The sequence below is a fragment of the Bidens hawaiensis genome, unplaced genomic scaffold (genome assembly GCF_021521415.1).
Source record: "Bidens hawaiensis isolate Kalapana, Puna unplaced genomic scaffold, B.hawaiensis_p1.1 tig00025191_1, whole genome shotgun sequence".
Taxonomy (NCBI): domain Eukaryota; kingdom Viridiplantae; phylum Streptophyta; class Magnoliopsida; order Asterales; family Asteraceae; genus Bidens; species Bidens hawaiensis.
The window spans coordinates 172461-244549 of NW_027494012.1; the positions used below are offsets into that span (position 1 = coordinate 172461).

Below are 72089 nucleotides of genomic sequence, written 5' to 3' on the forward strand. Positions count from 1 at the left end.
CAACTTGCCCGATCAGATTCGCGATGCGCAACTTGAAGCTTTGAAAGATGACAATCTTCCATCGAAACTCATGCGGGGCATGAACAAGCAACTTGAAACCAGATCGGACGGGGTCCGATATTTTGAGAACCGGATTTGGGTTCCACGGTTCGGAGAGTTGAGAACTCTAGTGATGGACGAAGAACATAAGTCCCGATATTCTATCCACCCTGGCTCAGATAAAATGTATCATGATTTAAAGGCACTTTACTGGTGGTCGAACATGAAAGCCGACATTGCCACCTACGTGAGCAAATGCTTGACTTGTGCCAGAGTCAAGATAGAATACCAGAAACCATCTGGTCTACTACAACAACCGGAACTCCCAATGTGGAAATGGGAACATATCTCAATGGATTTTATCATGGGTTTACCAAAGACACCGACGGGATGCGATACCATCTGGGTGATCATTGACCGGTTGACTAAGTCTGCACACTTCCTAGCAATTAAAGAAACGGACAAAATGGAAAGACTGACTCGCGTCTACATGATGGAAGTAGTGTCTAGACACGGAGTGCCTGTCTCAATCATTTCTGATCGAGATTCTCGTTTCACTTCGCACTTTTGGAAGTCGCTACAAAGCGCACTAGGCACCCGTCTTGATATGAGCACAGCATACCATCCTCAAACGGATGGGCAAAGTGAACGAACTATTCAGACCCTGGAGGATATGTTGCGTGCCTGCGTATTGGATTTCGGAAAAAGTTGGGAACCCCACTTACCCATGGTGGAGTTTTCGTATAATAACAGCTACCACGCAAGTATTAAAGCAGCGCCGTTTGAAGCGCTGTATGGACGGAAGTGTCGATCACCACTCTGTTGGGCGGAGGTGGGTGACAGCCAAATCACTGGTCCAGAACTGGTACTCGAAACTTCGGAAAAGATTGTTCAAATCCGAAATCGCATGGCAGCAGCACGAGATCGTCAAAAGAGTTACGCCGACAAGCGCCGAAAACCCCTCGAATTTCAAGTGAACGATCGAGTGTTACTCAAAGTCTCACCTTGGAAAGTTGTGGTTCGCTTTGGGAAGCGAAACAAACTCAACCCACGATATGTTGGTCCGTACCGGATAACTGAGCGCATTGGTCTGGTGGCGTACCGACTGGACCTGCCAACGGAACTCAGTGGCGTACACAATGTATTCCACGTGTCCAATTTGAAGAAATGCCTGTCTGATGAAACCCAAGTAGTCTCTTTGGAGGAACTGTAAGTTTATGAACAGCTACGCTTCATTGAAGAACCAGTCGAAGTTTTGGATTGGGAAACCAAAACACTCAAGCACAGCAAGATTCCAATTATTAGAGTTCGATGGAACTCGAGACGTGGACCGGAGTTCACGTGGGAACGCGAGGATCAAATGATGAAAAAGTATCCTCACCTTTTTGAAGGGCTAACCAAACACGGAAAACCGCGAAACTCGGCAAACCGTCAGACATCACCGGAGGTATGAATTAAATTTCGGGACGAAATTTCTTTCTACTAGGGGATGATATGACAAACTGAAATTTTTTTTCTTACTCTTTCAGACTCTCATCACGACTTGACTCAAATTTTCGGGACGAAAATTCTTTAACATGGGAATGATGTGACAATCGTCAATTTCAGGTTAACTCCGTTAACTCAACTCCGTCAATTCAACTTAAGATCACTAAATCTACAACGCACACTTCATTACATTTAAACTAGGGTTTAAATGACGCTTAACACTTACTACATGTGTAGTCTTTCGGGTTTTGCACCGAAACGCAAACGAGTTGATGCAAACGATTGATGAATAAACGAAAAATGTCAAAACAGTAATTATGTGATAACTATGTGTTAGACTTATGTGTTACGTGATAACATGGTTATGAACATTAACTCAAAATGTAAACTAGTTAGTTAAGTTAGAAAAACAACAATTAAAAGTAGAGGGACTTGAGTGTAACTTGTTGTGTTTATAAATAGATCATTAACAAGTAAACCCTAACTATTATTATTATTATTCCAAACCCGATCGGAACTCTCCCACCCCAAACCCTTGGCTGCCGTCGATTTTCACACACACATACATCAAGAAATCAAGTGTTTAATCCAAGAACTAGGTGCTAGGAAGGTATAATTGATCATCCTTTACGTTCTTGTTGATTGATTTTGATGTTTGTTGGGTTAATAACAAACCCTAGGCTGCCGATTTTGAGTATGTACATAGCTAACATGATTGTTGTTATTTGGATGATGATTTGATAACTAGATTGAATCTTGTTGTATGGTGATTGTTGTGTCTTTGATTTGAGTTCAAACACAAACCCTAATCTTGTATGTAATGTGAAATTGATGTGCATGGATGGTGTTTATGGGTCTAGAGGGTTATATGGATGCATGATAGTTCATAGATTGTTATTATGTTGAGTTTGGATGCAAACAGATTCTGGACAGAATGTGTATACGATGTTTAAGTGACTGTAACGAAGAGTAAACGTGAAAGTTAGTTGAGATTGTAGGTACTGCAGTAAACTAGGTTGAGTCTAGTTTCTATAAAGTATAAGTTTGTAATTTTTGGACAAGTAGAAGTTAACTTTTATGATTTTACAAAAACATTGTGCAAAGATTAGCTGTTAGACCTGCTGTTAGGTTATGTTGTAAATGTTATATCTCATGAACTACGAGACCAATTGGGTTGGTTCCACTTCTGGAAGTTGACTCATTGAGTTAGGAACCAAACCCAAGTGGTCTTGCATTTATTGGATTTTTCTTTTAACGGGAAATGCAAATAACATTCTGTTGTGCATGAATCTGACTGTTATGAGTTTGCTGTAATGATTTGATGATTGTGAGAAAACTATGAGGAATAAAAATGTAATAAAATATGTTCTGGAAACCTAAGATATATGTGCTTCTGTGATGATTTTTGGTAAATTAATTGAGATGCTATGATCGGTGAAATAGTATAATCTTTCTAGTAGGATTTCTGTCTCGGTGAAACTAGCTGCTGAGTTGTGTAAAAATGCATGAAACGTGATACTTGTTATATAATTGCTATGTTTTGACCAAAATACCCTTGCGGGGAATAATTGCTAAGTGATTGCCATGATTTGACCAAATTGCCCTTATGGGGAATAATGGCTAGTTAATTGTTATTTGTTGACCAAAATGCCCTTACGGGAAAAATTGCTAGTAATGTACATTATGAATACATGACACGTATATGATTGCTTACACATGTGATGTGTCACAAAAACACTTGTTAAAGACACACACGATTCACGAACGAAACACGAAACATGTTATGTGCATAGGTATTATGTGCCGGGTCTAGAGACTCGATAATATTCCGACACTTAGAAAAATCTCTTTGTTGTTTTAGAACGCTAGAGAGAGTTTTTCTGTGACGCGCATCTTGGTGATTTAATTTGGGAAATTCTTCGCAAACAGTGAGTTTCACTTTCCCCTCTTTAAACTGTTTTCAAACGCTTTTCACTTGGGGGAGATAACATACTCCACAACGCATTTAAGATTTTGTTATAAATTATATATCACTTGTAAAGGCTAAGTGGCAAACGAAACATTTGAAGTCCTACACATCGAACCGGTTAATATTTTGAATAGCGAGTCACTGTTGAGTAGTACTACTGGGTTTGACAAACCCCACCCAACGCTAAACTCGACTGGAGGTCGAGCGGGTGTAATTTTGGCTAACACGTACCATGGTCTGGAGGACCTGGTGACAAGGCACTTACTAAACGAGTCAGCTTCGGTGTCGAACACTTAGTAATACTTGTTGTATAGATTAGCTACCTATCGATATATAATTTGACATAACACTATCTGGTAACGCAAAACGCCGTAACGTGGTTACGCAAAACGCTTAACGCAAAACGCCGTAACGTGGTTACGCAAAACTCTTAACGCAAAACGCTGAACGCAAACGCTAAATGATTTATTTTATATAACTTGTGAACTCACCAACCTTGTGTTGACACTTTTAGTATGTTATTCTCAGGTAGCCGAGGCGGGCGCGCGGTTTAGGAACATGCATTGCTTGATAAACTTTTAACTATGCAAACTTACTTTTAACTGTTATCATTGGTTTTAAATCGTCCTGCGTGACGTCACAATGTTCTCTATGGTTTTTACGCTTCCGCACTTATTTCCATTTAAACGTTTTTATGGTTTGATTATAACTGATGATTCCGATCCTGCCAGTTCACACCCTCTGACGGTAAAACTCCGTTAGTGGATTTTGAGGGTGTGACAAAGTTAAAAGAGTTCCAAGAAAATGGGAACAAAATAGCCAACCTTAAATCATAGGAATATATGTAGTGATATATAAAAAGGTGATTTGTTTTTATGAGCTTCTGTTTATGCAAAACGTCACGTTCTCACAATGTTCACTCACACTCGGTTTTATATCTGATCATACCTGTGATGTATGTATGTGAACACTCTTAGCCAAAATGTGACCTGTGATAAATAAGCTTGTAACAAGTTCAAATCTCCACCTTTGTGAAGGGTTGCATAGATCAGAAGGTAATATGGGTTGGTTTTGTGTGAGTAGGGATTTGGTATTTTGTGGTGGTTCAAGGGTTTAGGTTAATGAGGATGAGGACGGTAAATACAACTTCTGCTGATTGTCGGGAGTCTTAAGATGTCTTCAACGGTCAGCTCTTTTCTCCCGATTGCTATTTATTTCTTTCTTTTTTTGTTTTTTTTTCTTTTTTTTTTAACCTAGTGACTCTTTTAAGGTAAAATCGTCAACACCAGTTTTGTTGAGGATGTGGATCAGTTCTTCCTCAATCCTGTTTTGAACATAACTTCCAACTCTAATGGATCGTTCAGCTTTGAGCCTAATAGCCCCCGCCCTTATTAGTTCGGTACATTCATGTGAGACTGAGTTTGACTTTTTCTACATCTTCCTTCGTGAGACCAGTTTTAGCAAACTAAGCATCGTTCGTATCTTTTTGCTCTTCTTTTCATTACGCTTTTGGAAACTCCACAAAATGGTGGCCTGTGTTCATCTTTGCGCCACCTTTTCTTCACCTCATTGCTAAAGAAAAAGATTCTCTTCCTAAGTTTTGGAGGCAACCTAGGTTTTGCTAAATGTATGCAGTAAAGGAAATTGAAATCAAAAAAATGCATTTCCAGTTCTTTAGGGTCTGCCGGTAAAAGACCAGTGTTGTATTTTACCGGTAAGAGGGATAAAGTGGTATGGTAAGGTTTTGTAAGGTTTTTGGGTTTTGTGATTTGAAGAATGGTTTGATGGGATTGTGACAATCTTACCATCTTCCTTATACAAAGCTTTTTGTGGTCTTGAAATGAATAATTGCGACAAGTTCTAAATCACAAGAAACATATGACTTACTCAAAGCTTCCGAAAAAATATTTATGTGGCATGAGGTTTATCTCACAATAACGGAGGAATTGGGTATAAATGCCATATTCTGCATAAATTTCATCTCAGTATTACAAAACTTCTTTTTACTTTTTCACTTTTTTGGTTATAGTAGATTAATAATTGGTTATTTGCAAAAACTTTTCTTGGATTTTTCGTTAGGTTTTGTTGTAAAAAATAGTCTTTATTTGCTACAAAAATTTTGTTATTAGAGAATCTTATAATTAGTTGAGCAAGCAATTGGTCAAGTAATTCCCCTCCCCACACTTGAATATCACATTGTCCTCAATGTGAAAAAAATGATAAGAAGATTAATAATAAGATTCATATTAAGTATGGTGAGTAAAATGGAAAGGAACTTCCCTACAGGTGTAAGGCCCCGAACCCGGTAGCCCTACTTTAGCGTCGGATTTACTCATAAACACAGTTCTCACAAATAAGAGTTTATTAAAACTTTTGCGGAATATAAAACTGTAACCGTTTATCACAAAACATTTATTCTTTTCTTTAAAACCAACTTAAAACATCATATTTTAAACATCGTTTCTTCCATCTTCCGATGTCAGCCGTTCAATCCATGCCATGTGTCATTCTCATGCCATCTCGATAAACATGTATACATGCGTGCATACTAAAAGTCAGCTACGCTGAGTGAGTTCTAGTTAGTCAGGGGACACACAATACATACGTATATCATACATACATATATATCCGAAGATACATATCCAATCAATTACCCTACTACCATACATACATACGTATCTACCATCACTAACCTCAGACTACCGAGAGTACGTTCATAGTCCGCCGTCTATACCTGTACTCAAGGTCGTGAACACGTAAAAGGTCTGCAGTCCTTACCTATGTTCACAAATTTTGGTACGTGCAAGGTCCGCAGTCCTTCCCTATACCATCCTATATTAACAACACGTACAAGGTCCTCAGTCCTTCCCTATGTTGAAATCCTAAACCATAGCACGGACGAGGTCCACAGTCCTCCCCTATGCTACCACAACACAAATATAGCACGTATAAGGTCCACAGTCCTTTCCTGTGCTACCACAACACAAATATAGCACGTATAAGTTCCATAGTCCTTTCATGTGCTGACGCCTATCTACAATACGTATAAGGTCCGCAGTCTTTATCTACGTTGGCGTCTATCTCCTATAACACGTATAAGGCCCACCGTCTCTATCTACGTTTACATCTATCGTCTACATCACGTATAAGGCCCGCAGTCCTTAACTACGCCATCACCTGCCAAGTCTATGTCCAACAGAAGTTAGAGGGATTCGCCATCCTAACTTACTATGTCGAACGTAGGTCTCACATACCATTAGATACACATACCTCACATATACAATAATTACATTATAGCATAAGAACACTCTAGGTGTTCTTTACATCATTCATTTAACAACCATACCCCTTGTCGATACTTGCAATATCCGAAGATCGTTCACGCCCCGACAAGTGTTCATTTGTAATGTACATACATCTTCGATATATAATATTCGTACCTTTATTTTTAACCCGACAGTACGCGCAATATCCGAAGATCGTTCGCGTACCGACAAGAAATCATTCATATCTATGACATATATCACATATGGCATACACTTATCACTTAGGATAAATGTATTAACAACACATAGAGTATGCACACAGCCCCGAAAAAATAACAAGGAATGGGGCTAGAAACTCACCTGAACTCGGTTACTTCTTCCGCTAACGGTTACTCCTTCTCGAGCTGTGTGCGTCTAACTGTTTAATAATTACAGTATTAAGTACCGCTCTAGTCATCTCATTGCTACTTAATTAGTCTTACACGTCTAAGTTGTTTTACTTCATTAAATCATTACCTGGTTAGTTAATCATTACTCGTTAATCCTTTAAGGGCATCTTTCATAAATTATCGAGGTTCAAGGGCTACTATGTAATTATCTCATTCCTTTCTAAGTCCAGGGACCATTCTGTCTTTATATTAAACTCCTAGTTCGTAACTTTGCCCTTAACGAATTGGGTAAAGAATCATCCTCTTATTCGCTAAGCTCCCATAACGAACTAGCTAACGAATCACCCTCTGATTCGCTAAGCTCCCATAACGAACTAGCTAACGAATCACCCTCTGATTCGCTAAGCTCCCATAATGAACTATCTAACGAATCACCCTCTAGATCTCTAAGCTCCCATAACGAACTAGCTAACGAATCACCCTCTGATTCGCTAAGCTCCCATAACGAACTAGCTAACGAATCACCCTCTAGTTCTCTAAGTTTCCTTAGCGAACTAGCTAAAGAATCACCCTCTAGTTCTCTAAGTTTCCTTTGCGAACTAGCTAACGAATCACCCTCTAGTTCTCTAAGTTTCCTTAGCGAACTAGCTAACGAATCACCCTCTAGTTCTCTAAGTTTCCTTAGCGAACTAGCTAACGAATCACCCTCTAGTACTCTAAGTTTCCTTAGCGAACTAGCTAACGAATCACCCTCTAGTTCTCTAAGTTTCCTTAGAGAACTAGGGTTAGGTCAGGGAACATTCCCTGACACCTTTATCTTTTCCGGCGCCGCCTTTCTGGCGCTGTCATCGCCGGAAGACCGCGTTTTCGCCGGAAAAACGAGATCTCACTCGTTCGTCCACCGTTTTCATCATTTTTCGTCCCGTTTGATCCAGATTTGAGCTAGGGTGATCCCTAAACTCATATTAGGTCCGGTTTATACCCGATTCCACCAGGATCTTGTGATTTAAACGGTTTAAAGGTGTCGGCTCGTCGTTACGCGACTATAACTAACATTTTAGGCTCGTACAATATTAAACTATCATTACCTCGGGTCGGAAATCGATTATCCTTCTTCTTTCTCTTGATATCGGCTAGAGAGAGAGAGAGAGTAGGATGAGAGAGAACTAAGTGTGTGTTTTGGTGGTGTATGGAATATTTGTGAAATAAATGGAAAATGGGGATTAAGGTTTATATAATTACGGATCATGGGCTTAAGCCCATGCTCTCTTCCTTCCTTCCCAAGTCCATAACCCATATCCATTACCCAACACTTGGCCGACCCATACTTGCTTCTACTCTATTAATTATTTCCCGACTAACCCGAGTAAACTTTCCCACTGATATTAATTAATTTAATTATAATATTCTTAGAAATTTCGGGATGTTACAAGTCTTCCCCCCTTAAAGAGGTTTCGTCCCGGAAACCTAACTTATCCCTCGTGAAAGGAACACTTCTTATATTCGCACACTTTATTGAATCGCCTTCGCTTTCTGAGTTATCCTTCTTACTCCCGACTTTGCAGCCATCGAATGGTGGTCATGTGTTTTAGCTATTTTAGGTAGCTTATCCATGAGACCCTCGATGTGCCAAGACTCATCTCATCCTTCCAAGGGCTTCGTTTAGTACTTTTAACACTATTGTATAAAACGACATTTTATCAAAACATAATAATCATTCATAACCAAACTCAATATATTACACGTCACGATAAACATAAGTTTTAAACCTAAACACAAAACAAGTTCTTAAGAAAATGTAATTTAAACAAATAAAACCAATGCATGAGCAATTATTCCTTCATCAAGTGTTCCTCTCTGCAGTTTCCCCAAGTCTTTATCCTTTCGCTCCTCCCGCCCCTGATTCCTTGCAATCCCTAGCCATGTGGTCAGCTTTTCCGCATTTGAAGCACTTTGGACGATCAGGGTATTCTCGAGAGTAATGCCCACTCTTTCCACACCGATAGCACCTGTGTGTCCCAGTCTTGCAATCTCCATGGTGCACTTGCCCACACGTCTTACATGCATCCTTGTTCCCAACCTTGGCCTTCCTCTCATCAGTTGTTGTCACCATCTCGCCAGACCGCTTAGTATAGGTAGCCCATTTCTTCTCCTTCTTTTCCTCCACCACCACATCGTCCTCAGCTAGGTCAGCATAAACCACTTCTGCAAGCTCAACAGTAGAGTCAAAAGTAGCAGGTTTATTTGCCCTGACTAACATGCGGACCTTTTGTGGCAATCCCCTCACATAACATTTGATTCTCTTGAGCTCAGTGTCAACCATATCAGGCACCAACCTAGATAGTCGGTTGAATTCAGTAGTATACTCACGATGTGTCATCATACCGGCCTTTAAATTCAGGAACTTCATCTCCGTTCTTTCAACCTCGGCATCTGCACAAAACTTCTTCATCACCAACTCTTTCAGATCGTCCCGTCTCAACGCCTTGATCTCATCCCTAGTCTTTCTCTGCTCCACACTTTCCCACCAATACATAGCTTCTTCTTCAAATGACTGAGTAGCATAACCCACAGCTTGGTCGGGACGGCATTCGCTAATGCGGATAATCTTGTCCATAGTGGTTATCCATTGGAGAGTAGCAATTGCGTCACCCAAACCAGTCAGCTTCGGCGGGTCGCATCCTTTGAAGGACTTATAGTTACACCCACCTCGACCTCTCCTTCCATCACCAACCTTGACAGATCCAGCTTCACTCGAGTCACCCTTCCCTCCCTCACCATCCTTCCTACCATTCTCTCCTGATCCTTCAGCAGTTCTTCCAGCAGATCCTTCGGGATTCCCAGTCTTCATGGCAGTTGCCACAGCTTGGGCAATGGCAGCTAGAACAGCAGGGTCAAGTTGATGTCCTTCGTTGTTGCTCGGGTTTCCTCCAGTTGCGCCTCCTTCGTCTCCGGTGTTGGAAGCTTCTTCTACCGAGGGTTGCCGGACAAGACGAGGCCTGCCACGACATCCAGTGCGACCTCCAAATCCAACAATTTCTCCAGCTCCAGCCATTAGTATTCTAAAAGGGAAAACACAAACGTCATCACTCTAGGAATTATTTAGCACATGATTTGTAAGGTAAATAGCTAAAGACATTGATCAAGTGTAATTAACTATTTGCATTACACCTCAGGTTCTACATACTTCCCTTTATGATTTCACTTGTGCTAGTTTCTACTTTTAAACAGTTAATCCATCAAACAATCAAACAATTAATCCTATCCCTAACATTATCGTTCATTAACTACATACCATACCATTACTGAGCTTGCTTGAGTGACACATAGCTATCTTGAACTGGCATCTTCTTTCTTGTCTTACTAAAATCTCATTCTCTGTTCGAGTCTAAGCATGTAGGATGCTTAAATATCTCGAACTTATGCTCTGATACCAACTTGTAAGGCCCCGAACCCGGTAGCCCTACTTTAGCATCGGATTTACTCATAAACACAGTTCTTACAAATCAGAGTTTATTAAAACTTTCGTGGAATATAAAACAGTAACCGTTTATCACAAAACATTTATTTTTTTCTATAAAACCAACTTAAAACATCATATTTTAAACATCGTTTCTTCCATCTTCATATGTCAGCCGTTCAATACATGCCATGTGTCATCCTCATGCCATCTCGATAAACATGTATACCTGCGTGCATACTAAAAGTCAGCTACGCTGAGTGAGTTCTAGTTAATCAGGCGACACACAATACATACGTATATCATACATACATATATATCCGAAGATACATATCCAATCAATTACCCTACTATCATACATACATACGTATCTACCATCACTAACCTCAGACTACCGAGAGTACGTTCATAGTCCGCCGTCTATACCTGTACTCAAGGTCGTGAACACGTAAATGGTCCGCAGTCCTTACCTATGTTCACAAATTATGGTACGTGCAAGGTTCGCAATCCTTCCCTATACCATCCTATATTAACAACACGTACAAGGTCCTCATTCCTTCCCTATGTTGCAATCCAAAACTATAGCACGTACGAGGTCCACAGTCCTCCCCTATGCTACCACAACACAAATATAGCACGTATAAGGTCCACAGTCCTTTCCTGTGCTACCACAACACAAATATAGCACGTATAAGGTCCACAGTCCTTTTCTGTTCTGACGCCTATCTACAATACGTATAAGGTCTGCAGTCCTTATCTATGTTGGCGTCTATCTCCTATAACACGTATAAGGCCCACCGTACCTATCTACGTTTACATCTATCGTCTACATCACGTATAAGGCCCGCAGTCCTTAACTACGCCATCACCTGCCAAGTCTATGTCCAACAGAAGTTAGAGGGATTCGCAATCCTAACTTACTATGTCGAACGTAGGACTCACATACCATTAGTGTACCTGTATACACATACTTCACATATACAATAATTACATTATAGCATAAGAACACTCTAGGTGTTCTTTACATCATTCATTTAACAACCATACCCCTTGTCGATACGTGCAATATCCGAAGATCGTTCACGCCCCGACAAGTGTTCATTTGTAGTGTTCATACATCTTCGATATATAATATTCGTACCTTTATTTTTAACCCGACAGTACGCGCAATATCCTAAAATCGTTCGCGTACCGACAAGAAATCATTCATATCTATCACATATGGCATACACTTATCACTTAGGATAAATGTATTAACAACACATAGAGTATGCACACAGCCCCGAAAACATAACAAGGAATGGGGCTAGAAACTCACCTGAACTCGGTTACTTCTTCCGCTAACGGTTACTCCTTCTCGAGGTGTGCGCATCTAACTGTTTAATAATTACAGTATTAAGTACCGCTCTAGTCATCTCATTGCTACTTAATTAGTCTTACACGTCAAAGCTGTTTTACTTCATTAAATCATTACCTGGTTAGTTAATCATTACTCGTTAATCCTTTAAGGGCATCTTTCATAAATTATCAAGGTCCAAGGGCTACTATGTAATTATCTCATTCCTTTCTTTGTCCAGGGACCATTCTGTCTTAATATTAAACTCCTAGTTCGTTACTTTGCCCTTAACGAATTTGGTAAAGAATCATCCTCTGATTCGCTAAGCTCCCTTAACGAACTAGCTAACGAATCACCCTCTGATTCGCTAAGCTCCCATAACGAACTAGCTAACGAATCACCCTCTGATTCGCTAAGCTCCCATAACGAACTAGCTAACGAATCACCCTCTGATTCGCTAAGCTCCCATAACGAACTAGCTAACGAATCCTCCCATAACGAACTAGCTAACGAATCACCCTCTAGTTCTCTAAGTTTCCTTAGCGAACTAGCTAAAGAATCACCCTCTAGTTCTTTAAGTTTCCTTAGCGAACTAGCTAATGAATCACCCTCTAGTTCTCTAAGTTTCCTTAGCGAACTAGCTAAAGAATCACCCTCTAGTTCTCTAAGTTTCCTTAGCGAACTAGCTAACGAATCACCCTCTAGTTCTCTAAGTTTCCTTAGCGAACTAGCTAACGAATCACCCTCTAGTTCTCTAAGTTTCCTTAGAGAACTAGGGTTAGATCAGGGAACATTCCCTGACACCTTTATCTTTTCCGGCGCCGCTTTTCCGGCGCCGTCATCGCCGGAAAACCGCGTTTTCGCCGGAAAAACGAGATCTCACTCGTTCTTCCACCTTTTCATCGTTTTTCATCCCGTTTGATCCATATTTGAGCTAGGGTGATCCCTAAACTCATCTTAGGTCCGGTTTATACCAGATTCCACCCGGATCTTGTGATTTAAACGGTTTAACGGTGTCGGCTCGTCGTCACGCGACTATAACTAATGTTTTAGGCTCGTACAATATTAAACTATCATTACCTCGGGTTGGAAATTGATTATCCTTCTTCTTTCTCTTGATTTCGGCTAAAGAGAGAGAGATTAGGATGAGAGAGAGCTAAGTGTGTGTTTTGGTGGTGTATGGAATATGTGTTAATGAATGGAAAATGGGGATTAAGGTTTATATAATTATAGATCATGGGCTTAAGCCCATGGTCTCTTCCTTCCTTCCCAAGTCCATAACCCATATCCATTACCCAACACTAGCCCGACCCATACTAGCTTCTACTCTATTAATTATTTCCCGACTAACCCGAGTAAACTTTCCCACTGATATTAATTAATTTAATTATAATATTCTTAGAAATTTCGGGATGTTACAACGGGCCAACGAAATTTTGACAGTGTCCCCTGTTTTTTTGTCCGTTTTCCTGTAGTGTACCTAAGTAATAAAACTGCAAACAACCAACAAACATCCAAATAACAATTTATATATTTATTTTTATTTTTATTTCTATTTACAATGCCTAGTTTAATCAGGGTCTTGGCCAGACCATACTTCCAATATGTTCATCGTTTTTGGTGGAGGATTAGTACCTCCGAAACATCTTCGAATGGACCATCGATGTATGGTTTTAATCGATGTCCATTAACTTTGAACTTGTGGCCGTTAGAATTTGAAATCTCAACTGCCCCATAGTTAAAAACTGATTCAACTATGTGTGGACCTGTCCTACAAGATTTCAACTTACCTGGGAAAAGACGTAAACGTGTGTTATATAACAGTACACGGTCGCCAACTTGAAATTTCTTGTTTCCTTTTAAAAAGGCATCGTGTAAACGTTTAGTCTTTTCTTTGTAAGACCATGAATTTTCATATGCCAGTGTTCTTAGTTCTTCGAGCTCGTGGTTTTAATCGATGTATGGTTTTAATCGATGTCCATTAACTTTGAACTTCTCGGTTTTTACTGGCGGACGTTAGATCAAAATTCACTGCTCTCAGAGCCCAATACACTTTGTGTTTTAGTTCTACGGGTAGATGACATGCCTTCCCATAAACAATTTTGAATGGTGTTGTTCCTATGGGGTTTTTATAAGCCGTCCTGAGGGCCCACAAAGCGTCATCTAACTATTCTATCCAATTTTTGCGATTCATTCCTATGGTCATTTCTAAAATCCTTTTTATTCCTCGATTCGAGACCTTTACTTGCCCACTGGTCTGATGGTGATATGGCGTTGCCAGTCGGTGGTGAACTCCATATCGTGCTAAGACTTTGTCCATTAAAGCACTACAGAAGTGGGTACCTCTATCGCTGATTAGGGCTTTTGGAGTGCCGAATCATGAAAATAACTTTTTCAGAAATCGTACAACTACTCGAGCATCGTTAGTGGGAAGAGCTTATGCTTCTACCCATTTTGATACGTAGTCGACTGCTAAAAAGATGTATTTATTTCCGAATGAGTTAGGAAATGGGCCCATGAAATCTATTCCCCATACATTAAAGATCTCACAAATTTGAATGCCCTTTTGAGTCATCTCATTTTTGGATGAGATGTTCCCGGCTCTTTGACAAGCATCGCATTTTTGTATCAAAGTATGTGTATCTTTGTATATGGTGGGCCAGAAAAATCCTGCATCAAACACTTTTCTGACCGTAGTGGCGGTACCGTTGTGTCCACCAGTGGGTCTTTCATGGCAGTGTTTGAGAATGTCTAAGGCCTCCTTGCCTGCTACGCACCTATGAATAACTTGGTCAGCGCCTATCCTAAACAAGTATAGATCTTCCCATAAGTAAAACTTAAGGTCGGAAAAGAATTTCTTCCGTCGTTGATGAGTCAGTCATTTTCTTAGGATTCTACAGGCTAGGTAGTTAGCGAAGTCGGCATACCAAGGACTTTCGTCTTTCTCCTCTATGACTGCTTGGATATGCATGAGAACTTCATATGGAAAATTATCATCGATGATTTCCTCGTGATGTTCCTCTGAAGCTGGGCATTCTAAGCATGAGAGATGGTCTGCGGCGACATTCTCTACTCCCTTTTTGTCTTTGACTTCTATGTCGAATTCTTGGAGTAGTAGGATCCATCGGATAAGTCTGGGTTTGGCATCTTGTTTGTTGAAAAGGTAACGTATGGCGGCATGGTCGGTGTAAACTATGGTTTTGGAAAGGACTAGGTAGGATCTAAACTTTTCAAAGGCGAAAACTACTGCTAGTAACTCTTTCTCTGTTGTGGTGTAATTTTCTTGTGCATCATTAAGAGTTTTACTCGCATAGTAAATTGGGTGAAAGTGTTTTTCTTTGTGTTGTCCGAGTACGGCTCCAATTGCAAAGTCACTTGCATCGCACATGATTTCGAATGGAAGGGTCCAATCGGGTGTAGTCATGATTGGTGCGTTGACAAGTTTGTCTTTTAATATGTTGAATGATTCAACACATTCTTCAGAGAAGATGAAGGGTGCGTCTTTCTCCAGAAGTTTGGTCATAGGTCTAGAAATTTTGGAAAAGTCTTTTATGAAGCGGCGGTAGAAACCTGCGTGAGCTAGAAAACTTCTAATGGCTCTGACTGAAGTTGGTGGTGGAAGTTTGGATATGGTTTATATTTTGGCCCTATCAACTTCTAGTCATGCTTGGGATATCTTGTGACCTACAACGATGTTTTCTTTGACCATAAAATGGCATTTTTCCCAGTTGAGTACCAAATTCACTTCTTCATACCTAATTAACATTTTGTCTAGGTTTTTTAGAAAATGATCGAAGGAGTCTTCGAAAACTGAGAAGTCGTCCATGAAGACTTCCATAGAATTTTCGATCATTTCATGAAAGATGGCCACCATGCAACGCTAGAAGGTGGCTGGAGCATTACATAATCCAAATGGCATTCTTCGGTAAGCGAAGGTTCCGTATGGACATGTGAAAGTGGTTTTCTCCTGATCTTCAGGAGCAATGGAAATTTTAAAGTATCCAGAGAATCCATCAAGAAAACAGTAGAAAATTTTTCCAGATAATTGCTCAAGCATTTTATCGATAAAAGGAAGTGGAAAATGATCTTTTCTTATAGCGTCATTAAGCTTCCGGTAGTCAATGCAAACTCGCCAGCGTATGATAGTCCTCATTGGTATTAGCTCATCCTTCTCGTTCATTACAACTGTCATTCCTCCCTTCTTGGGTACTACTTGAACAGGACTAACCCAAGGTGAATCTGAGATTGAGTAGATTAAGCCGGCATCAAGGAGTTTAATTACTTCCTTCTTCACCACATATTGCATGTTGGGATTGAGACGTCTTTGATGTTGGACCACAGGTTTGTATTCTTCTTTCATGAGGATTTTGTGAGTACAAAAGGAGGGACCGGTGCCCTTGATATCCATTATCTTCCATGCGATGGCCTTCTTATGGTTTTTGAGAACCTTAAGAAGTTCGTCTTTCTCTTCTTTGGAAAGGTGAGATGAAATAATTACTGGGAGTTGAGAATCTTTTTATAGGAAGGCGTATTCGAGATGGTATGGTAGTTCTTTTAACTCTAAGGCTGGTGGCTCTTCGATTGATGGTTTGATTTTTCATTGTTTTCAATGATTTCATATATTACTTTTGATGTTTCCTGATAATCATTTTTGATATTTTTGTTTTCTAAAATGGGTTTGTTGAGTGTTTTGTCTAAGACTTGTGTTTCTAGTGGTGTATTGATGGAGGAATCTCGCATATAGCAACTCACGATGGAATCTATGATGTCAACACAGTATAATGTGTCATCGTGTTGTTGCGGATATTGCATAGATTTTCCTATGTCAAAAGTGATTGCCTCATCATTGACCCTGAGAGTGAGCTTGCCGGTGCAAACATCAATAATAGCCTTTGCGGTGGCTAAAAAGGGTCTTCCTAAAATCAGAGGTACACTTTTCTCTTCCTCCATGTCTAGAATTACAAAATCTACTAGAAAAACAAATTTGTCAATCTTGACAAGCATGTTTTCAACAATTCCCCGAGCTAATTGAATGTTCATGCGGGTGGGCTTTGGTTCTCCTATCCCTAGTTTTGCAAAAACCGCATAAGGCATTAAATTAATACCAGCTCCTAGGTCAGCCAGGGCATTGCTAACAGACAAATTTTCTATACGACAAGGGATAGTAAAGCTCCCTGGATCGGTCATTTTTGTTAGCAGCTTGCTTTGAAGGACTGCTGAACATTCTTCACTTAGGGTGACATGCGAGAGCTCCTCCAGCTTCCTTTTGTTTGTCAGCACTTCTTTGAGAAACTTGGCATATTTTGGCATCTGAGAAATAGCTTCGACAAAAGGGATGTTGATATGGAGTTGCTTAAAGAGTTCTAGAAACTTTCCGTACTGAGCTTCCAAACATTCCTGCTTCAGTCTTCCAGGGTATGGAATAGGTGGAACATAAGTTCGGACAGGCTCCTTGGGCTGTACTGTGCTTGTTGGGTTCAGTCTCTCCTGTGTATCATCAGGAGACTTCTTCTCCATAACTGAAGTTGGTGAGACAACAGTGGTCGTACCGCTTCTGAGTGTAACGGCGTTAGCTGTCGCATTCGGGTTAGTGATTGTGTTGCTTGGAAGAGTGCTAGGTGGTCTTTCGGATAATTGTCAGGCAATTTGTCCGATTTGAGTTTCTAGGTTCTGAAGTGATGCTTGTTGACTTTTGAGATCGGCTTCATGTTTTAGCAGTACTTCGCTGATATCAACAGCTCTTGAGTCGGCCTTCTTCTCTGCTTTGTTTGTTTTGGTCATGAGTTGGATTAACATTTCTTCAATCTTTGAGTAGCTTGGGTTTTGATGGCTACTAGAACTTTGATCTTGAAATTGAGGTTAAGGCTGGAAGGGTTGATTCAACGGTCTTTTTTCGAATCCGGGTAAGGGTTGAGTGTTACCTCCGTCTTTCCAGCTGAAATTCGGGTGGTTTCTCCATCCTGGATTGTAGTTGTTACTGAAAGCGTTCTTTTGTCGAGTGATGAAATCGACTTCTTCCATGGCCATGATGACTTGTTTACAGTCATTCTTCTTATGATTTCCTCCACAAGTGTCGCAGGTGAGTCTGTTTTTTGATAGCTCGGCTTGAAGTTGTTCGAATTTTTTAGAAAGGGCTTCAAGCTGTGCTGTGACAAGAGTGTTGGAATCAACGTGGTGTATTCCATTTTGGGTAGGTGTAGATCTTGGTGGGTTGTAGGCGAAACTCTTTTTTGCGGCTTTCTCCAGGACTTCAAATGCTTTGTTAGGTGATTTGGATACCATGTCTCCACCAGCGATTTGGTCTATGACCTGTTTGTTTTCAGTGGATTGTGCGTCAAAGAAAGTTTGTACTTGTAACCATTTGCTCAGTCCATGGTGTGGGCATATTCTTTGAAGACTTTTGTATCTTTCCCATGCTGCGTGTAACGACTCATCATCATCGTTCCGAAATCCGGTAATGCTGGCTCGGTATTTGGTAGTTTTGTCGGGTGGAAAATATTTGAGGAGAAACTGTTCAACCATTTGGTCCCAAGTGGTGATGGAACCAGAGAAAATAGATTCTATCCATTCTAGGGCTTGGCCCCTTATAGATAAAGGAAAGAGTTTAAGCTTGATTTGAACATCTTAACAGTTTTGAATTTTGAAGGTTCCGCAGATTCGTAGGAATCTAGATATGTGAGAAAGAGGGTCTTCGTCGAGGAGACCATGAAATTGAACTGAATTTTCCACCATATGAATGGTGCTTGATTTAATTTTGAAATTTTCGGTGATTTCGGGTGGAGCCATTCCATCGCCGTAGCCTTCGAGAGTTGGCTTGGCATACTGGCTCATGTTCGGCTCATTGTTTTGGGCCGCCATCATTTCTTCGGTTTGATTTTCTCCTGATGTGGTGGCGTCTACTGATTCGTCTTTGATTGCTTCGGAGGTTTCTTTATTCCGTTTACGAGTTCGTTGACGAAAAAGTCGTTCCGGTTCAGAAATTGGAGAAACAAGCTCGGATTCAAAAGTATAGGACATACATGGGACTAAATCAAAATGAAAACTAAAGTAAAAGTTAGCTAAAGTTAGTCTAAGTTAAACTATGAGTTAGACTAAGGTATATTAAACTAAACTAGGGTCTAAATTAGTTAAGCTAAAGTAGAGGTAAGGTAAATAAAGGTTAAAATTAGGATAGCCGTAAAATTATATATTTTAAAAAAAAATAATTTTAAGGTAAAATAAGTTAGAAGTTTTAAAAATTTGTACAATTATAGACAATTATTAAATTAAAACTTGGATTGTTCTTAGAAATGTACCGTGTCCCCGGCAACGGCGCCAAAAACTTTGATGCGTTGTGCGAGTGGCTTGTATAATTATGAAAGAGGTTGAATGAATTGCTTTTGCACAAGATCGTGTTTTTAATTTATAAAAGTGATTTCTACAAAGACTAAACACACACAAAATAGGAAAGTGTACCTATCGTATATGTAGAATAGTATTTATAAGAAACAAGTATCGATCCATGGACACAAATGTTTCTAATGATAAATCGTTGTTTTACTTTAATCGGAGGTTTTAATCATTTTGGGGTTAATTTTTGAACTTTTTATAAAATATAAATACTTATACATATAATATATAGGTGACCAAGACAAGAGATTCTAAACGAGTTGTTCAATTATGCGAAGGTTACCATCTAAGATCAAGAATCCACTCCATTTTAGCATTGATAATTAATATTTAAACATGTGGTAAACTTGTAGTAATATATGATAGATAGCTCCTTAAACCTTAAGCCTTTCCTAATGTCATGCCATCTCAATGATGTCAATTTAAGTTGGCAAGTAGTTTCGTAAAGTAGAATGATTAGGATTGACTTTGATTTCTCAAATACCAATTCTAACAACTTCGGGTGGTTGTAGTTCATCACACAACCTCACCTTGGTTGATTTATGTAGGTTATGATTACACATTCCATTAACATATGATTTCTTTAACTAGCTTGATATCCTAAGCAAAGCCATTTTCGGATTACCAAGATTTACAGAAATATATCATAACTTATATCTCATCATTTCTAAGTACAATATAAGGATCCGTGTTTCGATAATGTATCAAAGTATTTCTATCTTTCAAGAACATGAATCGATCATGAATGATTGCCAATAGAATTGACAACCACCAACTTTGAATTAGTGATTTTAGATGGTGGAACATTTCTCATCAAAAGATAATTGTAATATAACCATGTATTTTACTAGAATACACCACATGTTTTGTATAGTTATCAAGTAAAACAAAGATTCTTCATAGATTTTAGATGGTAAAAGGAATTTAGCTCATAATGAGCATAATGATAAACATTAAGATGAATGATGATAACAAATACATGATTAAACTTGGAATGATCTAACCAAATGTAGACGAATCTTCCTTCTTAATGATGGTGATGATGGTTGATGATGATGATTGATGGTGATGATCTCCAAGCCTTCAAACTCTTCACTAAACCTTCTATGTGAGTGTTATTGTGTGTTTTTATAAGAGAGAATCGGATAGAAATCTTTTCAAGTCACACCCTTCAAATGGCACAAGAGCCACTATTTATAGGTTATCTGGAGAGAAAAGCACGGCCCCATGCTTTATTAAGCGCGGCTTCGTGTCTACGTGTCCCAGTTTCATGTTGTCAGATCGTACATGATGACTCACAACGGCCCCGTGCTTCCTGAGGCACGGCCCCGTGATTTTTAGTGACATGTGCTAATTCTTTTTGTCATTTCTGAAAGGTGAGCACGGCCCCGTGCTTAGGTAGGCACGCCCCCGTGTTTTATTATGACATGTGCCAAATTCGTTTTGTCTTTTTCTAGAAGGTGACCACGGCCCCGTGTCCGTTGAAGCACGGCCCCGTTTCTAGTTGTCCGCTATTTTGTCTTTTCTTGTAGATTTTTCTCTTTTCTGATACGTAAGCACGGCCCCGTGCTTTCAGAAGCACGGCCCCGTGCTTCCAGAAGCACGGCCCCGTGCTTCCAGAAGCACAGCCCCATGCTTTCTGAAGCACAGCCCCATGTTTTGCTGTTTTCTTGGGTTTTCTTTGGTTTTTCTTCGGTTTTTCATTCGTTTCTTCGTTTGAGGCATGGATTCACCTGAAAATACATTTTAACATGATAAGTAGTTATTTTAACAATATTATACGATAGAAGTTGCAGTTTTTAGAGATTATTTGATGCTAAAAAGATGTATATTTTGATATACATCAATGTTAAAACTAGGTTTGATCGTATGTGGATTCCACGCCATGGAAATCTTAGAGGTTGAATCTTAGATGAAGCTCATAAGTCAAGATATTCAATCCATCAGGGATCCACTAAGATGTATAAAGACTTGAAGAGGGACTATTGGTGGCCGAGTATGAAGAATGATGTAGTAGATTATGTCAGTAAGTGCTTAACTTGTTTCCAAGTCAAAACTGAACACCAGAAGCCTTATGGGAAGATGCAGCCTTTGGAGATACCTGAATGGAAATGGGAACACATCACCATGGATTTCATAACCAAGCTACCTCGCACAGCTAAACATCATGATAGCATCTGGGTGATTGTGGATCGTTTAACGAAAAGTGCTCACTTTCTGCCTATACGAGAGGCTATCTCGTCGAAAACGTTAGCAAGTTTGTTCATAAAAGAGGTTGTGACTAAGCATGGAGTGCCACTGTCGATTGTGTTTGATAGAGATACCCATTTTACTTAGAGGTTTTGGAAGAAGTTCCATGAAGCTATGGTAACAAGACTAAACATCAGTACGGCGTATCATCCTGAAATAGATGGGCAGTCTGAAAGGACTATTCAAACCCTTGAGAATATGCTACGTGCTTGTGTTCTAGACTTGGGAGGAAGCTGGGATGATCATCTGCATTTGGCAGAGTTCTCCTTTAACAACAGCAACCATTCAAGCATTGGTATGCCACCGTTTAAAATGTTGTGTGGAAGATGTTGTAGAACTCCTATATGTTGGGGAGAAATTGGTCGCAAAGAGCTCGAAAGTTTGGAAGTTGTTCAAGAAACCTCGTCAAGGTTCGATCAGATCAAGGCAATGATGAAATCTACTCAAGACCGTCAGAAGTCGTATGTTGATAAGCGACGTAGACCAATCGATTTTAACGTTGGTGACAATGTGATGCTCAAGGTCTCGCCTTGGAAGGGAATGATTCTTTTTAGGAAGAGAGGGAAGTTGATTCCAAGGTACATTGAACCGTTTAAGATTATGGATCATGTGGTTGAAGTGTCTTATAAGCTAGATTTACCCGAAGAGTTAGAAGGAATTCATTCAACCTTCTATGTTTCTCATCTGAGGAAATGTCTTGCTGATGACACGTCTCATGTGCCTTTGATGGATATTGAAGTTGATGAACGGCTGAACTATATTGGACAGCCGGTAGAGATAGTTGACCACAAGGAAAAGCAACTCCGTCACAAGGTTATACCCTTAGTGAAAGTAGTATGGAAGCATCTTAAGGGATCAGACGCTACGTGGGAAGTCGAAGAGGAGATGCACAATTTCTACCCTAATCTATTTAAGTAATAGTTAGGTTTTGGAGATGAAACCTCTTTAAGGAGAGAAGATTTGTAACATCCTAATTTTGAGACTAATAAATAAAAGGAAATGATGTTCGTTTATTTAAATGTGTGTTAATATTTAATTAAGATTAAATATAACAAAGGAGTATGGACTTGGATTATTAAAAGATGGATTAAAGGGTGGTGATGGGCCTTAGGTCCATGGGCTTAAGAGTGTATAAATACTCCCTTAAACCCTAAAACCCTCATTTCTTATCTTTCAAGTCTCCTACTCACTCAAAACCCACACAAACTCACTCAAGGAAATTGGCCAAGGTTCAAATCAACAACCAAGCTTGGATCTTGATAAATCTTGGGTATACAAGCAAGATACAAGATTATTGTTGCATATCAAATCTAACCGTAGCCTAAAAACGCAAAAAGGTATGTTCTTTACGTATAAAGGTTACGTTTTTATGGACGTTTTACCCTAAAACTTGACACGAAGGCTAATCGGGTATAGATTTATCAAAAAAATGTAAACTTGATGTTTAAAATGGACTTAACGAACTTGTTAGTATATACGGTTCATATTCAAAACCCTAGATCTAGTTAAAATGTGTTGTAAGTAATAAAGGTTGAAACTTTGTTGATGAACAATTTAGACCTAGCCTAAAACGGGTTTGAAAACGATAAAGGTTCAAGCTTTATGACACCCGAGCTAGATCTTAGACAACGGAGGAAATAGAAACGCATAAGAGGATGTAATGATGCTATAATAAGGGGTGGATGATTAAATATAATGAGAATGATAAAATGGGCATGAAAAGTAGCACGGAAGGGTGTTCGAATACAATTCCACCAGCTTCATCCTATCAAATTGGATACATGTCCCTCGTGAGCATCATTTCATTCGAATACGGGATAGGAGAAAGAAAGAAAGATTTGTACCTGTGTGTATTCGGATACTTGAAAGAAAGGAAGGGATGATCCAATCGAATACACATTGCATGCAAATAACATGTTCATTTGAATACATGTGGTATTCGAATACCATGTTCATTCGAATACATGTGGCATCCGAATACATGCTCCCACGAATACAAATATACTCCTAGTGCATGCCATTCGAATACATGGGATTCGCGTACAAATCCCTTGTTGACAAAAGTGTTTACATTCGAACACGTCAAGACTCGAATACAATATGCCCATTCGAATACAATAGTGCTCAAAAGATGAACCATCTGGATACATGTTGTATTTGAGTAAAGGCTTAGTTGGCATACAAGTCCCTTAGAAAACAAACGTGTCCAATATATATCTATTTGAAAACATGAGGAATCGAATACAGTTATATTCGAGCATCTAGTCACTCGCATACATTTGAGTTGGAATATAGATTGTATTCGAATACAATTGTATTCGAATACAACTGTATTCGAATACATTTATGCTCTAATGAAATTGTATTCTAACTTGAGGCCGTTCGGATACTAGGACAACTCGAATACAAGTTCCTTGTGTGTAAGTGCCCACTTGAATACAAGGTTTCCTAAAACAAGCCCATTCGCATACATGATGTATTTGAATACATCATGTATTCGCATACATCATGTATTCGAATATATCATGTACTCGAATGCAACAATGCATTCTGACCAAAGGTCCATTCCAATACATCTCAATTCTAATACAACCCTATTCTAAGGAAGCCTTATTCGAATACAAGGGTATTCGGATATTCTGATATTCGAATACGAGGGTGTATACAATGCTCTTAGGATACAAATATATTGAATGAAAAGGAGCATTCGATTAGAATGGGCCAGACTTAGTCATTTCTGGTAATGCGATTAGGACAAGTATTGATACCCGTAATTAATATACAGTTAGCCAAGCTCAGTTAAAGAAAGGAATAACCGTTAACAACGAGCGTAACATGATTAAAGTGAGTTTCTAGCCCCATTCCTTGTTATGTTTTCGGGGAGGTGTGCATACTCAATGTGATTAGTTAATACATTTACCTTAAATGGTAAGTGTATGCCTTATGTGATTTATGTATGAATGAATGTTTGACGGTGTGTGAACGATCTTCGGATATTGCATATACCACCAGGTGATAGTTTAGAGATATGACTATTATATATGATGTATGAATGATGTATGCATGTTTGAAATTTATAATTATGAATACATAGAAAGCTAGGGTATGGTGTGGTTGTATGGCAGAAAGGGTACCGAGCCCTAATAGTTCTCGAGGCCGAGAGGGAACCGAGCACTAATAATACTCGAGGCAGAAAATGGAACCGAGCCCTAATAATTCTCGAGGTAGAAAGCTAACCAAGCCCTAATAATACTCGAGGCAGAAAAGGGAACCGGGCCCTAATAATACTCGAGGCAGTAGGGCGTAATGCTCTTTAAAACGTAGAAGTATGTAAAGTAAGATTAAATATAAAAGTATGAAAGAAAAGAAAAGAATGAAAGAAAGAAAGTATATGATAATGTATGTATGAAAGAAAGGTAAGCATGTTATATAATATGTATTTTTGGATGTGTATGTATAAACATGTGCATGTATTGTATGTTACCTGATTAACTAGAACTCACTCAGCGTAGCTGACTTTTAATATGCACGCAGGTAAATAGTTTGAAGTAGTTGGCTTGAGGGGGGAGACACATGGCATGATTTGAAGGGACTGGCATCCAAAGAAGATTTGTCATGATGTTTTAATAAGCTGCTTAAGTTATGTTTTTAAGACAAGTATTGAATGTTTGTTGTGAATGGTTGAATTTTATCATTTCTGCGAAAGTTTTAATTAAGTCTGATATTTAGAACTGTGCTTATGAGTAAATCCAACGTCTAATGTAGGGCACCGATAACGGGGCCTTACAACATATGTATTGAAGATTAATTAAAAATAAGTTTTTAAATTAAACAAAACCAAAATCAGGGTTCGGTTTATCAAATTTATGCTTATATAATGTTATTTATATATAAAATAAAAAAACTTATTAAAAAATGAATTTAAAAATAATAAATCTCAAAAATCAGGCCGGGGGGGCTCGAATCCGCGCCCCAGGCCGTCTCAGAATGTTATATGTTTATACACCTTCCACGAAGGCAGGTGTCTAACATGTGAAATAGATGGAAACAATTAATTATAAATACACCCAAACTATATTCTTCCCCAATTCAATTATAAACCCTAGTTTCAAATTGAGTTCAAATGTTCATTGATGAATAAGATTGATAAGAGGTTATTGTTAATCTCTTAAAAACCAACTGAATGCATAAATTACCTACCATAATCGATGATGGTTTAATGGAGAATGACAAACTAGGTTTCACGGCTTAATTCAAACTCAAAACTGTCATAACGGCTTCGTATAGAGAAATTGAGTTAGGGGTTTGAGTGGCGCTGGTGTAGGGATAGCGTGGTATCATTAAATCGAACATTAATTTTGTATTTATAGTGTATTAGGGACACGTCAGTCGCGGTTAGAATTTTAGTAAATTAGCTGTCAATTCGTTATCATATTCCAAAATTAGAGTGTCCGTAGGATGCGTATAAGGTCAAACAATGATTTTTTAGGATCAATTTCATTGATTAGGCCGTGTATTAAAGAACAAGTAAGATGGGGGGTTGAGGTGCTAGAAGTAGTTATAAAATTATTAACCAAAATTATGCTAATCTAGACACTAAATAATAATTTTAGACTCTTAACTTAACTAAAACTACTAACTGGCAAGTGAATCGATCGACTCTAATACAACTAAGAAAGTATGGATATCGAACCCATGAGACTCTTTTAATTACGTAAATTAGCTAATTAGACTCTAATAACTGACATGACTATTTATTTATATTATTTGAGGGGGTTCATACTAAAATACTAAGATTAAACTATTATTAAAAGTAATTAAGAAAAGATAAGTAAATTAGACAATTTGATTTAAGTGACTTAGATGATGATGAAAAACCACCTAGGCTAGAATCCCCTAAGTTGCAGATATCAATTAATCTGGAAATAATTGTTATGGAACTGGGATCATAATATAGAAACTTAAGAGAAAACCCTAACATGACCCATGACCCTTCTCAAGAAGACACCTATGGGTTTCTAATGAGTTTTTAAGCACACCAGTTTTAAATATTAGACTCCCTTACGGTTACCTAATTAATTATGAACGAGTACCTTTATAAGAAGTCCTACCTTACAGCGTGGAAATCAAAGGTAGTTTAATAAATTCTATTGACTCGATAGACAATGTTAACCAATCAAACCTAGGCGGACTCCTTACATAGAACTAAAACTAGCAATATTACCCTGACCATGTGGCACGGGGAACGCCAAGCGACTAGGTAAGCCTTCCCTGGCCGCGTGACATGCTCAAGGGGCCAGCCATTGGCCTGTTCGACCGGCTATCTCTCATGGTTTTTCCGGTTCAATCCTGATTCGTCCCGATTCCTCGTTTTAGCTCATTTTAACTCATTTTTCGCCATTTTTAACCATGTTCAACTCCCGAAACCTATATAACACAAATATGTTAGTAGTATACAAATTCTAAACAAAAATGAACAAAAACTAATAAAAATATTACACAAAAATATACAAGGAATATATATATATATATATATATCATTATATCAGGGTGGGTTGAGTTGGTGACAGGAATAAGGGAGATGAGGGAAAGGGTTTTGATTAAATTTTGCAACTTGGTCCCTAGGATTTGGTGGTTGGTGCAAAAGTGGGTTTAAGTTAGAGGGTATATTATGCACATTCTTAATAAATTTTATTACCCATTTATCATATAATACTCAAATTAATAAATAAAATAAATAAATTACATATTTAATTGAGTTAAAAATTTACTAATGAATGCGAGATTTTATTTGACGAAATAACCGAGTATGAACTGGGTCGGGTAAAGATTACATATACAAGAAAATGAAAACCAAAATGTTATACGTTAAATGGAGTAAACTTAAAAATAGCTCCTATGTGACTTTGGAATTTGATTTTGGTATTACTAAAAAGGTATATCTTTAGGATGTGCCTATGCTGGATGAGAGCTTGTTAAGGAGTTTGATAGACCTTCCACTACAAATGGAAGAAGATGATAGTCTAGGAGTTGTGTTTCTAAAATTCATCAAAGACTAAACTAAAAGAATACTATCAAGCTAAAAATATGAAGCAAGTAACACATGGTTTTAGCATCATTATTTCATGGGGGGGGGGGGAGTTTGTTGAACCTAGAAAAGAACTGGTGGCCAAAGACCAAACAACTGGTGACTCAAACATCAGTTGTTCGTCATTATATTTTGGAAAGTTGTTGCTCCAAACATTACAAAACTACTGATATGAAAGAACTGAAGACTCAACAACTAATCAACAAACTGTAGAAGATCCAAACAACTAATGACACAAACATCAGTTGTTTAAGCAATTATCAATGGTTAGCATTGGATTCTTTTTATATACAATTGTTTACATTTTGTTCATCATAGTTTGTAACAGTTTTGTTAGATGTTGCTTTCACCTTTAGCTCATCAGTTGTTTTACACATGTATAAAATGAAGAAAAGGGTCTCTTTTTCATTAATAATTTTGATGCATCACAACATTCACCTGATAAGTATACTCTGTACTAGAAAATCATTGAATGAATGATGAGCTAAGTTGAGAGGAGCAATAGATTGTAATCTTTCAATTACGATTAATACAAAGTTATTCTTCCATATGAAACCTTTTATTAGCTTTATGATTTTTGCTGCATAACTTGCTTGATTAAAATACTAATTGAGTTATAGTTCAAATAGGAATCTAATTAAAGTGATACTAACTAATGCAAAGAATTATATCAGTTATTTATTGTTTCATTAGTTGTTATTGTGTCCAATAGCTTAGATTGAGATCTAGAATCCTAACAAAACCACCATATGCACATTTAATCCTAACAAAACCAGCTTATTTTGTTTACTATAAAATTGTTTTCTTATATATAAATAATATGTTTTTTTAAAGAATCGGATACTAATTTTTAGAATATCCCTATTTTATATGATTTTCATATCAAAACTTTTTTGGTGAGATTCATTTTTAATTAATGAGATGTTATAAGTCATTTAAGAGCTATGTGGGTTTGGTGATTAATTGCATGAGAAACCTTCATTTACAAATAAAGTAATCTGATAGGTTGAAAAATGTTAGGAGGTTTCGTTTATATATATTTAAGATAAGATTTGAAGTGTAATTAATTTGCAGCCCCATTAGGCTTTCTACATATTCTACTTGCTTAATTGAGGTGGAAGCACGAGCAGCAAATGTTGAAACTGGCTAACTAGTTCACCTTTAATAAACATATTTAACAAGCTTTAAATGAGTATGTTCCAGGTTTACTTTTCATCATTTAGATACAAATCATTTCGAAATAGAAGCAGGAGCCTGAGAATGTTGAAATCTATCCAAAAGCTATCCACATGTTGTTTTATTTATTTTTGACATGCTTTATCTCTATTTAAACAGTTTTCTAATTTATTACGGAGTATTTTATACGTACAATTTATAAAATGACCCAATAAATTTCAAAGGTGGATAAGCAGACTTAAATTTGTTCAAGATTTAGGATAAGCTTAACATCAGACTTATGATAATACTGAAATGAAAGGTGTCAGGTGAACGGAATATGCAAGAAGATGTGTGACGAAGTCAAACTTAGGTTGATATCATAATTCAAAGGGGAAATTGTTGGGTTTTAAATATATGGATTTCGAAATCAGGCAAAAGCGAAAACTCATAAACGAACTTGCAAACCGAAAACCTTAAATCGTGTGAAAACTACGAGCTTGATATATTTGAAGCGAGAACTACATCATGTGAGAACTATCTAGGAGTTTTCACAACAATGAAGTTTTCACATAAAGCTTGATAGTATATATAGGTTTTCGTCTTGTAAACTTAGATGTGTGTGTTTTAAATGGGTTGAGATAGAGAGGGCCACCAAGGGGTGCACAACTTGGTGATGTATGTATGTATGGTCTTGTAAGTATTTGGTTAAATATCAATTCACTTGATTAGGTCATCTCAATCATATAAAGTACTGCAATACGTTAGGAGTCTCGAAGTGGACCTTACAAAAATAAGCTGGGTGGTGTACATTATAAGTAACTCAAGTCAAGCTTCACCGATGGAGGGCCACATATTAAAATAAATGACACGTGATTGAAAGTTGAAACTAGTTAAATTAGTATATATCAAATCAACATGTTTTCACCTGTCCATGCCATCAAACACAAATAATGTTTCAACTTCTAAAACCGTTTCTCCTCTTCATAATTTCATATGTTTTCTGGAAAGTTTACATAAACTCGAAACATGGAAGAACAAACATCAATCTTCCACCGGGAAGCTTCGGGTGGCCGTTCATTGGAGAAACTCTCGCATTTCTACGAGCCGGCTGGGATGGAGTTCCAGAGAGATTTATTCAAGAACGGACCGAGAAACACGGCAGTCCTCTAGTGTTCAAGACATCGTTGCTCGGTGACCGTATGGCAGTTCTGTGTGGGCCTGCTGGTAATAAGTTCCTGTTTGGGAACGAGAACAAGCTGGTGACTCTGTGGTGGCCGGCGTCTGTGAGGAAGCTTTTCGAGAGGTGCTTGATTACGGTTCGTGGGGATGAAGCTAAGTTGATGAGGAAGATGATGTTATCGTATCTTGGTCCTGATGCTTTTGTTAATCACTATGCTGCTACCATGGATGCACTCACCCGTCGGCATATCCAACTTCACTGGCGAGGTAACATTAATGTCTAGAATATGAGTTGTATTTGGTTGAAAAGTAATCTATCTCCGTCACAACAACTAAACTCAAGTATTTTCTTTAAAAGGCAAGAGGCTTGACCGGTAGTTTATACTCTATACATCTTTAATACGAACTTAATATGTTAATTCATTTTTAATTTATTAAAGTAAAGTGTCATTTTTGTTTTTGTGGTTTGACAAATAATACGAATATAGTTCAAAAAGTTTATTTTTTTGCATATGAACCCTCCATATTTTCCAGTTCTTGCCGATTACATCCAAATCACCAACACTTAAAATTTAATTGTTAAGTCAGGGGTATACATGTCTTTTCACTCTTTATTTGTTATAATAATTATTTCAGTGAATTGCGGTTTTCGTCCATCTGGTTTGTCCAAATCTTCTGTTTTAGTGTAGTAGTTTCAAATTTGCAATTTTCTTCCCTATGGTTTTAATTAACTTGCAATTAAACCCGAATTCCTTAATCTCGTTTAGTCTGGTAGTTAAACTCATCTGTGTGCCCTTCACGTAAGGGATAGTTTTGTTCCTTCTTTTTTTCTTTTTTCCCCAAATACACCTCAGCCCCTCACGTAGGGGCTTGCGAATTATGACTGAGTTTTATTTGGGGAGAAAAACAACAAAATTGGTCGTCACATGACTAAAACTACAACAAAACTGGTCGTCATGCAAATGGGTTAACGACCAGACTTAACGAGGTTAATAAATTCGGATTTAATTGCAAGTGAAATGAAACTACAATAACGAAAATTGCAAACTTGAAACTATTTGACTAAAACCGTAGATTTGGAAAAACCACAAGGACGAAAACCGCAGTTCACGGAAATAGATATTATAATAAAGAAATAGTGAAGAGACATGTTTACCCCTGACTTAACGGTTAAATTTAACGGGTTGGTGATTTGAATGTAATTGGCAAGAACTGAGAAACACGGAGGGCCCATATGCAAAAAAATAAAAATTTTGGACTAAATTCGTATTATTTGTCAAACCGAAAATGTCTTTTTATTATTATCTTTTTTTTTGCTATTAAAGTAAATGGTTTCATAAAAGTGAAATAGGTTGAGAGCGACTTCTCACCTCAAAAGCACAAAACCTTTTATGATTTTAGCTAATTTTTTTATTAATAGATATGTTATTGCAAAATCATATTAGAAGATTTTTAAGTGTTTTGGTAGCCGTCTAATTTACTTGAAATTTAATATTTGATTGACATGATTGAATTATTATTTGAATATATTTCACCGTGTATTGTAATGTAAGAAACTAAGAATCATTTACTATCCTAATAGAGTTTTAACTTTCCATTGAAATGTTAGCCGACTATCAAAAATATCATATATTAATTTTTTTTCTAATTCATCTAATCTAGACTCATTAATAAAACACTACAATGTTTTGCCACTTGTCATCTTCACATTAATCCTTACAATTTAAATCCAGTTAAATCTCTAAAATCCTTCATTACCATTTATCTGTTAATTAATAAAATTAAATACCTTTTTTATGAACAACTAATTTTTCACCCCATGTCTCAAGTGAGACTAAAACCCACAACTATTTGGTTGTACGACATACATCTTTGCCACTAGACCAAGTTAGTGGTTAATAACATTAATTTTTTTTATTTTTTTATATATTTTTTGGTTTTTAGGTTTTTAGAACGACGACTTTCTTGTACTTAGACACAACACAATCCAAATTTAGAGAGCCCCGATGCCCCACTCTGACCGTACTATGTTGTCTTAACCCGACCCGCTTGCTTCATAATTTCGCTTGGGTGTTCCCTCAGGAAACCATACCGCCGACTGCCACTTGACAGTCGTTGTGCCACCACAAGAGCAAAACTCTCTGGCGTAACACACGGTGAGACGAAAACCGGGTGGGCTCAGTGTTCGAACTGACAACCTTTGCATAAGGCGTAGCTCAAATCCTTCATTGTCAATATCCACCCAAAAGTGACGCGAGTGGGATTCGAACTTGAGTCTCTACTGAAAAATTCAAGTCTTCTACAAGGCCACACGTGAGGGATGGTTAATAAATTAATTACTAATTTTAATGATTGAAATAAATGAATAAATATCTAAATTGTGTTGAAGAGTAATGTACAATGGTTATCTCTTAATATGCATGATAAGTTTATTTATTTATTTGTTTTTACTCCGCTTAATTATTAAACATGACTTTTTCATCAATTGTCCGTGTAATACACGTGTCTCAAGCTAGTTTCATTTATAAATTTCTCAACCGCATGTAATTCTATTATTTTATTAGATTAAATCCAGTTCCATTAAATACTTCAAGATCCCAGCATTTGTCAAAATAATTCTACGAACCAAATGGCCTTAAGCGTAAACAAATCAAGATTAAAAACCACTTGGCATGTTTATGTTTTTGCTTGACCATTTATGAACTTAAAACAAAAATGATTTTTGGGTTACCAATTGCAAGGCTATTTTCCACTGTGTTTTCATCGCTTTCCAAAACAACTGGTTACTAAACTTTTTTTTAACAAATTTTGGATTTGTTTTTATTGATTTTGATTTTTGAATGCATGCATATTTAAGGCAAGGAAGAGGTAAACGTGTATCAAACTGTTAAAGTGTACGCCTTTGAGCTTGCCTGTCGGTTATTTATGAGCCTCGAGGACCCGAACCATATCACAAAACTCGGTTCGTTATTCAATATCTTCTTGAAAGGGATGGTTGAGCTACCTATAGACATCCCGGGCACACGATTTTACAAGTCGAAAAGAGCAGCCGCAGCTATTAGGACCGAACTCATGACAATTATTAAAACAAGAAGAGTGGAATTGCAAGAAGGAAAGGCATCATCTTCCCAAGATCTGTTGTCACACTTTCTTTGTTCTCCAAATGAAAACAACAAGTATTTATCCGAAATGGAGATCGCAAACAACATTTTGTTACTACTCTTTGCTGGTCATGACACCTCCACTGTTTCGATTACGTTGGTTATGAAGAAACTCAGTGAACACCCTGATATTTATGAAAAGGTGCTGAGAGGTTAGTTATGTTTTCCTTTCTTTTAACTTTTTCTTTTTTTTTTAGAAAAAAAGGTTTATTTTTGAAACACATATTTGATATCTAACCAAAAAAACATTTCCTTCGCTGTCATAGAAATCGCTATCGTTGTCTTAGACAACGACTAACATAGACTTGAAATACGACTAGAAACCGCTCACATTTTATCATCTTATTTCAAAAGAGCCTTTTCAAAAGAGCATTTTATCATCTTATTTCAAAAGAGACTTGAAATAATGACTAACAAGTCATTTTCTCACAAAACTTTCCTACAAATTTCCTACGACAAGTAGTTCCAACAGATTTCCAATTACAAAAAAAATAAGCTCCAACTTTGCTAGAATATTATCTAATAAACATTATGTTAAGTCAAAATAGTTTTTGTAGGAAAGTTGTAGGAATTTTACAACCACATGTTTTTGTAGCAATTTTGTAAGAAAAGTCGTTGGAAAACGGTTGAAAACGATTTTCAAGCATGAGTTTTTCCAACGTAACTTTTTGTTGGAAAACTGTTAGAAACTGGATTTTCCAACAAATTTCCTACGAATTCAGTTGCAGAAAAACATATCTTTTTCTAGTAGTGGCAGAATTGAAATTTAATATACGACGAATGGCTATTATTTTCCAGAGCAGTTGGAGATTTCTAAGGAAATAGAAGATGGTGGATTACTGAAATGGGAGGACATACAAAAGATGAAATACACTTGGAATGTTGTATCTGAAGTCATGAGACTAAACCCACCTGTCCTAGGAGCCTTCAGAGAGGCGCTGGTTGATTTTGAGTATGCAGGTTATATCATTCCCAAAGGATGGAAGGTAAGAATCTTATTATAGACTCAGCATATACATGTTCTTTGTAATATATTTTTAATTGAATTTTAATAATCTAAACAATAATCTATTTTGCCGATAAATTATTTTATATTGGCAAGTTAACAAGGACACTCTTAACATTCATTTTCTTAGCCAAGAAGTATCACTTTCTTATTTAATCATAATTTACACTCGACTTACACTAGATTTCCACTTGATTAATGTCACAAGTGATGTATGTTTCCCATTTGGCATATATTCATCCATTTGAGCAAAATCGACTACAAATCAAGTGTGTATACATGAGGATTATGCGAGTTAAATTGATCTTGGCAAAGTAGGGGTGTCATTGATCACGTTGTCACTATAGATTATTATTTACCAATAATCCATTGTTGTAATTATTGATATATAAATTATCTTTTGATAACAAAGGTGATTTTTTTTTTGTTTGATTTTGAGGCAAGTCTCTATTTAAGATAGATAGCGTTTTAGTGTCTTAAAAGTTAAAACAAAATTAAATATATAAGATGAGGATGATCGGCAATTTTGTTTTGTAGCCCTTGAAATCAACTTCAATTAAGACAAAATCAAACAAAAATCTAAAAACATGAAAAAGGAATAGCCTCATATGTTAGTATGTCTTTTGAAAATAACCCATTTAAAGATGAGGCTAACTTTGAAAATGTGCTAAACTTCTATTGCATCTTCAGCTATACTGGAGTGCTGCATGGACACATAAAGATGAGGCTAACTTTGAAGATGTGACACGCTTTGACCCGTCAAGGTTTGAAGGGGTTGGACCAACTCCATACACATACGTGCCGTTTGGAGGAGGGACTAGGATGTGTTTAGGGAAAGAATTTTCCCGAATGGAAGTACTTGCATTCCTTCACAACATTGTCACCATATTCAAATGGGATTTGCTGATACCTGATGAGAAAATCGTATATGAGCCCATGGCTACACCTGCAAGCGGGCTTCCAGTTCGTCTGAATCCTCATCGCGTTTGATAAGCCGATCTTCATCTAAGGTAAATTGTAACAAATCACCAAAATACACAAGTAACTATGTAATAATAAGGGTTTGATTTGCATGTCATTGAATTGCAGGTGTGTTTACCAATAGAAGGCATAATATTGTGTTAACTTACCACTTTGTTAACTTACCACTTACATAAATAATCGGGTTACTTGGTTACACATAAATTTCTAGAGTATTAACTAAGTGGTTGTTTAAAAAACAAATTATGCGTAAATGTGTAGATCGAGTTGGGTGTTAAGTTGTCACTTAATTGTATTGGTTTTATATTTATTATAATTCAGGTTAGAGAAATCATGATCTCAAAAGTATTATATATAAAATGTTGGTAATTTACGAACCTCAGTTGAAAAGTAAGTGAAACAAGGGAACCAACGTTGACAAGATGGTCAAAGTTGGTTTAGTTTCCTAATCAGAGCCTAATTAGTATGGTAATGCCTTGGATAACATGTTACGGTTATTCTATAAAAACCAAGATGATTTAGAAATTGTATTTACTTTTTCGCAACACCCTAAATTTTATAACATTATAATATATTTAATTATGAAAAACACGGTCCCATTTTTTTACTTTTTAAATTGACAACATATGTATGTTTTAATGTCTACTCAAAATGTCTGCCATCTTATTTTCTACTATCAGCAACTTTACAAATAGTAGTAAAACTAGAATATTCGACCCCGCGTGTTGCAGCGGGTGAATGTTAAAAAGAACTCATAGTATCGGACCCAAATACGTTGTTGCTGGCCCGTAATAATTTTAAAATATAATTGTCAACGTGAGGCTCAATATGGCATCATGGTTGCGATGTACGTTGCTACGGAAAAATTGAAGTATCATCACAACCATAAAAGGAATCTTAACAGGTGTATCACAATAGGCTCAGGTCGATACCATGGTTGAAATATAAGCCGCCACACCAAAGTGCGGATCATCATCACAACCACATTCGGATCTCGTAATGTAATAAAAAAAACTAAACGCTAAGAAGCTACAACGAAAACAGAGGCGTATAAAATTGTCAACCGGGGGCTCAGGTCGGTATCATGGTTGTAACCGAATTGTAATGTAGTAGTGTTCCTTTTACTGTAGTGGTGTTCCTTTCATACACCTACACACTCGAACATACAAATCCAAACAATTTTGTTTCACTCAATAGAACTAATTGAATGTCATTGCGGCAACCATTATGCTATGAATCTGTCAAAAAATAATAATAACTCGGATTAATAACTAAAGTGTAATGGTCATGAATCCTAACACCAAAAGGGAGTCCTAGATAATTTCTATTGTTTATGGAAACTTATAAAACTTTGTGACTTACAATATACATAATTGATTTCAGTATTATAAATTCCTAAATGAACATATGATGCAGCGAAATGCTATAATTGTTTCAAAAAGGTGCAAGTGCAGTCACATGGGTACTATATCTACTGAAGCTCAAAAGTATTAATAATGAAATATAATTTATAAAAAAGAATTGCACACAATGATTTTGATAATGGAATTTCGTTATTCTGTTTACATCAAATTGTTTTCAACTTTCACTTGTAATGCGTTAATAAAAGGCATTCTGTGATTTGTGATAGTATGCAAACAATTGTCAATAATCAAAAGGAAACATTTTGTTTTTGGTTGATGAATAATCCCAAATCAAAAAGCCATTTGACCAGAAAAGAATATCTATCAAACAAAAAACCTAACTGAAACTGAAATCAGCTATTGACAAAAACAAAAATCAGCAAACACAAATTGGGAAAATGAATATCAATTAAATTAGAAGGTACAACTCCAACAAACAACGATTGTTATGGCACTAATAAGCAGATAATTAATTAAATATTACCCTAAGCCGATGCCAGAAGAACAAAGAGGTAACCAATCTGGTCAACCGTCAAGCGGCAGCAACCATCGTGAAAGCCACCGTCAGCGCAAACAAATAATTCGACCGGAAAAAAGGGAGATTTTACAGCTGGCGACAAACGCCACGCTCGCTTCTGTAAATCGCAACCGTCGCGGCCAAAAACCTTGGATGCCGGAGACCAGGCCACCACCATCGCCTAATGTTCAGAAATCTATGTCGTGAGCAGTGGTGACCGGAGCCAACCGTTTGGGCAGAGAAAACGGGAAACAGCAGGTAAAGAGACATCAACGATAAAACAAAAGTTCAAGTTATAATGCAAAGTGTACAACTCAAACAGCAGTCTACAATTCTAACTTCACAATGTACAATCTCTAATGCAACAGAATGTTGCAAGTTGTATATATATATATATATACATATATATATATATAATTTGAAATTGTAGATGTGTGTCCTTGAACCGTCATGAGTGCTTCATCATCATCTATATCCTGGTCCATGACCATTACTTAGTGAAGGGTTATGTGTCACATTTGGTTTTTATAAAGTAGTTGGTAAGTTCAAATAAAGTAAAGCTGGTTATGCACGTGGGTTAGTGGAGCTGGCTTTGCACGTGGGTTGAAGATTTCTTTGGATACCGGTTCCTTTGCTAGTATTTCGTTCAAAGTTGTTTTAAGTTTGTTTCCTTTTTATTTCCTGTTTTCTAGTTCAGTATGTTTAGTACCGTTATTATCTTTGTGTATTTAAAGGCCATTTGGCTAATCAATAATGTGAGCTTTTGATTAGTAAACCAAATACCATTGATATCGAATTATATCAATTGGTATCAGAGCAAAAACTTCATTCATTATAAAATTAAGAAGATGAATGACGAGAAGATGAGTATACCAGTGTTCGATGGACACTACGAACACTGGAGTGAGATGATGGAGAACTTGTTGCGTGCAAAGCAATTGTGGAATCTCATTGATCCGGGTATTATCGAACCAACAGCCCGTATTGCCTAAAGTGATGCTCAGAGAAAGAAAGTTGAAGAACTCAAAATAAAAGACTTACAAGTGAAGCATTATCTCTATCAGGCAATTGATAGAGTCACGTTCGAACAGATCTTGGACAGGAGAATGTCCAAGGCTGTTTGGGACTCAATGAAGAAAAGATTTGCAGGAAACGAGCGTGTGAAGAGATCCATGTTGCAGAAGTTAAGAAGAGACTTTGAAATTCTAGAGATGAAGAACGGGGAGACCATATCGGAGTATTTCGGTAGAGTGCTGACGATTTCAAATCAGATGAGAAGCAATGGGGAGTTAATGCCTGATTCAAAGATAGTAGAGAAGATTCTAAGAACTCTCTTTGAAAAGTACACGTATGTTGTTGTCTCAATCGAAGAATCAAATAATGTTGAAGAAATGTTCATAGATGAACTACAAAGCTCCTTGGTGGTTCATGAACAAAAGTTTAAAAGGATTAATAATGAAGATGAACATGTGTTGAAGATGGAAGACGGAGAAGTTTCAACTGGTACAGGGCGGGGAAGAGGTCGTTTTAGTCCAAGAGGAAGGGGACGTGGACGCGGACGATCTATGAAATAACCCAATAATAATAATAATAATCATAATAAAAATAATAGTAATCAAAATCAAATATGACCAAAGTGAAGCTAAATGAAAGGAAATAAGTGAATATACAACCATTTGTATAAATTAATAAATTAAATAATAATTATAATAAAAAAATGATGACGATAATAATACAAGAATAGACAATATAATAATTTTTCAACTACTCAGGTTTGTCTCTTTCCTTTTTATATTTCACTCCAAAAGAAAGGAAACGAACCAGATTTATAATGAGTGCATTCTGGATGAATCATCTGATTTTGACAAATCAACCCTCCTTCACATTGATTAAAAAACTCAGTAACCTTACAAACAGAAAGATATGACCACACCATACCATCTCTTCTATTAATGCCATGTTCATCAAATCATGTAACGATAACTACAAATAATGCCATGAGATTTTTTTTACTTCTCATAATGGAGCATCCTCTTTAAAAACGGACATCATCTCACCACAATCTCATCGTTCTAACTTCATATCTCCCTCTAATTTCGTTTACCACCACCAACGATCGGAGTACCATCGGTTGTTTGAAGCATCATTGCCGTCACCGTTCGCGTCTTTTCGGGAAGCATCATTGCCACCGTATCACGAAATCCAACCAAGGTAACCCGAACCTAAGTCCTATTAGTCATCTATCTAAGATCTTGAACGTGAATTATAACACATTTATTCAGTTTTCAACATGAGTTTATAAAGCTTATACTATGATGAGTTACTACGGAGAATATGAACTAGTAGAATTATAGAATAAAATATTTAACAATCTGCTCATCTAAAATAAATTGTTAAGCTCAACTGGTTAAGACCCCTCATTTTCAAACAGCAGGTCCAGGGTTGGAAACCCCCCTACAACATCTGTTTTGTTATTTTTATATCATCAGCTCACTATAACTGATTAGTTAACTTTTTATAAAGCTATATTCATAAACTGGTTGTTGGTCTGTTGGTTAAGTCCTTGGATTGAAACAAAACAGATGCAGGTTCAAACCCCTTGGACATCAGTTTTTTTTTTTTTTTTTTTTTTTTTTTTTTTTGTAAATAACTTAACAGCTCCTTTAACTAATTTGTTTAACTGTTTCTGTAAACATTAACAAATATTGAATTGGTCCAACTGGTTATGTTTCCTGTCCAAAATTAAACTACTGGTCACAAGTTCAAACCCCACCATGACAAACTATTTTTAAGCCTTGTTTATATAGCATTCATTCATAACCATTTTTTAACACCTAAATAAATTCGTTAAAAGATTTAAATAAGAGATATCGACCACATTAATAATACTTATTTTTCTTAATCAAACGACTCTATTTTTTTTTATATATACATAAGATAAAATTCGACTTTAACTTGTTATAAACCGTACACGACCTTATGAACTACATGTATACGATGTAGGTTAATTAAAAGAACATCACTCATATTTCATATCTCTGTAAGATAACTAACCAGCAATCAAGGTACGGATCCTAACCCCCTCCCTATTGTTATCATATTCGATTATTATAAACCCCATTGATATTATATACCTTTGGAACTCCTAACGTCTTTGAAACCTCAATTCATTTGGCTGCCCGTTCGATTCATGTTCAGATTATGATTTGTTATTTGACTTGTTAGCATGCGATATATCTATTATTATATTGTACTCATTATCGCATGTTCCGTGATATGTTAAGATAAGTATTGTTATTATATAACTCAGATTATTTGCACTCTGTTACCCTGAGCACTCGCTTCCCGTGGAGTGTCCCACGAGCATAACATTGTGGCATCGATGTTATGTGCTCCTTCCGTGACGGAGAGATCAGTTCACGGCGTCTCTTAAGTACAGGTGTGGTACATAGCTATTAGGAGGCGTATGGATATATCCTAGTTCAGTTTTCAGTTTCAGGAAATGGTTGTGGGTATGCCAACTTACGCCATTTCGGGTGATCGACATATAGGAGTGGCCCCTGTATGTCGTCACATATTATCAGACTCAGTTATGCTTATGGGTACATCCGTATTATATATTTCAGTTATATAATTTTAAATCAGTTATATGTTACCATATATTGTGATTCAGATGATTATTACTTGCTTTTGAGCCTTAATATTCCTTACTGGGCATTCGGCTCATTCCGTAAATCTTTTTACACTTCAGGTTCACAGGATACCTTGGGCGGGATCAAGAGAGAAGCTTAAAACTTAGGAATAATCTGAAGATGTGTGTTAAGCTTATGTTATTTGAATAATATGTATTTCGAACTTAGTATTTGAACTATCAGTCATACGTACTTTTGATTCTAATGAAGTAATGGAATTACGTCTGTTGTCTCTGTATACCTCCATACATTGTGACACGTCAGCCTATCCGGGTTGGGGTGTTACAATCTACTTTCAACAAAGAAACTATTGAGTGCTATAAATGTCACAAATTGGGGCATTTTGCTTATGAATGCCCAAGTTCCAATAAAGCACACTTTGCTGGTTTTGAAGAAAATGAAAAAGTAATGTTGTTGGCCGAGGTCACTACTGAAGAATGTGTTTTCATGGCTAACAATAATGACAATTGCATAAACCAGTTCTGGATTTTAGACTCAGGATGCTTTAATCACATGTGTGGAGTCAAGGAAAAGTTTGTTTCCTTGGATCAAACCTTTTCCACCTCGGTTAGACTGGGGAATGACACTCGTATGGGTGTAGCTGTAAAAGGACATGTAAAGTTGATTTTGAATGGAGCTACCTTTGTGGTGAATGACGTGTATTATGTCCCAAAGTTAAAGAACTGTTTGTTGAGAAAAAGGGATTATCATTCCTTTTCCAATCTGATGCTTGCAAGGTGTAACATCCAGAAAGGGGTTTGCTTTTCCAAATTACCATGAGTAAAAACAAGATGTATCCTCTATGTGAAGATGTCAGAAGTAATTCAGCTCAAAGAGCCGACAGATGTAATTATGTTCATGATGAAGATATGGCCAAGTTGTGGCACGAGCGTTTGGGTCACATTAGCAAAACAAGCATGAACACACTTCAACAAAAGGGCATGGTACGTGACTTGCCAAGCTTCTCTATTGATAATGCAATATGTGAAAAGTGCTTGGTTGGTAAGCAGACAAGAGAAGTCATTCCAAAGGTGGGCAAATGGCATGCTAGTGAAGTATTGGAGCTGATTCACTCCGAAATTTGTGGGCCAATATCTCCTCACTCATACACGGGTAATAAGTGTTTCATAAGTTTTATTGATGACTTCAGTAGAAAGGCATGGGTTTATTTATTATCAGAAAAGGTAGAAGCTTTTAAAATGTTTAAGGAATTTAAACGTAAAGTAGAAGTTGAAAGTGGTAAAGTCATTAAATGCCTTAGAACTGACAGGGGGGAGAGTACTTGTATGATGCCTTTGTTAGTTTTTGCAAAGAACATGGGATTAAAAGGCAACTAACCACTAGGTACACCCCACAACAGAATGGTGTTGCCGAACGCAAAAACCATACTGTTATTGGAATGATCATCACATTGTTGGCTTCCAAAAACATGCCCATAATGTTTTGGGCCGAGGCTGTGATGTGGAGCTTCTATGTATTGAATAGAAGTCCAAGTAAGGCTAGATCAAATATGACACCTGAAGAGGCTTGGGGTGGTACCAAGCCAACTGTTGATCACCTTAGGGTTTGGGGATCAATAGCTCATGTGCACATACCAAAAGAAAAGAGAAATAAGCTCAATGACAGAAGTTTTGACTATTTATTGACCGGAATAAGTGAAGAATCTAAGGCATATCGATTGGTGGATCCAGTCACAATGAAATTGGTTATAAGTAAAGATGTTGTTTTCGAAGAACAAAAGGCTTGTGAGTGGAATAAAGAAAATAGGGTCATAGAGAATGAAGAACTCACATGGGGAAACTACATGTTTGATGAAGAAGAAACAGATGAAGATATATGTGAAGATGGGGAAGATCTTGATGCGTGTGATGATCCCATTAGTGAAACTACTACCACTAATACAACAACTAGGGAGGGAAGAATTACAATCGAATGAAGATGAGTTGAATGCTGTTGAAACCCTTGATCAAGACCTTATTAGTTACGAAGAAGCAAAGAAAAAGGAAAAGTGGAAGAAGGAAATGGACGTGGAGATTGAAGCCATAGAAAGGAATGATACTTGGAGTTTGATAGAGATTCCAAAAGAAGCCAAATGTATAGGTGTCAAGTGGCTGTTCAAAACGAAGTTCAATGAAAAGGGAGAAGTGGAAAAATACAAAGTGAGGTTGGTAGCTCGTGGGTATGGTCAGGAATTTGGTATTGATTATTTGGAGGTTTATGCCCCGGTGGCATGGATGGACACTAGTAGGATGATGATAGCCATTGCTGCTTAAAGGGGTTGGGGTGTTCATCAAATGGATGTTAAGTCGGCTTTCTTGCATGATAATTTGCAAGAAGATGTGTATGTTCAACAACCTCAAGGATATGTGATAAAGGATTGTGAACACATGGTGTATAAACTAAAGAAGGCTCTATACGGATTAAAACAAGCTCCTCGGGCTTGGTTTAATCATATTGAAAACTATTTTGGCAAAGTGGGATTTGAAAGAAGTAAATCAGAACACACTTTATTCATTAAAAGGAGTTCAGAAGGTAATGTGTTGTTTGTGAATGTTTACGCAGATGACTTGATATATACAGGTGATGATTACAAGATGTTGGAAGATTTTAAGAATTCAATGAAGAATGAATTCGAAATGACCGACCTTGGAAAAATGAGATATTTCCTAGGTATTGAGGTTATGCAAACCACGGTGGGCATTCACATTTCTCAATCAAAGTATGATGTTGAAGTTTTAACTCGGTTTAATATGTTAGATTGCAATGCTGTTGCAAATCATATTGTTCCAGGCTGCAAATTGAAGCAAGAAGAGGGTGAGTATATGGATGATACTCTCTTTAAGCAAATTGTTGGCTGTCTCATGTACATAACTACCACAAGACCGGATATTCAGTTTGTGGTAAGTTTGATTAATCGGTTCATGTCCAAACCCACAGAAGTTCATTATGCAGCAGCAAAAAAGGTGATCACGTATCTTCGTGGGACTTTGGATTATGGTATTTGGTATAAAAGAGGCAGGAAAGGAGAGTTAAAGATATACACCGATAGTGATTTTGCTGGTGACTATGATGATAGAAAAAGTACTTCAGGTTATCTTGTTCTTTGGGATGGAGCTACTGTTAATAGGTCATCCAAGAAGCAAAGTATAGTTGCTTTATCATCCACCGAGGCCGAGTATGTTGCAGCTGCAGCATGTGCTTGTCAAGTTATATGGGTTAGAGGCATTTTGAAAGAACTAGGGATAAATATAGAAGAGAAGCCTGTAATTAACTGTGACAACACATCAGCAATTAAGTTGTCTTAAAATCCGGTTTTTCATGGAAGGTGTACGCACATTGGGCTTCGCATTCATTTTCTTCGTGATTTAGTAAATGAGGGCACAATTGCGCTTGAGTATTGTGGGACTAGACATCATGTTGCAGACATTCTGACTAAGCCATGGCATCGTGAAGTGTTTCAACGATTAAGAAGTCAGATGGGTGTGTGCTCTCTTAAGGGCAAACAAGTCATGTAGACCCTGCCATGTTTGAGGGAGGGTTTGAAGGGTTATGTGTCACATTTGGTTTTAATAAAGTAGTTAGTAAGTTCAAATAAAGTAAAGCTGGTTATGCACGTGGGTTAGTGGAGCTGGTTTTGCACGTGGGTTGAAGATTTCTCTGGATACCGGTTCCTTTGCTAGTATTTCGTTCAAAGTTGTTTTAAGTTTGTTTCCTTTTATTTCCTGTTTTCTATTTCAGTTTGTTTAGTACCATTATTATCTTTGTGTATTTAAAGGCCATTTGGCTAATCAATGATGTGAGCTTTTGATCACTAAACCAAATACCATTGATATCCAATTATATCACTTAGATAATGCCGATTCATCACACGTTATACTTAAAAGCATCATCTTCAACTTTATCTCCGATCATCAAGCGATTTTCTTTTTTGTGAACATCAAATTTTTTTTCCAACAAAATCTTCTAAACTTTTCACTTAAAAGGATTCAAACCCATCATCTTACCTTTTTTATAAGGGAATACACCATACAGCTAGATCAGTAAATCATGATTAAAGAGGGTGGTGTCATATTCACAACTATAAAAACCGAATTTTTTTTTTAAAAAAAAATGTCATTATACAAGGAAGCATATTCATAATTCAGAACAAAATTCTTTTTTACCACCACTGACCTCTTGGATTCACAAAAGTGTATATACACACATGTATTTATTTATTTATGAAGTTTAGACATCAGTGAAACCTTTTTCTTTTTTAATAAGAAAACATATAAAGTATTAAATATAATCGTCACCAATTATAAAAGATGTAGAAAACAATCACTTAGGTAGTTAGGTGGTAATTGGGCCATAGATTCGGAGTGTATTTGGTAACCTATATGCAACATTGCAACCCCTCCTATTTCAACAGTTTACTTTGATTTTTCATCCCCAATCTCCATATAAATAAAACCAAAACAAACTTGCACCAATCAGATTATCAACAAGCACTGTTTTTTACCTTTTAGCAAACAATATTTGCACTCCAATGGCACATAATCAAACACATGACACTCTCATTTCAAGCACGATGATCTTCATGATCATAATTTCCATGTTATGTGGTTGTGGAATGGCGCAATCATCTTCCGGGTGCACAAATTGTAAGAATAAGTATATATTATATATTTATTAATATGCCCATCATTATCATTTATATTGTATTAGAACAAAATATTAACTATACCTTATCATATATTAGTTTGATAATTGTTGATGGGCCATATTACCCTTACTAACTAATAAAGGGTTTCCCCTTGGGTGTATATATAGAGAGATTAATATTAACATCATAACCTAATCACACACACATTATAATTGTGTGTGTCTCCTCTCTTTTAAACCGGGTTCCTCTAAAGAACCCAAACACCATCATTAATTATACATCTTAAAGGGGAACTCGATCAAGCTGACAACTATGTCGTCTACATCCATACTCTGATGCGATTACTACTCTCCATGTTGTAACAGGTTCATAGGTTTAATATTTATTATGCTTTCTATTGCTTATATGAAGAACTGATCAACATGTGGCATCAGAGTGATGTTGATTAATCAATTCTTCATGTTTTCCCTAAATATGGAATTGAATCAGAAGACATGGACTAAAACTTGATAAACCCTAATTTTTTTGGTTTCTTTTTTCATGTTCTGTTACAAAAACAATATATGGAACTGTTTAAAATTGCTAAAATCCATATTTAGTAAACCTAATATTTTCAAAATCGGTTAAAAATCATGAAAGTAAAATTAGTTTATTAACCATAGGTGAATCAATATTCTTCTGATAAAGTATTTATAATATGCGGCCAAAGTTATTGTTTATCTGCAAATACTTTTGGATAAATTTTTAATAAAATAATTCATGGATTTAACGAAATTCTGAAACTTAAAATTAGATACGGTTCACCACTTATTTCAATATTCTATTCCTTCTTTTGACTTTTATAAACAAGGACATTAATTTAATAACGTTCAACCTTTTGTATGTATTTCTTATCAATTTAATTTAGTGACTTAAATCGATTTTATAATTTTAATGAGATCACTACATGGTTGACCTTAATATTTCCCAAAAACTAACTCTTATCGTCGAAAATTAAAGTTTATGCCTTTTTTTCTAAATGGTTTGCGGATTTTAATCATTACTGAGAACTAAGGTTTAGCCGAAAATCCAACCTTTTTCGGAAGCCAAACTTAATCCTTGCTAACATGCTATTAACTAATTAAATAGTTTTGTAAATTCTTAAATATTATACATTTTTTACAAAACTAAATAGGCTTAACTTGAATGAATTTTGATGTATCACTTCTGCTCAAAGGTGATGAGTTACATCTGCCTTATCATTCAAGTCTAACTACAAGCTTTGTTAGTTTTGCCTAACATGATACAAATGTTTCACTTCTGTCCAATGGTGATGTGTTACGTTTTTATCTAGCAAAACTAGCTCGTGCATAATTAAAATAATTGTCACACTTCTGCCCAAAGGTGATGTGTTATAATCGTTTTGCCCACATACTTAAATAAATTTTAATTCTGCCCAAAGGTGATTTATTTTTTGTTTAAGTAGAACTTTTAATTATAGTCTATTAGTTTGATGTTAATAATAGACATATCACATCTTCAATAAAATATAATGATCCTCACATTAATGGTCCTTCATTAATCTAATGATCATAAATTTTAATCTGTATTATGTTAATATCCTATAACATTACTCAATATAACTTTCTTCTCTAAATAACCATCTCATCCAAACCATCCAGTCTAATATTAAAAAATAATATAAGTTTTATATCATAACGAGTTTTAATAACATTTAGCTCTTCTCATCTTTAATTATCCATTAAGACATAATATGACTATCCTATTGCTCTTTCTAATGACAATCATTATATTGAAAACTAGAGCATAAAAAATGGGATGAGTCAATCATAATGTCTCTTATGATAATGGTAATCAAGAACTTATTGAAATAAATGTTATCACTAGAGTTATTGTAGATTTAGTTTTTCCTAAGACAATCTAAATAACTCCTAAGATGCATGCATTCCTTCTAAATTCTAACTATAAGGTTAAATGGTATCCCTGAATACATCATGATGTACAATACCATGACCCATAAAATTAAAGGTTCACACATGAAAATAAGTACAATTTTATAGTACATTGTTCAAGTAGCTTAAAATAGTTTAGAGCTACATTAGATGAACCTTAAAACAACTTTCCATAACAATTGGCTTAGATATTTATATGTTCATAAAACAACCTAAAAGTTATAAACTGAAGGTCAAAGAACATTTAGTCTATAAGTCAATAAAATCCATATATGGGTTAATGCAAACATCAAAATGTGATGAAATCTTTATTCAATTATTTTCATCAAAAACCAAGTGGATTAATGTACCTACCTCAAAATGAGTGGGAGCAAATAAAAACAAACTTGTCCTTTTATAGATGACATTCTTCTGACAAATATATATTACATATGTCAAAGCATTGTTTACACATACTTTGATATTATAGATCTCAGAGATATTCCTTACACATGTAACAAACAATATTGCTCTACTTTAGAGATTAATAGGATCACATAGATTATTATCTTATGCTTCATTAAGTAGAAGCCTTATATAAGTCAAGTCTATACTCGTTTAGATATTACTCAAAATTGCAACACACTAGATATGTCTAGATTAATGTGAAACATCTAAAAGAGTACTAAGATATCTTTAAAGGAAACGAAAGACTATAATTTAAAAGAAGAAGTGAGAATTCAAACCGTTAGATTACTCTAAGCTTTCTCATATTTAGATATAAGAAAATATAATTTTCGGGATATATTCTTATGTTAGCAGATAAATCTATCTCATGGAGGAGTCATAATGAACTGACAACAACAATCTAAGTTATAATGACATAATGTGTTGATTAATCACAACGCAATTAGCAATAAATGTTGTTGAAAATTTATCATGGGACTCATAAGTTTATTAACTCCATATAAATTATATATTGAAGATTTACTATGATAAAGTCAGCTACCATGTTTTCTCAAACAGTAACAGTTCGAGAAGTGCTGCATTATAATTTCGATATGAAATTAATTATTCGTTTATGAACGAATTGAGGAATCTAAATTTTCGTATCGAATACATTCATGATATGCTTAAGGACCCGATAACTAAAAGTCTCACCCATATATATTATGAAAGCGCTTATAATAATGACGGGTTATTGATGACTATGTGCAACTGCATATCATACTATGAATGATTAACTATTAAATTTCCTCATCAGTATTGATTTTGTACGTCTCTTAATATGTTCAGCATGCATAATGACATATAGACGAATTAATATACAAATCAAACGTTCTGAAGGGCTTACTTGAAAATTTTGATCATAACTACTTAGGTTTTAAATAAGGACTGCAGTATGATTAATGGGGGTCTTGAGCTGATGTTCAATTCCATGACTGTATTTCTCTGCTCAAGTTTAAGTTCAAAACTAAAATGAGTGTTAACTGCTGATCAGGCTTATCTAATACTCATAATAAATGATTACTTGGCCAAGTGGGAGAATGTAAGAATAAATATATGTTATATATTTATTAATATGATCATCATTATCATTTATATTGTATTAGATCAAAATATTAACTATACTTTATCATATATTAGTTTGGTAATTGTTGATGGGCCATATTACCCTTACTAACTAATAAAGGGTTTCCCCTTGGGTGTATATATAAAGATTAATATTAACATCATAACCTAATCACAAACACATTATAATTGTGTGTGTCTCCTCTCTTCTAAACCGGGTTCCTTTCAAGAACCCTAACGCCATCCTTAATTATACATCCTAAATGGTAACTCGATCAAGCTGTCAACTATGTCGTCTACGTCCATACTCTGCTGCGATTACCACTTTCCATGTTGTAACAAGTTCATAGGTTTAATATTTATTATTATTTCTATTGCTTACATGAAGAACTGATCAACACAAATGTCATAATTAGCATGTCTCCATGCCTTAACTACATTACGGGCAACTCTTCAACTCCTTCTAGCGGGTGTTGCACCCAACTCGATAGTGTGGTCAAGTTGCAGCCGCAGTGCTTGTGTGATGTTTTAAACGGTGGTGGCTCGTCGTTAGGTCTTAACATAAACCAAACTCAGGCTCTTGGGTTGCCTAAGGCATGCAATGTCCAAACACCTCCTACTAGTCAATGCAATGGTAATTTTTTAAAAGTAAAAAACAACATATTATTTACAAATCTGATGATAGTCATCTCATTATAGATAGAATTAATTCAAATTATTATACATATTTTTGTCCTAATTTTTACATAATGTTTTTGAAATGGAACAGCTGCATCTCCAGGCGATGCTCCAACAACACCATCTACTCCAAACTCGGGTCGTGGATCAAATATCGATCCATCAATAGATAATGGTTCATCAGATGCAATCTCTACACGAGTGTCCCTTGTTCCACTTCTGTTTTCCTTACTAGCTGCCTCATGTGTTCTGGGATTCTAAGTATTAGCCACATTTTTCCTGGCTATCGGCTGCGGTTTCCCCCTTTTGATCATCTTTATTTTGCATTATCCTGGGTTGACCAGAGATGTTCACATCGTTAAATAATGTAACATACTCATTCTTTTTGTGATTTGAATTTGAACGTTGATGGAATAAATATGAGATTGTATGTGTCTATCCCGTGGTGGTTTTGGATTTGAGGGTTGATCGCAGTTTGCAACCCACATAGTTATTTATATGAAAAATCTCAACTCAAAGAGGCTCACACATTAACTCATGTTACCAGATATGACCCGTGTAAATTATCTGTTAAAACCAATGTTGTAAAAGTAGGTTTACAAGGCCAAATACTCCCTGAGTACTTATTACAAGGTATGTCGCCAAGGCGAGTTCTTTAACTTCTCGCCTGGCCAGTTATTAAAGTATCAGCCAATGGTCAAGCTCAGCCAGAATCACATCTAGTCGTTGGACTTCGGCTGATTTCGACTTAAAAAAATATAATTCATTATTCTATAATATTAGTGAACAAATATCATTTCTTTAACTAATGCCTAGCAATTTTTAGAATAATTTATTATTTAAAAACGTATTTTTTATTTATATTAATATTCACCTATATTGTTATAAATATTTGTAATTAAACTTATGGTATTTGGCATATATATAATATCCAAAAATTAATTTTCTTTATATTTACCATGTCCGACTATTCCCCCGAGTACTCCGAGTACACCCAACTCTCCAGTCGGCCACCTATGGTCCGTCTAACGACTTTTGCAACATTTATTTGAACAAGTGGGAGACCCATAAATTTGTTCATGGAGGGCAGAAATTTAGAGGGTCATTTGTCTACCGCTGTATAATGATACCTTTTGTTCTTGTTTAGGTCTGATCGTGTCGGGTCATATTAAAAAGAAACTAAATTGAAATAATAAACAAAGGTACGTCAAACGCCATCAAAAATGCACAAGGAAAATTTTAAATTTGTTATATCTAAACTAGTCTACTTATTCGAACAATTGTTTAAATCCTAAGTTCATAACAAGTATAATTTTTCAACCCTAGACCTTGTTCTCTAATCAAATAAATTGAAACAATAAAATCAACTATTAAATGAGTGATTAACTTAATCACTTACCTAAAGTTTGAAAGTCTGGCCGGAATTCAGCCGACGAAGGGATCTGGTGGCGACGAATGATGATCAACAGTGGGTCTTGTGTTTTCAGTCGTTGCTCGTTCTTTTTCTTTGCGATTGTGGTTGGATTTTTTTTTTATTTTAATATGTTTCAAACCTTAAAAATTCATGGGCTATGGCCCAAGGGTAAAGATGTTAAGCTTATGATCATTGTACTAGCAAGGTTTAGACAATTTAAGCCTAAGTCACAATAATTTAAAATTTAGATATCGGTAATTATATAAATAATATAGATTATTAGTGTGATTTATATTTAAGAATATATGTTATGGACTCAAAGCTCAGAGTTTAAAGCAAGACTTTGAAGATAGAAAGTCAAGAAAAAAGAAACCTTTGGATGTTTTGAGATTGTGATAAGATTCTATTATGTTGTAGTTAAACTAAGCCATGTTCTATAATATTATTTATTTTTTTTGGTGTTTAAACAAGATACTTGGAGTCGATCAAGTTATATACAATACTAATCTTTTGCTATCAAGTCTTTTAATTATTTCCGTTACGCTACGAAATTGGTATCAACAATGGCATCTTGTCCGACGTCCCATCACCGAAGGGAGGGGCATGACAATACACCTGGTTTGGGTGCCTAGATATTGAATATCTGTTAGCTAATTATAATCGAACGACAACTTATGATACTAGAGTGAAAAGGTGAAACATAACGATCTACATTTATGTACATGTTAACAAGCATAAAGTGATACTCAAGGCTGGTCTAAGTGGGCTAGTTGGGCGACTGCCAAGGGTCTAATCTCTCTTCACGAGGAGTTTGGGGGTGGGGTTACTAATCTTTGAAACCCAATAACAAATTAACATTGGATTTAGTTCCGACCCATTTAAACCTAATTTCAATTATTATTATCATTTGCCATGCATTTATCTCTAAGTACCCAACTATACACATGACCTTTAGCCAATTCAAAGTTTCAATCATAATTTTACCGTTACCATCAACTCACTTAAATCACCATTGCTATTAAGAACGGTATATTACATAGTATGAATTACAAAGAGCTTTTATTCCAAAGTGTTAGGAGACCTTCATCATTCGTTTATCTATTTATATTAAATGAATTCATTACGCTATTTTTGTTTGTTTATTATTATCGTAATTATTTAAATAATATTTGAGCTTTTAAGTTTATATCTTAAGAACTTATTTATTTTACTTGTTTTAAGTCTCAGAATTTTTAGGGATTTTTCGGATGATATTTTTACACATAAATCTATCTATTCTAATAAAAACCTACCATTTTTGCCACTTGTCAATACCATAGCCCTCCTCACCTTTTTTTTCAACCAATTTTCATATATGATCCTAATCTTTTAAGTCATTTCAATATATGACATTTAAATTATAGGTTTATTCCAACTAAATACATTACTACATATAATAAGTATACTCCGTATGGATTGACAAGAGACGATTAGTGAATTTTGAAGTGTTAATTATGGTTTATATTCAAAATAATAAACAATATTCGATTCATAATATGTGGAATGAGAACAATCGACTTGGACCAAATCCTGATAACGTCAGCGGCTAAGACTTAGCCTTTAATACCTAAAAATACATATGATTTTAAAACTAAAAGTTTTCGGGTTGACCCGAAACCTAGAATTCGGACCTGAGAACCAGCCCAAATTATTTGGTTCAGGTTCGGGTTAATATTTTCTTGGGTTGGGTTAGTTTGGGTTCAAGTACGGGTTTTCTTGGGTTGGGTTTCATATTACGGGTAATAGTGACAGCCATACTTTCAACGATTATAAATAAGAATCACTATTATTTGAACATGGTTTTAATGTTAGTATGTATTTTTCATTTTCATGGCAATTACATTCATATGAAATAAACAAATCATTTTGTTATATTTAAATTTTTGATTTTTATATTGCTTGATTATACAATTTTTAATTGTAAAATATAAAGTTAATTAAAAATTTATCATACAAAGAATATTAATGACAACAAATTTATCATGATCAATCAATTTCAAATTGTAAAGATTATAAGGATGATTATATAATCAAAGTTCAGGTATATGGGTTTTGAGATAATCATGTGTTTTTTATTAACATGAGCAGATGTTCTCAAATGACGTCATATTAATTGATTAAAAGCTATGATATTTTATGTGTATGGATATTTTTTTTATTAGTATCATGGATATATGTTATCATTTTTATCTAGAATTGGTATGTACTCTGAGAACCTTTTTTGTCACGCATACAACTATATATGGCTATATCAAGAGTTATAAACCGGCCTATATGTTACTTTATTAAGAGTTACAAGCAGACATGGACTAAAGATTTTGATTTTTGATAAATAATGTATACATGTTAAAACAATCACAAATGTAGTGTATAAGGAAGTTTTACCTATTTGTAACATATTTGTGTAATCTTAGTTATGTAATTTCTGTAGTTTTAATTTAATTGTAATTATATTAACAATATATGATCAATTTGTTGACTGTATTTCACTTAATGATCAAAGTTTAAAATTTTCAACAATTACCCGTGTAATACACGGGCTTAATTAATAATTGCTAGGGAGGTTCTCGGACCCTATCAGCATAAATCAACAACCCACGAATCATCTGCCCATTAAAAAAGTTATATTCTTATAATATGGTAGAATTTAATATTAATCGTTTTCCAAAAAATAATAATATCCGAAACAGAAATCCAAGGGAGAAGCCGTTATCCGAAATGAATCGCACGTGACTCAATGCTGCGTGTTCCACTCTCAAACAAACTCATCAGATATCTCTGTCGTTCAAATAACAACTAATCACATCATTTCATTTGTTCCCGATAACTTATTATTCAAATTCAAACTGGATCTTCTTGCTGTGTTCAACATTCAATAATAAACAAAAACCCTTGAAGAAGATGAACATGCAAGCTAGTACTAGATTCTGGACATTCGACACGTTGCTAGCAGCCTTTCTTGATTTGTTTGTTGCTTATTTCTTGCTTTGTGGATCAACTGTTGCATTGTTTGCTGTTAAGTTTCTGGGTCTGTTTGGTTTTGTTGGGATTGATGGTTTGGATTACAGAAGGTTACTGGTGGATTGCCCGAATGAAAAGGTTTCCGGCGTTCGGCTTTTGGTTACTAGAAAGTTCCCGTTTGATTCGATCTTCGATGGAGTTGGTAGTCGTTATTCGGTCGAGGATTTGTATCTGGATAATGATGATGAGGATGAGGAATCTTGTAGTAGTTGGGAATCTGATGGTGGAAAACTTACTGGAAATAATGGGATTGATGAGTCGGTTTCGTCTTCTTGGAATTGGGTTACTTGTGTTGATCAGCAAAGCATTCGGGGTGAAGAACTGGATCGATGCAGTTTGATTCTTTCTGATGTTAACAGCTGTAACTGTAAGTACTCTTGTTTTCGATTCGGTTTTGATATTATTCTTAACGCTATGCCAATTGCCAAACACCCCTTAATAGTTATACTTCCAGGGTTGGCTCAACTATACAGGAAAAAATGAAAATAAATAAGCTGTAGCTTGGGACACATGTTTAACGGCCCCGATTTTCTTGATTATATACTAATCTGCGATTATTTTAACGTCTGCGGTCTCATAAATTGGAATTGAATAGGATATTTAGGGTTTAAGTTTGTTTAATTTTCAGATGATGGCAAATAATTCATATAGTTCTCACATGTTAATATCCTAAGAAAAAAAAATAATTATATTTTTACAAAAGGGCATGTGTTTTAAAATCCGCTTGGTCCCCCAAAAAGGTTGACCAGCCATGAATACTGCTTTGTTGTTGGTTTTAGGCGAAGTAGATACTTCAATGATGATGAAATCAGTTCGGAGATATGATGAATATGCTAACGAGGATGATAAAGAAAAGATGATTGTTTTATTGACACACGAATTAGACCAAGCGCGCGCAGCACTCAATATTGAGCTCGAGAAGGAAAGAAACGCGGCTGCATCTGCTGCAGATGAAGCGATGTCGGTGATACATCGTTTACAAGAGGAGAAAGCCTCAGTAAAGATGGAGTTGCTTCATTATCAAAGAATGATAAAAGAAAAATCGGCTTATGATGCTGAAGAAATGAGTATTTTGAAAGAAATTGTTTTGAGGAGAGAAAGGGAGAAACATTTCCTGGAAAAACAGGTTGAAGCATATAGGCAAATGATTCGCGATCAGAATGATCTTGTTAATGGCGGAAATAATGAAGATTTTGTTCCAGATTCAATATTGTATGAGGATGTTGACTTTTCAAAACAAGAAGAGCCTGAGAAAACTATAGCCATTGTAGGGGAAGAAAAAGATTTGGAAACCGGTTCAAGCGTATATGATGTTCATGTAATTGACAATGAGCCAAAATCAGGTGAAAAATCCAATGGAAATATGAAGCAAACAGATCAACAAGAGTGTGGTGTTGGGCTGCCATCTGTGAGCTCAAAGAGTAGTTTAAGAAGGTATTCCACATCAGCGTTGGATAATAAACGAACCAGACTCGATACTGAAGTCGAGTGGCTCAGAGAAAGATTAAGGATTGTGCAAGAAGGAAGAGTAAAACTTAACTTTTGTGTTGATAATGGGGAAAAAGAAAGCCTGCGGTTGCAGCTTTTGGAGGATATAGCGTGCCAACTTCAGAAGATTCGATTGATGACTGAACCGCGGACCGCCCGCCAAGCTTCTCTCCCCCTTCCTTCCCCTAAAGTGGTAAGTTTGACTTCTTTTTATTGATATTATGACCTTGTTTTCCATATGCATCTTGTGAAATGTCATGCAGTAAGTTTTGTATTGATTTATTTTCTTGAAGATTTACTTAACTTGACATATCATTCTTTATGTGAAACATCCCTTATTTGGCCTATCATGAAGCTTTTATCCATATGTAACATGTCCCATATCCCTTATTGGATACATAATTCACTGTGAACTTTTTTTTATCTTGAAAATAAACATACTCTTCTGGTAGTAATTTTAACAAAAGTTTTGACGCCTTAGGCGGACCCAAATTTTACTTCCTGATTTACTAATAGATATCAAGTCATAAAGAATGTCGAGACCCAAATATTACCAACGTGTTTTGGATGCATTATGTGGATGAAAGAACTCACTGGTTATGTGTGCTTGAGTGGAAGCAATCCGTATTATGGAAAGTTTCCATTAATCATTTTGATTTTGCGCATATAAAATCAGCCAAACGATAAACAAATCTGTAAGTTACTCATGGGAAAAACTAATATTGGTCAGTAAGACGGGCTGTTGGCCATAAAATGTGAATGTTTATGTGTATTTCATATACAGGTATTTATCTCTCATGGTTGAGTTGTAATATGTTAGTAATCATCTTATTTAGAAGAAACCCATGGTCTTTTTTTGTACGTTAAAAGTCTGAATGTCTGATGAAGAACGTTTATAACTTGCAGGGTTTGACGAAGAAAAGGCGATGTAGAAGTGTATCTTCAGGCTCTTGAAATGGTCATCAAAATCTTAAAAGATTAGAACAACCTTAGATTCTCGAGTTAATGTTTTTTTTTTATTTCGTATATGTGAATTTTAGATTCAGTTAGCATGTGTTGAATAACACCCTATGGAAGAGGCAACTTCGGTATATCGTAAACCTTTTCATATTACATATATTTTTGTGTGGTGTTTATTTTCCATCAGTATTTAGACTTTCAAAAGTCAAACTCAGGCTTTATAAAACCAAAACAGGCACATCTATGGGACCTGAATTTATAAAGTTTACACTGTTAGGATTTGTGAAGGTTTTGGGCTAGTTTTGGGCTTGGGCTCAAATTTGTGACAAGGAGAACAAGGACTTGGCTCGTTATTGTTTCTTGTTAGTTAAGACTTTAACCCTAGTTTTATTTCTATATATACCCATGTAATGTAATTGTAATATTTGAACCTAATCAATGAAATAACCTAGTTGCAGCCTGTGGATGTAGGTCCCCTGCTGAGACCGAACCACGTAAAATTATTGTGTTGTTTATCATTATTATTTTCTGTTTACTGCCCGTATAATCAATCGTGTGTGCTTGTTCGTGTGTTGTTCCGCTGCATCGCTTTGTTCCTAACAAGTGGTATCAGAGCTTTGACTCGTTGAACACACGGTTTGTTGCACAAAAAAGAAGATTCACAGTTTGGTTTTGGTTTGTATTTTCATTCGATGATCAGAAGTCAGATTTGTTAAGGGCTTTGGTGGTTGGATTAATCAAAGGAAACCTTTTGGAGCTGGAATCTGTGTCCTAGAGAAAGTGGTTAGTTTGTTCGGCGGCCGTGAACGAAAAAAAATAAAAAAATAAAAAAATCAATATCATAAGTCGTAATAGTTTTCGGTTAGGGTTGGTGGGCGGCGTTCTTGCCGACGCGGAAAATAACTTTTGGAACTGGGTTTTGTGACCGAGATCGTTTGGTATTGTGGCCGTTAATGGGGCTGATTTTGTTCTGCGATGGTGGCCAGAGAGGCCGGATTGCCGGTTATTATTGCCACAGTTTGGTTTGAAATGAAGATGCATGTGAAGAATGGTATGAAGCTATTTGGCCATAAATTGCTTTGACCATGGAGGTGTTTTCTTTATGTTTTCCATGAAGTTCAGTACAGGAGAATTAAACCTAAGGGACAGGTAATGTATACTTTTTTTTGGTTGGATGTGTTCTCTAGCTGGTGGGCCATGGATATTTTATTTTTTATTTGGGCCACTAAAGAATTATGTTTGGGTTGTTACTTGTCCAACGGAGATGTGCCTTTATTTTTTAATTAATTCTTCCTTGGTTCTCTAACATTTTTCGATAGAGTTTGGTCTTTCAAAATTCTTGGGATTCGACGGGTTAGCAGTTTCAGGTTTGAATATTCTATTTTGTTTTTGAGTTTGGGTTTGACTGTGGTCATCAACCATAATTTTTTGAACCAAGTTTTGTGAAGATCAGTTGCGCTCGGGTTTGGTTTAGGTTTGTCTGCAAAAGATTAGTCTGAGGTAACTGTTTACAATTACTTGATTTATCGGTTATTGTGGGAGCAAATAGATATGTTTAACAGTGTTTAGTAGAACAACCGTCAAGTTCAGGCCCGTGCCATTGTTGTGTTTGTTCGCTGTTTCTGATTCGTTCTTATTTGTTATTGTCACAACTGAAGCCCGGAAAGTTGTGTTCGGAATGTTCGTCGGTTATAGATTTTGGTTGATTGGTTGTCAAATGGAACTTGGATGTGGTACCAAGGATGGGATAAACTTGGAGAAAATGGAACCAGTGGGTGTGCTGGTAACGACATAAGTGAAAAAAAATAGTGACAAGTCATGTGAACTATTGCTCGTTTGGATAATCTTTCGGTTAGGGTTTGTGGTAACTGATCGTGTGTACGGACATAGAACCCTTGGTACCGCTTTAACCGTTTGCCAGCCAGCTGGTCTAGAACTGTGAAGTTATTCTTGTTCAATGGTGATCAGTAGTTAGCAGTATGACATTTGAAAGATCTTTTGTACTGGTACTGGGTGAAGGTTTTCGCTGGGGAGTATGAGTGGAGATTCGACTCATGAGTGTTGTTTTGGCATGTGTTGGGATAACAGAGACAGTGGGAGCTGAGCATAGTTTGACTTGGTGGGGTTGCATGAAGGTGTGGGACATTCTTTAGAGACAATGTCCATAGATGGTAAGTTATGCTTTTGAGAATGTGTTGGTGGTGATGCATTGGGACTCAATGGAAGGCAGTGAAGACTCTTGGGTTTGAGATTTTGTTTTGCTTCATTTTCTTGTTACCTACTTCAATGAAGCACCGGTGAATCTATTTATTTAAGACTTTTCTAGAGTTGTCAAAGTCTTGGCTCGCTGCATCGAGTAGAGCTAAGTGGATTCGTATTGCAAGCATGAATCCTTGAGCCACATGGATTTCAGCTTGAGCGTATTCGGAGGTTTAAACCTTGATCGGGATCTGGTAACAGTGGTATCACGGGGGTGTAGAGGTACAATTACATGGTTACGTTGGGTTTTGAGATCGGATATCTGAATGGAAATTCTCTCTTTGGTGCTTGCCGTATTAGGAGAGTGTTCTTTCTTCTGGAAGTCTCTGGATCCGATTGTGTGAGTAAGTAGGTGTCGGTTGAGATTGAAGATGAGTCATTGGCGGGTTTTGCCATGACTGGGTCTGTGATGACCGTATTGGAGCTGGGGCGCTCCAATGGGCCTTTCGGGAAACTGATGCAAAGGCCGGCCGCTGCAACTAGGTGGATTGGATTGTTGAAATCTTAGCTTGTTCGTGAAGAACTGGAGGCTTGAAGAACTCCCGTTGTTGAAGTTTTAGCTTGTTTTTGGAACTGGAGGTTTGGTGATTTATGTTATTAAAGATTACTGGAGTTACTGGGTATAGGGTTTTCTTTGGATGGCTGTTGCTGTTCGTGCAACGCCTTCAAGTGGGAGATTGTTAGGATTTGTGAAGGCTTTGGGCTAGTTTTGGGCTTGGGCTCAAATTGGTGACAAGGAGAACAAGGACTTGGCCCGTTATTGTTTCTTGTTAGTTAAGCCTTTAACCCTAGTTTTTATATCTATATATACCCATGTTATGTAATTGTAATCTTTGCACCTAATCAATGAAATAACCTAGTTGCAGCCTATGGATGTAGGTCCTCTGTTGGGACCGAACCACGTAAAATTCTTGTGTCGTTTATCATTATTATTTTCTGTTTACTGCGTGTATAATCGTGTGTGCTTGTTCGTGTGTTGTTCCGCTGCGTTGCTTTGTTCCTAACATACACGTGGTATTCAATCTCCATTCCGCACAACTTGTTCCGTTAGTTTTCCATAGCTAACGTAGACAATATTTCTAGTATAATACCTGAAGAATACAGAAGAATTAAATGAGCAAGGACCAAATTATGCTCGCCTGACAACCACGATTATTCGACTACTAAAGAGCATGATGGCAGACAAAATAAGCGCAATCATCGCATAGCAGGGAGGATCTCCAAGTCGCTACGCAAGATTGTATCTCTGCATGGTCAAATTGGAGAAGTTAAGGCGCAGACTGAAAAAGTTGAAGCAACTAACCCACGAGATCATTTCTTAATTGTAACCCATGATTGCTAATGCCACCCAAGATGATGGACCCATGTAGGATTGGTCATGAGCGGAAACCATACCATATGGACTAGAGATCGATATATATGCTGGCAGGAACGGCTCAACATTTTTGAAGGCCTAAAGCGAAATTTAAAATCAAGGCCCATTTAGAATTTCATTGTTATAAACTCTATGGTTATTTGGATTTGAATCTGACAACAATAAACTAAGATCCTCGGCTAGCAGAGTAAAAAAAATATAAGTTAATATTGGTCTTTTCAGAGGTATTTTATCACACTAGGCAATATAGGTAAAAAAAATAAAAATAAGTTAATACATATGTATATTACAGTATGTATAAAGAAGCGAGGCCTTTATTAATGAGAGGCCCAAAACAATGGCTTTAGTAGGCTTACCCATGAGCCGAACATGTATGCTGGTATAGTGACATGCTTGACTCCAGTTATATATTATGTAGGTATGCAACGCATATTTAATTGGAGTTTTAAATTTATTTATTGAGCTATGTTTGACTACTACATTTTTAACGACCAACTAATGAAGCCAAGCTATTCGGGGTAATCTAAGGGCAGAGGGTGACCCCATACGCCCGTGATCATAGACATCGCTGAGTAGCCCAAGCCCACAATCTCCTGTTCTGTGGAAAACACGCCGCCCAAATGCCCACAATGGGAAAGCCCAGTTGGATCAGATTCGAACTTGAGACCTTACGGCTTCCATCCCAAATATTCATTCCCCCCTCCAATGTTAAGCTAAAGCTCGTTAATTGTATTGAAATAGAGTATTTAGGATTTTAGTGTCAAGCCCACGGGCCCGATTTATCTCTATATATTGTAATGCTAATTAGTTTATACCATTCAATAAGCATTACAATATATAGAGATAAATCGGGCTCGTGGGCTTAATACTAAAACCCTAAATACTATATTCCAATACTCCACCATAGTCCGGGCGATAGAGAATCGGATACTCATACCAAAAAAGATATAACAAAACAACAAAACATAGAACAATATTTAAAAAAAAATAAAGTAATCTCGTTATCAGTTCCTGACCTATTATTTCAAAATCCTGCAAAGAATATCCACTGCCTACTTGATTTTGCCAAGAGAAATAATAAATATTCTTCAAATAAGTGTTCCTGAACCGCTGCAAGTCAATGATGTTCCCAGACTTGGTTCATTGTCTCCGGAAGTATAAACATGATCATTATCCCAATGAAACATGAAAGGAAAGAAAAAAATAGCAAATGGACACCCGACGACCATGGGCATGCGGTGGCGTGTCAAACCGAAGACTAATGACCATGTCAATCGGCATTTATACACGTAAAATCATTAACAATGATCAACCCGCTCGGTAGTATATTATAGTTTCAGGGACGTATGTGATAGATTCTGATGTACATGCCAACAAGGTTTAATTGTACACCCGCATTTTTGTTTCCATATGTTTCCATTGTGGTGTTGTAATATAACAAACCACAAAAATAAATTAAAGGAAAAAGTAAGGAAATGAAAGGAGAGAAAATTCCATCCCACATTGGTGGAGGAAAGAAAATGAGAAGCTTCCACTATGGTATAAATAGGATTGTAAGTCCTTGTCCCACATCGCTAAACTACAAAACTAGTGAGCTCTTTATAAGAAAGAAAACTCATATGTTAATGTTCTTATAAGACATATCACACCCAGTAGTCCTAGAGGAGGGTGCGAAGCACCCAAACACGCATGGGCTCGGGCTCGGGCTCGGGCACGGGCAATGTGGCGCTTTGATGGCGCACTTTGCACTTCACACGCTCGCATCGCCGCTTAATGGCCGTCTTAGTATTTTTGTGGAAAATTAAGATTTTTAATAATCCTTCTATCGCGATACGCGACGGGCTTAGATTAGCCTCATCGCGTGGCGTGATGACGTGTCATATTATCCAGAAACTTGGCGGTATAGCGATACGCGATGGACTCCCAAAGTAAACACATCGCGTATCGCGACGTGGAAGTTACGCAGACGTGACACGTTGCATGCCACGTGGCGTGCCACGTAGCATGCCTAGGGCTTACTCGGCCAAGCTACGAGATTGTTCATGATACGCGATGCCTTTTTTCTGTGGCCATCGCGTATCGCGATGGGGTCCAAAATCTGCTATAAATAGGTTGGCAACGGGACTTCATTCCTTGCACCAAAACAATCTTTCTCTCTAAAATATCTGAACTTCCATACATATATATATTAAGAGTATAGTATAATACCCGAGTTATCGTAACAATATCCTATCCGATCGAAAGAAATATACACGAATCCAAAGGCTCTGCCTATTAAGGTAAGACATTGTGACATCGTGTAAAGTTTCTACTCTCGTGATTATCGTTATGATTATTGGTTTTATACTACATATACTACATCGTGTTTATCCTAGGTGATTAATACCAAGAGGAGTTTTCTTTAATTGTAAACCTGCAAGATGAGACATTCGAGTTTTTGTACCACTCACATTTGTGTGAGACAACTGTTTTTTTGACACTGTCATGATAATTTCAAAACCTATAAAACTCATGGCAAATGGTCTAAATGGTTTGAAATATATTTTTAAAGTATTTTAAGTACATTACAGTGATTAAGTCTCTGTAGACTTACGGGATGGTTACTACTGGTATTGTGGGGTTTTTATACAAGGCTTGCCTACTGGGCTATTACACATTACTTATTGGACAAGTGTTAGCCAATAAGTAATATGACCACAATCATAGATACGGTCGAGTGACAAGTACCTTTCGGTAATTTGTAAGCAGGCAGGTGTAAAAACATCTTAGTGTCGTAAATGTAAAATGTGTCGTTTATAAATGGTGCTCACCAGTATTTCTTGCTGATCAAATATTTTAAACATGTATCAGGTGACTTGTTAGAGACAAAGGAGCGATGCATGCGGGCTTCCAGCTTAAATAAGTGGCTTGTCACCAGATTAAAGAAACGTGTTTTGTAAATTAGGGTTTAATCCTATAAAACTTATGTTTGTATCAAAAGGGATAAAATTCCTGGTTTATCATAATAATAATTATGGTGTTTCTATAACTATGATCATATTTCATAACTACGGTTCTGATGAAATATTCCGTTGCAAAAAATAATTTAATAAACACCGATACCATCAATCGATGTTCATGGCTTCCCTCCCAGGGTATAGGGGTCGGGGGCTGTGACAGCTGAAGTGGTATCAGAGCCACTGGTTTAAGAAATATGGGTATTTTAATAATAACTAATCTTAAAATTAAGAGTTAGGAAATACATGAATTAACCTATATGTTAACCGTACAGATAAGATTCTAATCACATGTGAAAATAATACTATTTTCTTTTGGAGTTTGTTGTTTTATTGTTTTTTCTTAACAGCATGAGTGAGCTAGTTGAAGCTTTTGAAAACATATCCATTAACACTACGGATATGGAAGAAGGACAAACCAGTGAACAAAAACCTGAACCCATGGTCTTTCAAGCCCAACAACCTATAGAAAAACCAAAGCCCAAAAGAAGAAGAAGGCTCAAAGACTGGCAAAGAGGGTTCAGAAAAAATAAGAAAGGGAGAACCTCAGTCATACAACCACCACCTCAACCTGAACAACCAACTCAACCACAACCAATTGAACCACCACCGACTTTACCACCACCCCTTCAATAATACCAATGCAGGAGCGACTAGGCAGATGCCTAGATGAATGTGAAATCTTTCAACTAATATTCAACGATATAGGTGCAGGAAGCTCCAGCAACCCTAATATGTCATCCCAGGACCCAAATAATACACTCATCCCCGATGACATTATTAACCAAGCCCAGCTGGAAGAATGGTGGACGAATGATAAGCAATATCAAATGATGATGACAAATCCATATGCACCATTCCAAGCTGAAACCTACAACTACCCCAACATGACACCGGAAATGACGCCTGAGCTTCGCCATTACGGGGAAGAATTAATAGATACCGGGAATAAAATAAGAAATATGGGGGAGAACTTAACTTGGAAGTACTACGACCGAGAACCATATATATAATATTTATATGTTTATTATCATGAATTTTTTTATATATAAAAAAGTGTGTATGTATGTAAGAAAAGTGTGTACTGATGCATATATGTAAAGTGTGTAGATGTAAAATATAGTGATGCATATATACATATATATATATACATATATATATATATAATATATACATATATATATATATATATATATATATATATATATATATATATATATATATATATATATATATATATATATAAAGAGTAAATGTCGCAAAGATCGACGATTTTGACATATTCTGTGCCTATGTGTTATTTTATGCTTATGTGTTATTAACATCTTGCTTAGCTTATTATTTGATTATGATATTAATAATTTCTTTCGTATATGTAATTCAGATGTCGAATGAGCAAAATCGTGAAAATGAGCACAATCATGAAAATGAGCACAATCACGAAAATGAGCATAGTCACGTAAATGAGCACAATCACCAAAATGAGCATGATCATGAAATTCATAATCAAGAAAATCGTCTGAATATGAATGCTATTGAAAATATGATAGCTCTGAAAATCACTGAAGCAATTCCTTTAATTGCTGATGCTATTAAGCAACCTGTTTCAATAATTAGGTATAAGACCGAGAGTAATAAACGCAAGTCTAGCAATGAGGCTAGTCATAGCGTGAATAGAGGAAATAGCAACCCATTACCCAAAGAGTCAAAAGTTCACGGTTGTACTTACAAGGATTTTTTAGCTTATAAACCAACCGAATTCTCTGGAAATGAAGGACCTACTTCAGCACTACACTGGTTAGAGAAGACAGAAGCCATCATAAAATCAGTAAATGTGCTGAAGAAGATAAAATATTATATGCTTCTAACCTCTTCATTAATGAAGCAATGGAATGGTGGAATACAGTCCTCCAGTCAAAGGGAAGTCACATAGTCTATACTATGACCTGGGAAGAATTTAAAGAAATAGTAGAAAGGAAATTTTGTACTCCCCATGAAAGAGAAAAGATTGCTACTATGTTCTTAAACCACAAGATGGAAGGCGTGAAGTGTCATGAGTATATGACAAAATTCTTCGAATATGCAAGAATGGTACCGGCTTTGGCTTAACCAGAATCAGTACTAATTTCTTGTTATATTTGGGGATTAGTAAGTAAAATCCGCGATCTGGTAAAGTCATCTAGACCTCATACTATTGAAGAAACAGTTGAGCTAGCTAATACCTTGACAGACGGATCAGTCTGAAGTCAGGAATAAAACAAAAAGAAAGATCTAGCCCAGAAGATTACCAAAGAATTTCGGAAGAAAGAAACAGGGCAATCTTATGCTCATCCTTTCTGTAAAATTTGCAGAAAGAGGCATTCAGGGAGATGCGCTTTTAAGAAAACTAAGTATTGCAATTATTGCAAAATGGCTGGACATACGGATGAAGAATGTAGAAGAAAAGAAAGTCGTGTCTGCTACAACTATGGAGAACCTGGCCACATCCGTCCAGAATGTCCAAAACTGATAAAGGTGCCTGACAACAAAGCAAAGAACACAGATGGACTTAAGAAGAATGCACGAGCTTTTCAGCTTACTGCTCAAGAAGCTGCAATGATTCCAAATGTCATTGCAGGTACGTTCCTTATGAATAACGTTTACGCTAAAGTATTGTTTGATTCCGGAGCAAATCAAAGTTTTATAAACACGAAGTTTTTCCAAGCCTTAAATCAACCATTAACAAAACTTAATCAAGTCTGCACGGTAGAAATGGCCGATGGCAATTCCATTCATATTCATGAAGTACTTCAAGAAGAAAACATAAACTTACTAGGCTACAAGTTTAAAGCAAATTTACTCCCAATGAATTTGGCTGGATTCGATGTCATATTAGGAATGGACTAGTTAGCAGCCAATCATGCTCGAATCCTATGTAATACAAATTCTATTGAAGTCCGCACGCCAACGGGAAAAATCATTACTATTCAAGGAGATAAAATGCTCAAGCCTAGAGAGTTCATATTAGTAATGAAAGTGGCAATGTATCTAAGGAAACAAGGCGTAGCATATATGATTTCTGTAATGATTAGCGCCAAAGGAAAGGAGCTAAAAGAAATTCCGGTAGTATCCAAATATTCTGACGTCTTTCCAGAAGATTTACCTGGACAACCGCCTGATCGAGAAGTTGAATTCAGAATCCATATAATACCAGGAATAGCGCAAGTTGCTAAAGCACCATATAGATTAGCGCCAACAGAGATGTTAGAATTAAAGAAGCAATTATATGAATTGCTAGAAAAAGGTTTTATACGACCTTGCTCATCACCCTGGGGAGCACCGGTGTTGTTTGTAAAAAGAGAAAGATGGGTCAATGCGTATGTGTATTGATTATAGAGAGTTGAATAAAGTCACAATTAAGAATCGGTAACTCTTACCGAGAATTGATGATTTATTCGATCAACTCCAAGGAGCTCGATATTTCTCTAAAATCGATTTACGCTCAGGATACCACCAATTAAAAGTGCAAGAAGAAGATATTCCTAAAACAGATTTTAGGACAAGATATGGTCATTATGAGTTTATAGTCATGCCATTTGGTTTAACCAATGCACCAGCTGCATTTATGGATATGATGAATCGAATATGTAAACCATATATGGATAAATCTGTAATCGTTTTTATAGACGATATACTCATTTATTCCAAAACCTATGAAGATCATGTCAAACATCTTCATACACTTTTGACACTATTGAGAATAGAGAAGCTTTACGCTAAATTCTCAAAGTGTGAGTTTTGGTTACAGGAAGTACAGTTTCTAGGACACTTGATTAACCATAAAGGTATTCACGTGGACCCTGCTAAAATAGAAGCTATTACAAAATGGGAAATTCCTAAGACTCCTACAGAAATTTGAAGTTTCTTGGGATTAGCAGGATATTATAGACGCTTTATTTAAAACTTTTCCCGAATAACAGTTCCGTTAACCAAGTTAATGTGTAAGAATGTCAAGTTTGAATGGGGGCCTAAGCAAGAAGAAGCTTTTGTAACTTTGAAGCAAAAGTTAACAAATGCCCCAATACTTGCACTACCAGAAGGACTGAAGATTTCACAGTTTGTTGTGATGCTTCTAAATCAGGACTGGGATGTGTACTAATGCAATGTGAAAAAGTTATTGCTTACGCATCTAGACAGTTAAAGAACCATGAAGAGAATTACACAACACATGATTTAGAATTGGGAGCAATAATTTTTCACCTAAAGATCTGGAGACACTATCTATATGGTAGTAAGTTTATTGTATTCACAGATCATAAAAGTTTAAAATATATTTTTGGGAAAAAAAGAGCTTAACATGAGGCAAAGAAGCTGGATGGAAATTCTTAGCGACTATGATTGTGAAATCCAATATCGTGAAGGCAAGACTAATATAGTAACCGATTCATTAAGCATAAAAGAGCATGAGAAACCTAAAAGAGTGCGAGCCTTAAGGTTAGAACTTCAAATCAATTTAATTGATGAAGTAAAGAATGCTCAGAAACAAGCAATAGAAGAAAATAATATTGCTGATGAGAAAAGAAATGGTACTATTAATCTACTTGTCAAATGAAATGATGAAATTCTCCGAATGGGGAACAGGATCTGGATACCAATCATAGGAGGATTACGAGAAAAGATTCTCGAAGAATCCCATAAATCCAAATACACAATGCATCCTGGAAGAGATAAAATATATCAAGATTTGAAGAAAATCTATTGGTGGATAGGAATGAAAAAGGACATAATTAGTTATGTTTCAAAATGCTTAACTTGTTCACAAGTTAAAGCAGAACATCAAAAGCCATCAGAATTACTTCAATAATTAGAAATGCCAGAATGGAAATGGGAATTTCTAACAATGGATTTTGTTACTAAATTACCTACCACAAGAAGAGATAATGACACAATCTGGGTGATTGTGGATAGATTAACAAAATCAGCTCATTTTATACCAATGAAGAAAACTTTCAAAATGGAACAATTAGCTAAGCTATATGTAGACAAAGTTGTCTCATTACATGGAGTTCCATTATCCATTGTATCAGATCGGGATAGCCGTTTTACTTTTCATTTTTGAAAAATTTTCCAAGTAGCTATGGGAACAAAATTAAACTTGAGCACAGCATACCATCCACATACTGACGGTGAAAGTGAAAGGACCATACAAACACTGGAAGACATGCTAAGAGCATGTGTAATAGATTTTGGTGGAAATTGGGATGACCATTTTCCACTAATAGAATTCTCCTATAATAACAGTTATCATACAAGTATTAATGCTGCCCCATTTGAAGCCCTTTATGGACGAAGGTGTAGAGCTCCAGTATATTGGGCAGAAATAGGAGGAAAACAGTTGTCAGGTCCTGAAATAATTCAAGAAAGTACTAACAAGAATAATCAAATTAAGGAAAGATTTAAGACCGCACGAGATCGACAGAAAAGTTATGCAGATCACCGACGCAAGCCATTGGAATTTCAAGTTGGAGACAGAGTGCTACTGAAAGTATCTCCATGGAAAGGAGTAATCCGATTCGGTAAGAGCGGAAATTTAAGTCCACAATTTGTTGGACCATTCCAAATTATCAAACGAATTGGACCAGTAGCCTATCAGCTAGAATTACCAGAGGAAATTTCAGGTATACATGATGTATTTCATGTAAGTAACTTAAGAAAATGTTTAGCTGATAAATCCATAAAAGTACCCCTTCAAGATATTAAGGTAAATGAAAAGTTGAATTTCGTTGAGAAACCTTTACAAATTGAAGATAAAAAGATCAAGAATCTCAAGCATAAAAGAATAGTTCGGGTCAAAGTGAAGTGGGATTCAAAACGTGGGCCAGAGTATACTTGGAAATTGGAATCGGAAATGAACGAAAGTACCCACACTTATTCCAAGTAAATATCGAGGACGAGATTCAAAATAAGGAGGGAAGACTATAACAAACCACAAAAATAAATTAAAGGAAAAAGTAAGGAAATGAAAGGAGAGACAATTCCATCCCGCATTGGTGGAGGAAAGAAAATGAGAAGCTTCCACCATGGTATAAATAGGATTGTATGTCCTTGTCCCACATCGCTAAATTACAAAAGTAGTAAGCTTTTTGTAAGAAAGAAAACTCAAATGTTAATGTTCTTATAAGACATATCACACCCAGTGGTCCTAGCGGAGGGTGCGAAGCACCCGAACGGGAACGTGCACGGGCTCGGGCTGGGGCACGGGCAAAGTGCGATAGGCGCAATGTGGTGATTTGATGACGCACTTTGCACTTCACACGCTCGCATCGCCGCTTAAGGGCCGCCTTAGTATTTTTGTGGAAAATTAAGATTTTTATAATCCTTCCATCTCGATACGCGACGGGTTTAGATTAGCCTCGTTGCATAGCGCGATGACGTGTAATATTATCCAGAAACTTGGGGGTATAGCATTATGCGATAGACTCCCAAAGTAACACATCGCGTATCGCGATGTGGAAGTTACGCAGACGTGACACGTTGCACGTCACGTGGCGTGCCACGTAGCATGCCTAGGGCTTACTCGGCCAAGCTACGAGATTGTTCGCGATACGCGATGCCTTTTGTCTGTGGCCATCGCGTATCGCGATGGGGTCCAAAATCTGCTATAAATAGGTTGGCAACGGGACTTCATTCCTTGCACCAAAACAATCTTTCTCTCTGAAATATCTGAACTCCCATACATATATATTAAGAGTATAGTATAATACCCGAGTTATCGTAACAATATCCTATCCGATCGAAAGAAATATACACGAATCCAAAGGCTCTGCCTATTAAGGTAAGACATTGTGACATCGTGTAAAGTTTCTACTCTCGTGATTATCGTTATGATTATTGGTTTTATACTAATCTAGATATACTACATCGTGTTTATCCTAGGTGCTTAATACCAAGAGGAGTTTTCTTTAATTGTAAACCTGCAAGGTGAGACATTCGAGTTTTTGTACCACTCACATTTGTGTGAGACAACTGTTTTTTCGACACTGTCATGATAATTTCAAAACCTATAAAACTCATGGCAGATGGTCTAAATGGTTTCAAATATATTTTTAATGTATTTTAAGTACATTACAGTGATTAAGTCTCTGTAGACTTACGGGATGGTTACTACTGGTATTGTGGGGTTTTTATACAAGGCTTGCCTACTGGGCTATTACACATTACTTATTGGACAAGTGTTAGCCAATAAGTAATATGACCACAATCATAGATACGGTCGAGTGACAAGTACCTTTCGGTAATTTGTAAGCAGGCAGGTGTAAAAACATCTTAATGTCGTAAATGTAAAATGTGTCGTTTATAAATGGTGCTCACCAGTATTTCTTGCTGATCAAATATTTTAAACATGTATCAGGTGACTTGTTAGAGACAAAGGAGTGATGCATGCGGGCTTCCAGCTTAAATAAGTGGCTTGTCACCAGATTAAAGAAACGTGTTTTGTAAATTAGGGTTTAACCCTATAAAACTTATGTTTGTATCAAAAGGGATTAAATTCCCGGTTTATCATAATAATAATTATGGTGTTTCTATAACTATGATCATTTTTCCTAACTACGGTTCTGATGAAATATTCCGTTGCAAAAAATAATTTAATAAACACCGATACCATCAATCGATGTTCACGGCTTCCCTCCCAGGGTATAGGGGTCGGGGGCTGTGACAGCTGAAGTGGTATCAGAGCCACTGGTTTAAGAAATATGGGTATTTTAATAATACCTAATCTTAAAATTAAGAGTTAGGAAGTACATGAATTAACCTATGTGTTAACCATACGGATAAGATTCTAATCACACGTGAAAATAATACTATTTTCTTTTGGAGTTCGTTGTTTTATTGTTTTTTCTTAACAGTATGAGTGAGCTAGTTGAAGCTTTTGAAAACATATCCATTAACTCTACGGATATGGAAGAAGGACAAACCAGTGAACAAAAACCTGAACCCATGGTCTTTCAAGCCCAACAACCTATAGAAAAACCAAAGCCCAAAAGAAAAGGAAGGCTCAAAGACTGGCAAAGAGGGTTCAGAAAAAATAAGAAAGGGAGAACCTCAGTCATACAACCACCACCCCAACCTGAAAAACCAACTCAACCACAACCAATTGAACCACCACCAACTTTACCACCACCCCTTCAACAATACCAATTGGAATAGAAATACGATATGGGGCGCTGCTCCCGGGCCCCCGTTCGTTGAGGGTTATAATTGGACTAGAAATACGATATGGATAGTGATAGTAATTAATATGCGTAATTGTTATACAGTTTGTCGTGCGCAGCTAAAGAGGGGAATAACCGTAAACGGTGAACGCAACCGCATTGAGGTGAGTTTCTAGCCCCACTTCCTTGTTATGTTTTCGGGGCTGTGTGCATACTCGATGTGATAGTTAATACACTTACCTTAGGTGGTAAGTGTATGCCTTGTATGATTTATGTATGATGATTTCTTGACGGTGTGTGAACGATCTTCGGATATTGCATGTGCTGTCAAGTAGTAGTTAAGGGTATGATTGATATGTATGATGTATGAATGATGTATGTATGAATATATATATATATATATATATATGATGTATGAATAATGTATGCATGATATGTTGATGGTACGTGAACGTTCTTCGGAGATTGCACATATTGCCAAGGAAAGTATGTAAAGGACATGTATGTTATAGTAGTATGAATGTAGGGAACCGACCCTAAAGTATCGGCGAATGAAGGGAACCGACCCTAGTAGTATCGGCGAATGTAGGGAACCGACCCTAATAGTATCGGCGAATGTAGGGAACCGACCCTAATAATATCGGCGAAGTTAATAGGGCGAAATGCTCTTTAAAACGTATATGTACGAATGGAAGTATTACGTAAGTATGAAAGAAAGGATGAAAGTACGAATGTATGTAAGCATGTA

At 36.4% G+C, this 72089-nt stretch overlaps 3 protein-coding genes and 1 pseudogene across 3 annotated transcripts; all 4 read left to right on the forward strand.

The window, feature by feature from the left end:
* The first annotated feature begins 29712 nt into the window (after positions 1-29712).
* On the forward strand, positions 29713-35251 carry LOC143571090 (beta-amyrin 28-monooxygenase CYP716A378-like). The gene is made up of 4 exons (XM_077056601.1): positions 29713-30278; positions 32869-33324; positions 33971-34158; positions 34869-35251. The coding sequence occupies exons 1-4, from the start codon at positions 29783-29785 to the stop codon at positions 35166-35168; spliced, it is 1440 nt and encodes a 479-aa protein (XP_076912716.1). The 5' UTR covers positions 29713-29782; the 3' UTR covers positions 35169-35251.
* Positions 35252-38185: 2934 nt separating this feature from the next.
* Positions 38186-38653, forward strand: LOC143571092 (uncharacterized). The gene has a single exon (XM_077056602.1). It carries the CDS (start codon positions 38186-38188, stop codon positions 38651-38653), a length of 468 nt encoding a protein of 155 aa, XP_076912717.1.
* Positions 38654-45299: 6646 nt separating this feature from the next.
* Positions 45300-49858, forward strand: LOC143571091 (non-specific lipid transfer protein GPI-anchored 26-like; annotated as a pseudogene).
* Positions 49859-54822: 4964 nt separating this feature from the next.
* On the forward strand, positions 54823-56520 carry LOC143571093 (uncharacterized). Its single transcript, XM_077056603.1, has 2 exons — positions 54823-55752; positions 56466-56520. The coding sequence occupies exons 1-2, from the start codon at positions 54823-54825 to the stop codon at positions 56511-56513; spliced, it is 978 nt and encodes a 325-aa protein (XP_076912718.1). The 3' UTR covers positions 56514-56520.
* The last annotated feature ends 15569 nt before the right edge of the window (positions 56521-72089 follow it).

What these genes read in the sequence shown, in the direction of transcription:
- LOC143571090 (XM_077056601.1), top strand. Translation starts at nt 29,783, where the DNA reads ATGTTTCAACTTCTAAAACCGTTTCTCCTCTTCATAATTTCATATGTT. An exon ending in TATCCAACTTCACTGGCGAG is followed by an intron (nt 30,279 to 32,868) that starts GTAACATTAATG and finishes TGCATATTTAAG; the next exon opens with GCAAGGAAGAGGTAAACGTG. An exon ending in TCATTCCCAAAGGATGGAAG is followed by an intron (nt 34,159 to 34,868) that starts GTAAGAATCTTA and finishes TTGCATCTTCAG; the next exon opens with CTATACTGGAGTGCTGCATG.
- LOC143571092 (XM_077056602.1), top strand. Translation starts at nt 38,186, where the DNA reads ATGTCCAAGGCTGTTTGGGACTCAATGAAGAAAAGATTTGCAGGAAAC.
- LOC143571093 (XM_077056603.1), top strand. Translation starts at nt 54,823, where the DNA reads ATGAATACTGCTTTGTTGTTGGTTTTAGGCGAAGTAGATACTTCAATG. An exon ending in CCCTTCCTTCCCCTAAAGTG is followed by an intron (nt 55,753 to 56,465) that starts GTAAGTTTGACT and finishes TATAACTTGCAG; the next exon opens with GGTTTGACGAAGAAAAGGCG.